The following is a 72,089-nucleotide window of genomic DNA, read 5'->3' as shown; positions in this document are numbered from 1 at the left end:
CATGCCATGCTCTCTGGACACCACATCTTCACAGGGCAGCTCCCTTGCCTAGAACAATCTTCTCTGTCCCCAATCCCCTTCAGCTGGTTAACTCATCCTCCAGGTGCCAGCTTTAACGTCACTTGCTCAGAGAAACTTCCCTGACCCACCCCCGGCCCCCCAGACCACACAGTCTCTGCTGTGGGCTCTGGGAGGAGCCTGTGATTCAGTCCTCCCACCTTTTTTTTTTTAGATTTTTTTTTTTTAGATTTTTTTTTTAAATTTATTTACTTAACAGAGATAGAGACAGCCAGCGAGAGAGAGGGAACACAAGCAGGGGGAGTGGGAGAGGAAGAAGCAGGCTCGTAGCAGAGGAGCCTGATGTGGGGCTCGATCCCACAACGCCGGGATCACGCCCTGAGCCGAAGGCAGACGCTTAACCGCTGTGCCACCCAGACGCCCCCGGTCCTCCCACCTCTTGACACACCTCTCCCTTCCCCACAGGGTGAGCGCAGGGCCCACTTGGCCTTGGGTCACCACGGGGGCCCTAGCACCTCCCAGAGCGTTGGCACAGAGTAAGGGTCCGTCACACAGCTGCTCAGCGGCTGCACCAAGTGGAGAACTTCTCTGTACACCCAGCTTCTTCCCATCCCTCCCAAGAATGCAAACTCGTTGAAGCCCAGAACTGTGCCACGTTCATCTCTAGATCCCTGGGGAGCCTGCACAGTCTCACCACAGAGCAGGTGTTCAGAACAGGTTATGGAGAAACTAGGAAAGAAGAAAGGAAGAAAACTCATAAAAGCAGAGGGAACCCAGAAAACCAGTGGCCTCATTCATAAGGCAAAGGCTTAAAAGTTTAAAGGAGGAGAGAGAATTGATGTGAAGCGTGCAGCCAACATGCGGGCCTGTAAATCAAGCTGTTGTCAAAGCCACGGGGAGAGCTGCCCGGTTTCCCTGCAGACGCGCCGAAGCAGCTGTAATTCAGGGGCGGGGCGGGCCTTACAGGAACTCGCGCTGCTCCCGGGTCTGGATTCCTGGCACTCCTAACTCAATTTGGCCATCTCTCTCAGCGTCCTTTCTTGGAAAATGGATGGGCTCTCCACTCTGTGAGGCCTGGGAAAGGCCCGGGCTCTGTGCTGACAGCCGGGGGAACCGGATGCAGTCCAGCCAGGAGGATCCCTCCTCCACCCCGGGGGCAAGGAGAAGCGCAGAGGAAGAACACAGACACTGCATACCCTGGCTCCCTTCCTGACCTCTCCAAGGCATCTGGGCCGGGGGCAGGAAGGTGTTCTTAGGGCGTACCAGGAGGACTCCGGGGCTCCACTGCCCATGTCCAGGGTGCAGGACCCACAGCCAAAGACTCAGTACACAGAGACGGGGTACCAGTCCTGTGCTGGAGGCTGGGAACGACAGCCTGACGGTGGGATCAGACTCTTGGTTGTAGGGTGGAGGGCCTGGAAAAAGTCACTGGGGCCACACCCCTGCCTCCAGGCCCCAGGCTTGGTCAGCAGCTGGGCTGACTGCTCCCCTTCTTAGCAATCATCAACATCACTGACTCCATGTTCCTTCCCAAACCTATGGCTCCACCCCTGCCAAGTGGCCACAGCTACAGGAGCTGGAGGCCAGAGGCCAGCTGCTGCCTCTCACAATTCCCCATGTGGGCCCACACGTGCGCCTCCTCCTGCTGCCCCCGCTCTGCCTCCACCCCAGGGACCTTCCTCCAGCAAGCCTCTCCTTCTAGACCGCTTCTCTGACCCCTCCATTTCCTTGCAGACGGCACTGGTCTCTCCCACCTTGAAAAGTAATGTTTCCTTGGCTCTACCAAAACTCTTCCCACTGGGTTGCTCTTCTTCCTCTTCCTGTGAAACTTCCCGAACTATAGCCCCATTCAGGTGGCTGGGCAGGGAAGGAGCTCAACCCCAAGTCCCCAAGAGGACAGGACAGAGAAATTATGAAATGCAGAAATTCAGAGATCTTATAAAATTGCTACATTTCTTGGCTGAGTGAATGCACATACCCCACTATAAAAATTATTTTCCAAGTTTGGCTTTTAGGTTCCTGGAGTGTTAGGAGTAAAACATCTAATTTTTGAAATCTTCATAAGTATATGCATTTTTTTTTTTAATAAAACTACTTAAATGAATTCACTTTTGCCTGACAAAGTAGAGAAATCCAAAGCTCTGGGATTTTAAAAGCTTCCATTAAAGCAGCTTTTCTTTTTTTCAAAAAATAATGAATTGAAAACGAAATCAGAAGGCGTCATTAAGCCCAGGGCCAACGAGAGGCCGCCAGGATGGAGCCCCTGACAAGCCCAGGACGCTGGGCCAGGCGTACATCTCCTGCTTCTCCTATTTCTGCAGCAGCGCCGGCCAAAGGCACGCTTTCTAATCGTACAGAATTAGAATTCCGCTGCGTTTGTTCAGGCAGTACAGTATGTCTTCATTGGTACTCCAGCAGGCTCATAAATTAAGATAAAAAGCTGGTGAAGTGGAGACAAGAATGTGTTCCTGGGGAGGGGAGAGAGCTCGAAGCAGCACCCCAGACTCTGTGGCTGCTGACACCGCCCTGGACGACAACATGAGCTCCCCGTTTCCTCAGACCTGCTGAGCTAAAAGCCCCAACTTTTCAAGCCAGGTCTAGGTTGGCTGCATCTCGAATCAAGAAAGGTCTGTGGCACAACCATACAGCACAAATGCCACCACTTCCCCCAGGGTTGGCCTGGGACCAGAACCTGAGAAGGGGCAGACAGTGCCCAGACAGCCAGGCCACTAGTCAGAGGCCACGATAAATGGCCACGGGCGGCCACTAGCTGGGGCGTTCTGTAGCTGTGTGTGACTTCTCTTCACCTTAACTCACACGGCATACCCATTCATCCGTGAGCTTATGTAATACCTGTGTATTCATCAGGCCTTCTCCTAACACCAGAGGTACACAATGAAAAGGTCAGAGTGGGCTCTGCCCTACTGCAACCTATATTCAACTGGGGGAGGCAGGCATCAAACCGAACCCCTCAGAAATAATCAGTTGTGATTATACTTGGAACCCCAAAGGCAGTATGAGACCATGTGAGCAGAGGCCCTCACCCTAGTGCAGCCTCTCTGCCCCCCTCAGAATGCTGACAAGCCCCACACTTTTCATGTGACCCCACATCCAACCTCACGTGCTCCTGAGCCCACGTTCTCCCCCACTAGGCAGGCCTCCATCCCTCTCTCTCAAACATCCAGCTCCACCTTCAGAGCCCAGCTCCTTTCATGTCCTTTGAGAGCCCCTTGCTCCTCTCCTCTCCCCTCCCCCTTCTCTCCTCCACAGTCTCTGCCCCTGAGTGCACAGCCTGGCACAGCACAGAGATGCTCGGCCATGAAGCAACCTGAACACATTCAGGAAGAGAAGAGTGCAAAATCCAGTACAAAGGAACAGTTTGTTGATGGAAGCTTCCAGAAAAAAAGCCCATCTGGGTCTAGGGTGGAAGAAGCTGAGGTTTGGGAGGGGGGCGGGGGGAAGCAGGGGTCAGGGCTGGGCCAAGAGTTCCTGGGGGTCAAGCAGAATGCCTCCCTTGCTCTGACAGGGCTCTTGCAGGGAGGGCATCCCAGTGCAGCTGGAGGAATGGGGAACCACAAAGGCAGGTCTCCCCGCAGGCCCCTCAGCGGAGTGCTGAGCAACCTGACAGACCTGGGTGACCATCGTGTGGAAGTCACAGGAGTACAGATGCGAAAGGGGGACTCAGAGCCACGTGAGCCAGCTAAGTCAACCTTCCCAGGCATCCAGGCCAGGGCTCCTGGGGCCAAGCAGTGGCAGCCAGAGCAAAGATGCAGGCACAGATCTGGAGCACAATGGGAGAAACTAGTCCCTCAACTCCCACCCTTTCCTCAGTGACCTTTGTCTTCTGGAGTGTTCACACAGGAGAGGAAGGTCCTCTCTGCGCTTGGTCCTTTTATAGAGGGCAACTGAGGCACAGACAGTGTGACTCACTCCAGAGCACAGCACATGGAAGGCAGCCTGGGGAGGCCAGGTCTGTAGGTGGGACAGGAGGTGCTGGGGAAGGCAACACAGCACAGCAGCTCTGAGCCCAGGCACTGGCATTCTCGGCATGTGGGCTGGGTTCAAATCCTGCCTCTATGATTTACCAAGGCTGCGCCTTCGGACAGGCCACATACCCTCCCTAAGCCCAAGCTTCCTTCCCTGCAAAGCGGGAACAGAAACACCACCCCAGCTGCCCAACTGGGGGCGGGGGGGTGCGGGTTGGGAGGATTCTGTGACACATTCATGACGATGGGCAGCAGGCCTGGTTCCAGAGCAGCTATGACAGCCTATCCCCTACAAACTGGGGTCAGATCTTCTGTTGAAAAGGAGGCAGAGATGCGGGATATGGGAATTGGGAAAATGTGTCAGCCTGGGGGACAAGTTACTGGTAGAACCGACCCAAAGAACCTTCCCCAGGTACACCACACACACACCCGCAGAGGGAGAGCCTCGGCCCAGCCACAGAGCCACCAAACGAACAGTATGAACTTCTCTCCTATGGCAGAAATACCAAGGTCATTCTGAAGAGTACTAAGAAATGTTAATTCCCTGGGGCTCTTTATGTGAAGATGACTAAAGTCAAGAGGATAGAGTGGCCCCCAGGAGACAGACCGGAAGAGAGACACACTTTAATATTTCATTAGCGTCCCATTAGCAAGACAACACACATTTTCACACTTGGTGACTTCTTGGGAATAACTTCTCATTCAGAAACAAACAGGGGACACTGCTGCTCCTTACCCCCCTGGCCTGCTAAGCGTCCCGAGGCAGCCAGTCAGAAAGGACTTGACCTTCAGGACTATGGCTCCCTGAGCCAATGAACTCAAGAGTGCAAGACTTCCTGGGTGCCTCCTACAAAACCTGCTAATCCGGGATCGAGAGTGAAGCTGCCAAGCCGAATGAGGCAAACCTTTCTTATGCTTCTTAAGCCAGGCTCACACTGCTCACCCGCCCAGGCCTGGCACAGTACAGCCCCCCACCAACCAGGGCATTCTAAAATCTGGGCCATCAACAGTGGAAGGCAGGGAAGCGGGGGGGGGGAGGAAGCAGGGATTTGGGAAGACAAGGGATGGGGTGTCCTTAGCTATCACTGTGCAAATCGTTGTCACATTCATTTGCTCAACAAATATGTACCAGGCTCCCAGTGTATGCCAGGAATGAGCCCGATGCTCGTCTCAGGGCAGGGAGCATGCAGACCTCAAGTAAGGAAGCAGAGAGAAATAATGAAGTCGTGGATTTACGTTTATGACAGACCCAGGAGGCAGGACCCCTGTTCCCACTTTTCATATGGAAACACTCAGGGAAGTTAACTGCCCTCAGCTGCCCAGGGCCACGGACTCAGCTGCCTCTTCCTGTGGCTGGAGGCAGGGGCATGGCACAGGGAGGGGCCTGGCCGCCCCTCTGTCGGCCGACCTTCCAGAGTATTTGGAGATGACAGCACATGGGCGCACACACCGTTGCAGGGGCTTTGTTTTCCGGCTTCTAGACTTGTCACTGATGTCTCATTCTCTGGATGGACAATAATTGCCAAAAGGCAGGAGGACTGGCACAGAAAGTCAAGGAAATGACAATAGGCAGTGTCCTCTCCAGCTCAAATTGGCCACCTTTATAGAAGTGGCCTCCCGGGCTCCTTCACTCCCTCCCAGGACCGCCTCCCAGAGCCAGTCTGCAGGTCCTGGTCCTGAGGAAGTCAGCCTCTCCATCCAAGGAGCAGAGGGCATGTGGCCTCTAGGGACACCCTCCCCAATTCCCTCTCATCTGGTCTATTAATTTAAAGCAAAGGAAGCTGGCCAGGAGTGGTAGGCACAGGGGATGTCTGAGAGGATGTAATTAATGCAGCTGCTCCAAACGGAAGGTAACGCCTTGTCTCCTCATTAGCAGATGTACAGCAATTTAGGACGACATCCTGGAGGACAGCAATGGGGACACACAGCTCCCTTCAGGTCCAGCCTCACCCGCCACTTCAATTTCCTCACTGTGGGGCAATTTCAAAGTGCCCCCAGCAGAACCTTCTGAGCTGCTGGAAGCCGGCAATGGGGCTCTGCTTCTGGAAAGGCTGGCAGCCCCGGGGGCCAGGCCCAGAGCACCCTCGGATTCAGCAACCACAGGTTCCCACACAGAGACCTATTAGGCGACAGGAGAACACACCTCCATCTTTTCAGTATCCCCTCATTCAATATTCAGCATGGGTTCCTGACCCTGTTGCTGCACTCTGTAAACACAGAAGGTACAATATGGGCCTGTGAGGAGTTGAAGACCTTCCCAAATCGTGACATGTCGGAGGGACATGGGCATGCAGAGAGCTGTTTTCAACAAGCACTCATCAAGGCGTATTAATTTTCCCTTCAAACAACAAGACCAGCGTTTAAAAAAAAAAAAGGCTGGCTTTTTCTTGCAAACTTCAGATGTTGCAGAAACATTTCTGTAGAGAGGGTTAACCCTGCAAAGAGATGCTCTGGCCTGGCTCAAAAGAGACACACAGAGGTTCTGGGCCACCCAGGTGACTAGCTGTGCAGAAGCAGGAAGCCAGAAGATAGCCGGGGGGAAAAGGAGGGAAAAAAGTTGTCATATTGGAGATTATGGCTCTTCTTTCCTACCCAGAGGTTACCTACGGAAAGTCCATGGCAGCTTTGGAATCATCTGGGCTGTGAACTTAATTATGATCCAGCAGAAGGACGACAAAGTGCCCCTTCAATCACTTCGCAGCCACCTGGGCCGTCCATCAGGTAACACTGCCTTCGCGTGTTCACACCCAGGACCTCATCGATGCACGGATAAAGCCAAAAGCCAATATGGGGCAGCGCAGAGTCCGTGATGGCACACTGTGAGAAAGACCACTGATCTGGGGACTGGTCAAGCCTGGCTGCGGCAGAGCTCAACACAAGCTGGGCAGCGCTCGAGGCCAGCAGCTGAGGAAGACGCAGGAAATCTTCCCTGGCCTTAGGTTAACAGCAGCCTCTCACAGAGCTGAGTCTGAAAAATGGGACCTGGGAAGTTCACTTAGGGGTGGTTTTGACAAGTCTTTTTGTGCACATGGATCAAGTTTACCTGGTCATACTCAGAGATGAGCCCAAGGCGGCCTCTGAGTGTACCCAGGCCTCAGCTGGTAGGGGGTGGCCTCCTATGGCCCACTCCACCCACTGCACTTAGTTCTACATTGCAAACTGTCAGGACCCCAGCTTTTTAGACGACTAGAGCCTTCTACACCCCACACGCTCTCTCGCTCTCCCACACATGTACAACTCGGCCAGGTAGAGCTCCACCCCTCAGACATGTCAGCTGGGGCAAGGGTCTGCTCTAGGATCCACCTCAGGGTGGAGACCTTCTTCTCCTGAGAACTCCGCCCCTGCCACAGAGGCCTCAAGACCAGCAGCCCTGGGGTGGACCTTTTCTGGCTATGAATTTCTAGATGACGCCTGTTCCCAACCTGCCCCGAGGGGCCAGAGCATTTCTTTGTGCATCATTTTAGGGAGTGCCCAAGAATGAAACAACTATGATTTTGCTTAGAAAGAACAGCTATAGGTTTTTTCCCAAATGCAGCTGGAACGGGGAGGCAAAACTGACCTTTCATGTGTATTTTGAATTAATTCATACATACACTATCCAAATATAGAATATTAGATGACTTGACTTCGTGTGCCCTTTCCTCTAAATTATTAAAATTCTCAAGGATTCTCCAGTCTGTGTCTAATATTTCAAATGACCAAAGCAGACAAATAAATAAATAGAGTTCTCTTTTAAGGCAAAGAAATCTTTGTTTTCCTGAAGAGTAAAAAAGAACGTGGCAAGTCGGCCTGCTTAATCCTACCTGCCTCCATTGAAAAGGTGGGATGAGGACTAGGATATAAAGTGACCAGGATGCTTGTGGTTATTATACTTTACCATGTTATTCTTTGATTCAATGCCTTTTAATTAAGTTCAAATTGAGTAGTCCCAGAAATGATTTCTCAATGCTCACATGTGATTCTGAGAATGTCAGAATCTGGCTGAATTACTATTGCACACTTACCTGTCAGTGACAACTCCCGTGAAATACTGCACAGTCAGGAGCCAGGCAAGGACTGTCCCCCTGAGCAAGGCAGGGAGGGCAAAGCACAGGGCATTTCAGCATATATTCCCAGCTAGCTGTGCAGTTTGGTCTCACAATACTGGACCCCCAGTGCCTCATGAACAGTATTTTGTGGCAAAGCTGAATCAAAGCATATTTTTAAAAATTTTATGTCCACCTTCCGATTCTCCACCCCAACAAAATAAAAAAAATGAGGACTATGGTTCACAACTATGAACTCTGACTCCCAAACGTGGAGAAGGGGACGGGGCCACTGTCCTGAAAGGCTTGGATTTATGGAGGAGAATCAGGAGGTGAGCGAGTTGCCAAATCGCTGACACAGAAACCTTTTCTTCAGAAAAGCACACTTAACTTTGACTTTCAATATGCTTCTTGAATACTCTAGCTTAGCATCTGCAGTGAGCAGTGAACAGTGTCTCCTGTGCCAGGATACAGATAAGCTGTGGGTAGAAGGCCTGGCTGGGGAGTGCGAGACAGAGGCCTAGCCATCAGCCTGTGCGCCACCCGGGGCGGCAGGGCGTCACTCAGTGCCAGGCTCAGGAGGCCAGGGGCCACGGTAACAGTTGACAGCAAAAGCCCCTTCTTCCTGTCACAAAGGAGACGGAAGATACACAGATAAGGAGATGCTACACGGCAGGGAGCTGAAGCACCTTGCAGGAAGCCAGCAGGCAGAGGGGTCAGGGAGTGCTCGTCAGATAAAGTGGCGACCGAAGTCACCGGAGGGGCTCGTCTGAGCACGGCTGAGAGAGAAACGTAGAGAGAACTGTCTGGGATTCCAGGGAGAAAGGCAGTAAGTACACAGGCACTGGGAATGGGGGAGCTGTGAGCCAGACCACCCGAAGCCTGGAGGTCATGGGTGGTCTCTGGGTTTTACCCAAAGTGTGATGGGATCCGAGCAGAAGGGCTGTCTGCTCAGCCCATCACCAGGAACTCTGTTTCTGAGAAGCCGGGACCACAACCTCGCACATGCGCCCGGGGGCAGTCCTGGGCTGACCTAGGGCACTCCCAGCTCCCTGTGCCCAGGCAGAAGGTGGCTGTGGCCCCTGGGACAGCCACCTGTACTCCCCTGCTGGGCTGGCCTGGTACCAGCTGCTGGACTCACAGAGCCTTCGGTGTCTCACCAGGAAGGGACTGTCAAACCAGGAAACAGTGCAAGCTCACTGTACAGCAGGGGACATGAGCCCCAGGAGGCGCCCAGGTTTACACAGGTCCCAGAGCAGCTGTTAGGAAGAAACCCAGGACCCCTCAGCTGCGTGCATTTGAAGCTCTCCCTGCAGCACGCCTGGCTCAGGCGGAGCTCCTGGCCTAAGCTGCCCAGACTTACTCTTGCCCGTTAAAATCTCCACACACCTCCCAGGACACGGGCTGTGGCAAGGTGTGAGGGGGCCGCCGGGGAGGACAGCAGCTGAGGCTGCAGGTCAGTCTGCCATGCCTCCTTACAGCGAGAGTTCCGAGAGGTCAGGGCCCGTGTCCCTTTTTCTGTCCCAGAGCCCAGATGTCTGGCGACTCAGCAAACAGTGACTGTTGATGAGGCTGTCCAGGCTCCAGGACATCCTCTAACTCTTACCATTTCACCAAATCAAGGACACAGTGGAAACCACACACCGGATTTTGAAAAAGCAAACAAACTGAAAAGCAATTAGAACAGACAAATCACAAATATTTAAATATTGAGGCCTGAAATTGATGTCTATCTTGAAGATGGATCTCCATTTCCTCTTCAGACCCAGGGGGCCCTGATGGAGCACAGCAAGGCTGTGTCACGGGCACAGACGGCCCCGCGGCCGCCTCTCGGGCAGGTCACAACCACTCCTCCTCAGGTGCCCGCGACGGCACAGGCAGCAGGGTTTCAAACCTCGCTAAAATGAGTATTTGGATTTGCCGAAGAAACTTGCACTGGCCCTGGGCAAATGATAACTGTATGAGAATATTTCATATAGCACCTTCCCTTCCACTCCCTCTAGGGAAAAGACTGCCGCGCTCAAAAATGAGGGGGAGGGAAAATTGAATAAAAAACATATTCAAATAACAGCCACAGAGCGGGAATGGGAGGCACAGATTTCTGAGCCAACTTCCAAACTCGTGCTGCTCTGACTTGCCTTTGAAACAATCTCACTTTGCCTTCTGTTGCTTAAACAGCAATTATTAAAGGCATCAATTAAAAATGCCCAACTCTGCCGTCCCCATGGCCGCCGTCCCTGGCACGCCTCCCGCCCCGCCTGCAGCACCTGCCTCCACCCTTGTTTTCTGTGTCAGTGGGGTAGCAGCAGTCCACAATAAAGCCTCTTCTCTGGGTTCACAGGCCACTTTATTTAAGGTCAGGAGCGGGATCACCGCCCACCCACAGCCCTGCCAGGAGTGGGAGGAAGGAGCAGGCCTGACGCGAGCCTTTTCTATCTGGAATTAGCATGAGCACCCCAGACACAACCACGTATTCGCACATATTCAGCACACCAGACACAGTCCTCTCTGCTAGGAAGCCAGCATCTTCATCTCCTGTAGAAAGCCGCTAGGCGGTGGGTTTCTCCCTGCCCTTCTTCCCACCCCTCCCCAGGAACCGGAGAACCCTGGGAGAATCAGACCACCAGAACCATTTGGACAGGACATGAAAGAGGAAATCCCTCTTCTTGGCACCAACACTGGACCGCTTCCAGATCACAGACTGGTCCCTCCCGGCTTGTCTGAAGAAATTGTGGGCAATTTCCGCTCACACTCCCAAGCAGGCAACAGATTCGTTTGGCCAGAGTGTCAACATTCAGCTCTGCCTCCCCTGGGGCATGTGGAGGAGCAGAGAGAGTGTGTGGGAGCACAGAGGCAGGGCAGGGATGCAAAGGCTGTCTGGTCCCGGAACACATATGAGAGATCTGTGAATGATCCCCAATATGTACAGAGACACACATCCACAAATTATTAAGAAGGAAATATGTGAAGTGCTACGCAAACCCAGAAAAGGGAACAAGTCATTCTGCCAGGCGACGATGACGATACAGAGAGGAGGGGAAATTTAACTGAAACTTACAGGTGTTCCCATCACCCAGGTGCAGAAGGGACAGGTGCTGCGCGGACAGAGGGTTTCACTGTCATCCTAAGGAGTTGAAGCTTTAACCTGCAGAGTAGGGTGACCGCCTTCAGATGAAGGCAGAAGTGGGTCGTAGGAAAAGGAAGAACAAGCAGGGAGACCCAGGAATAGTCTAGGGGTCGTGAGGGCCCACACTAGGGCAGTGGCTGGGAGAGACGGAGAAGACAAGCAGAACCTATGGATCGCCAATCAGACTCCAGAGCTGTGAGCCTGGGCTAGCGGTCTCAGGGGATACTCTGGAACAGACAAAAGATCAGCTGGAGGGAAAACGGTAAGTCTGGCTTGGGACACAGCGAGTTTTAAGAGTTCAGTATGCAACATGAAACAAAGATATCAGACTCGGGCGAGGGGTAGGGCCTAAAGATCCAGACGTGGTGCTGTGGGTGTAGAAGGGGAAATTTAAGCCATCGGATAATGGAACACAGGCCTTTTCTCACAGGAGAAAAGAGGGCCAGGGACACAAAGCAGTGCTCCAGCAGGGCCCCCAGGGACACAAATTTGAGGCACTACAATCTCAAAAGATGGCCAGGAGAAAGGCAGGGTCTGTGCAGCAAAGCAGGAGAGGGAACTGTGACCCCAAGCCAAGGGTGAGAAAGTTTTTTTTTCCCCAAGAGAAAACAGGAAAGTCAACATTAACAAATGGTACACAGAAGCTAGAAACGAGGAGGGCCGAAATCGGGCCACAGGATTTAGTAACAAGCATTCTCAGTGAATCCTAACAGGAGAAGTTTCTATTGCATGGGATGCGGATTATCAATGCCCGACCTTTGTGGTTGAGGAGAGGACAGGAAGGGAAACGCAGAGATGAAGCAGTTGCAAGAAAGGTTTCAGAGAAACTTTACACAAAATGAGAATAACAGCACATTTGTGAGCAGAGAGGACAGAGTAATACAGAGAGGATATCTAGAGAGTTTTGACTCGAAGAAGAGGACCAACTGCAGGTAATTCGGGAATCGTCAACAGACTGGTGATGGTAGAAACCATGCCCACGGACGACACTACCCACGGAAAGTGCAGCGAGAAAAGAAAGACCAAAGCAAGAGCCCTGATGTTTAAAGAGAGCTGGAGCAAGAGGCTCTTTTCCAATCCCTCGTCCCACCCATTCAGCTCCGTCCACAGGGCTCAATTCCAGCCACATCAGCTTCCAGAAGGGGTTGCCCCTATGAGTAAGGTACATGGGAGTCTTCAAGCTCTCTGCAGCACCGATCCTATACACGGTGAGCCGGTCAATAAAGGCAAATCCTATAGGACACAGAGCCAAAACACACGGGGTTACTTACCTGTCCCTTCGACATTGAGGCCGTGGGCCATGTCAAACCATGTGATCAGAAGTTGAGCCTTTCCTCCTGCCCCAGTGGGATACTGTACAATGTCAACAACATGTACCACACAGAAACCTGGGTTCATGCAAAATGCACGTAATGATGACCGAACAGAATAAATGGCTTAAAAAAAAAAGGATTCAAGAAAATGTCTATAAAAGTGAGTTAAGATAATTTTATTAAGGTGTAATTAACATACAACAGAATGTACGGATCTGAATCTGTTTGATGTTTTAACAATGACGTATGCCCACGCAATCACAACCTAAAATGGGATTTAGTGCACCTCCATCACCCTAAGTTTCTTCACTCTCTTTCCAGTCACTTCCCCCACCCTCTGTCCTCAAGAACCACTTTCCATCACCGTAGATGGGTTTCATAAAGTATGTACTTCTTTTGTTTTTGAGATCCATCCATATGGTTGTATCAATAGTTCATTCTTTTTATTGCTTGGTAGAATTCCATTGTGATAACAATTTGTTCATCCATTTTTCAGATGATGGATATGTGGGCTGTTTCCAGTTTGGGGCTTTATATAAATATTCTTGTGCAAGTCCTTTTGTGAACATATACAGGAGCACCCCCTTATCCACAGGAGATTCCTTCCAAGACCTCCAGTGGATGCCTGAAACCATGGATAGCACTGAACCCTATATATACTATGTTTTTTTCCTACACATACATACCTGTAATAAAGTTTAACTTATAAATCAGACGCAGTAAGAGATTAACAACAAGAGCTAATAAAATATAACAATTATGACAAAGGACTGTAACGAAAGTTAGGTGACTCTGGTCTTCCTCTCTCTTTCTCTCATTGTACTGTACTCACCCTTCCTCCTGGGTTGATGTGAGATGATGAAATGCCTGCGTGATGAGATGAAGGAGGTGACTAATGTGGGCAGGGGACACAGCGGAAGGCTACTACTGACCCTCTGACACTCCGTCAGAGGGAGGGTCACCTGCCCCTGTTAACCGAAAGCACAGAAAGCAAACCTCAAGGAATGGAGGACTGCATATTCTCATTTCTCCAAGGTAAACAGGAAGAGTAGAATTGCTGGATCATAACACAGATGCTCAATTTCACACAACTACCAAACAGGCATTCAAAGAAGCTGGGTCACATGACACACACCAGCAACAACATCACGGCACCTGAGGACTTTGATTTTACCTGCCTTAGGAGGGACGGTGTCGAGCACCTTTCCACATGCGAACTGGCCTGTCATATACTTTCTTTGGTGAAGTACCTGTTCAAGGTGCCCAGGTCTCCATATTCAGACAAACATGTATAGCTGTGCAACCAGAAGCATAATAAAGGTACAGAAAGTTCCCTAGTACCCATCTGTAGTCCACTCACCTCCACCTCCAACGCCAGACCACGGATCTGTTCCCTTTCCATGTAGTATTACCTCTTCCACAATGTTCTTAAGTGGCATCAGGCAGTATGCAGCCTTCTGAGCCTTTTCACTAAGCACAACGCACGTGAGATTCATCTGTGGTCTAGCAAGTTTGCCTCTTTTCCTTGCTGAGTAGTGTTCCACTGAGCTGAGTCACTCAACAGTGGAATGACACCGAGTTTTCTGCTCTGGGAAGTCATGAATAAAGTCATGGCTCACACACCAGTTTTTGTATGAACACAGCCTCTCATTCTCATGTAAATACCTACAAACGGAACTGCAGGGCCATATTTTAAGTACAGATTTAATATTTTTTTAAAGTGCAGGTTTATAGGGAACTCAAATTTCTTTCCAAAATGGCTGTACCATTCTGCATTCCCAACAGCAAGGTATGAGAGCTGGTAGTACCAAGGTTTTTGTTTTGAGGACATCCTGATAGGTGAGTGCGAGTCTCTCCCTGTAGTTTCTACTTCATTTCTCTGGTAACTAATGACCTGACTGTCTTTCACGTGCACAGCTGCCATCTGTAGATCTTAACATGCCTATTCAAATCTCTTCCCCATTTTTAAGTTGGCCATTTTAATAACTCACGTTACTGAGTTTTAAAGAGTTCGTATATTCAGGGTGCAAGTCCTTTAATAGACATATGCTGTGCCTACGTTTCCTACCAGTCTGTGGCCGATAGTTTCATTGTCTTCTCAGTATCTTTGAAAGAGCAGAATTTTTAAACTTTTGATGAGTACAAAATCCATTTTTCTCTCTTACGGATTCCGCTTTTGGTATCTAAGAAATCTCTGCTTATTCCAAGGTCACATAAACTTTCTCCTGTGTTTTCTTTCTAAAAGTTTTAGACTCTAAACTTAGATCTATAATCCATTTTGAGTTAATTTTTCTATATGGTACAGAGTATGGGTCGAGGTTCGTGTCATTTGCATAGGATGTCCAACTGTTCCATTATCATTTATTTAAAAGACCATCCTTTCTCCACTGAATTGCCTTGCACCCTTGTCAAAAATCAACTAGCCCATGGATGTGTGGGTCCATTTCTGGCCTCTTCATTCTGCCCCACCGATCTAGTGTCTATCCTTTGGCAGAACCACACTAGATTGACTACTGTAGCTTTATAAGAAGTTCTAAAAAACAGGCAATGAAATCTTCTAGTTTTTTTTTTTTTTTTCAAAATGGATTTGGTTTTCCTGGGTCCTTTACATTTCCATATAAACTACAATCAGCTTGTCTAAATTCTGACTAGGATGGCACTGAATTCCTAAATCAATTTAGGGGAAACAGACAGACATCTTAACAATATTGAGTCTTTCAATCTACAGCCTCACCCTCCGTTTGTGCGGGGCGTCACCTCTCTCAGCAACGCATTCGTCTTCAGGGCAGAAGTCGTACACACATTTTTAGTTTTTTGTATTGGATGTTTCTAAAGCTAATGCTATACTGGTAAGTAATCAGATGACACTGATTTTCTGATTTCACCTTTTGCTAATATACGGAAATACAACTGACTTTGTATCTTGTATCTCACTGAACTCACATATTCTTAGAGGTAGAATATATAGATAAATATTCCATAGGATCTTTCATAATCATGTTGTTTGCAAATAAAAGTTAAATTCTGGAGCTGGGTTTATTTGACTGTCTGAAACTCCAAAAGATAGCTTTTCAGGGGCGCCTGGGTGGCACAGTGGTTGGGCGTCTGCCTTCGGCTCAGGGCGTGATCCTGGTGTTACAGGATCGAGCCCCACATCAGGCTCCTCTGCTGGGAGCCTGCTTCTTCCTCTCCCACCTCCCCCTGCTTGTGTTCCCTCTCTCGCTGGCTGTCTCTGTCTTTGTCGAATAAATAAATAAAATCTTTAAAAAAAAAAAAAAAAAAGATAGCTTTTCAATGACTAGAAAAGTGTCCAAACTTTGAAAGGGGGTGGGAAGGAAATCCCTGGAAAAAATTCACTTTAATTGCACAAGTTGAGATAGCAACGTTTCCACCTCAGAGTTTTATTTCCTTTTCTTACAAGGGGTGGCGGCAGGCTGTATCACTGTGTGGCGATGGGATGCCATCATCAGGAAACCGTGGCGGCTGTGCTGGGCATGGTTTCCCTCCCCACGCCCCTCCTCCTGCACGGCGCCGGGGCTGGCGATGAGCCTGAAGGAGCCAGCGTGCCAGGGAGTGAAGCAGACGTTCTCGTGCATCTCCACCCTCTGCGATCCGGACAGTCACCATAAATGTCTGCCAGTATGATCTCCCTCGGCCTGGTAAACAAACCTGGATTCCACATGTGACTCCTCAAAGAGCTCTCAATTCCATCTTCTAAAGAGCTTCAGGAAGTGGGGCTGTCAACAGCATTTTTCCCACCGCACAAGAGGCACATGAAAAGGTCTCAATTACAGGAGACTGACAGTCCAACAATCCCAAACACACAGAAGCGCTTGAAATGTAAACACCAAAGCCCCTTGTTTAACAGGGAGGCCGCACCCAGTTCACCAGGTTTATGGCTCAATTACTGAAGTGCACAGAAACAAGGAACACATCACCTGATGAAAGTCTTGATGGGGGCTTGGGTTTAAGATGTATTTCTGCCACCTTCTGATTTTTCTCCATTCTGTAACCTTATACAGTTTGACTAAGGTCCTCAGTCACATCGGTGGTATCGACTGCTAGGATCTGTTTGAAGCTCATTACTGCCTCCATCACAAAATTCAAGTAATAATTTTCACACTAGTGTTTCTGGCCAGTGGTTTCAGACACGACTTCTTTATTATGAGGCACTGAAACTATATACAAGTATGCGTTTGTGTGTATTACATATATATAATTTTTTAACGGAGAAATAACTCCAGAGCACTCTGCTGCCATTCTATCAAATGCAAGGCAAGTGATTGCTGAGTTCCAATTATGTTCAACCTTAAATCACACTGTTTGGTCTGGTTGTATATCCAGCCCTACAGGGAGTTGTGTGAAGGCATATATTTGGCAAGCTTTCAAACCACGGCTACAAAACATGTGCTGAAGAAAATGATTCAAAATATTAAGAAAGCAGTCATTTATTTTAGAATGCCTGTTCACGTGAGACAATAAGCTGCTTCCCAGAATAGGCTCCATCCATCAGGAAAACACTACAACCCCGCACACACTGGCTGGAGCCCGCCTCTCAGCAATCACGCCGCGTGATTATTATTTATCATCCGTGGTGCATCTCTGATGGGTAAGCAGGCTGCGCACATTTCCACGGAGACAGCAGCGCTGTCGGGGGCAGCAAACCGTCCCCCACCCTGAAGAAGCACTCGAGGTACAGATGACCTCACGGACCCTACAGGAAGGACTGCCTGGTCTGTCCTACAGGTGCACACGAGACCACGCTGCGGGCATCCGGGCTCATGAAGGGGATGGAAGGAAGGCGTACCTTGGTGCTCGGTCTAGATCATCCGCTTCACCATTAAAAAGATAACAGTTCAAACAAAGCAAACCAGGGGATCCACGTCAACCAGGCACCTGTCTGGAGGTCTGCTATGCGCTGAGAGGGCGGGAAGTTGGTCTAGGAATCAGGCACGCTGAGCCAGCTAAGTTTGGCCAGCTGAAGCAAAAAGGAGATTCCCCTTGAGATGAGAGTCAGGAAAATCCCTTTCCAGCGTCTTTCCTGAACTCTTCCCTGGAAACTGTCCGTACCATCCTGAGGGGCCAACTCACAAGCCAACGCTAATGCCATGCGGGAGAACTGCTCCCCACTGCTGGCGCATTTTCTCCCCGTCGAAGGGCTTTCACTTGTCTGCCTGAAGGGCAGAATCTTTAAGCCTCATCATCACTACAAGCTGAGGAATGGGCAAAAGATGGGTCTTATAAAGTATACCCAGTAATTCATTTTCTCTAAGTCAGGACACCCTGAAATTTAACAAATATTTAAGTTTCTCAACTAACTTGAAATATTTAATGAGTCAAACACAGTCTCAAGACAAGGAATGTAAAACCCCACTGCAGCGGCTGAACCGCTGGAATCTCAGCTTTCCTAAGGCAACAACTTTGGATTTGGGGGAGCTCTTCAGATACCACTAACCACAGCATCCGCAGTGAAGAGGAAAGTTACGGACGGCTGGTTAGCCAGAAATTTCTGCAAATATCTTGGCCACGAAAGGAAAGACCAGAAAAAGAAAACCAAGCAATTTATGGGCAGGAAATCATTTTGGCTTTTTTAAGGCTGGAAAAGGAGATGAGAACAACAGTAAATGGGCGCTTGTCCCTTGCTTACACACAGTGCCAGTAAAATGCAACCAGGATGTCCTTTCAGAGGGGCAACCTCACTTCAAGCTGGACCAGTGCGCCCTGGTTCGTGCTTAAGCAATCACACAGTAACTACCATAGACACTGTGTGTGTCAACCACACATCAAGCATGCCTGCTAATCACTCGCGCAGGAAGTCACTGCTCTTCAAATACTTACCAGCCAGGCGTGTATGGGAGTCTGTTTCGAATATTCAGTTGACCAAGCCAGCACCTTAACTTCAAAAGCAACCGACCAAAAGGACCAAATCAGAAAAGGTACACAACTCAGGGGTATGCACTAGACAGCTTCTCACAGCATCTGTTAGAGAGGAAAATGGCTCCCAGGAAAGACGGAGTTTCCAATAACTAAGAAACCAATGACTGATACGTTCTCCAAGTTCTTCTCTCTGCCCTCAGCCAGCCCTACACACACCCCAGTTCACCAGCTCAGTTACCAGGGGAAATGACCTACAGTTGCCCACTTCTTACACACAAGAACCCCCATAAGCTGCTTGAAACCAATTTTCCAGCCCTATCTAGCCACCCCCACTGCACACGTGTCTGGCTCGGGCAGGCCAGGCCCTTTCTTGACTCTTGCCTGTCTTCATCTTGCTTGTTCCCTCCAGCTTGAGCGTGTTCTCTAGCCAGGCAAGTGGGGGGCCAGGCAATCAAGACACCATGCCATGGGTGGCACGAGGCTCCAGTCACACACGAGAAAAGGGCAGGGGGGTTCTCTTAAATCCAGTCTAATGAACTGGTGCTCGATCAAAAGCAATGCAAACGCCCCAGCTCAAGGACTCTGTCCCTAGGTCTCGGTTCTAAGAAGCTCCGTTTCACTATAAAATAACTGAGAAGCTGGTGTTTTTACTGAAACAAGCCAACACCGTAACAATGTCCTGATAAAGATAGCAGCAAGAATGGAAAGTTGTACAGTGGAACTTCTGCTGAGCAGACAGGTCTCCTGAGTTCTACAACCCAGTCCCTAAACCAGCATATTTGAGACCAAAGTAAATGTTCTGACGGACAGCTTGCAGTGGCATATCATATTTGAGATGGCATGAGTTGGAAATGTGATTCTCTTCTTTCCTAAGAAAGCTGAACACGAAGGGTTCAATCTACTTCCAAACATCCTCATCAACCTCCCAGCTATCTGTAGCTTCACCACATTTTTCTCCTAAAAATTTGGGATGTAGCCAAGAGGAGAACCAGAGAAGCTCAAAGCTACTCACCAAAGTTCAGACTTCTGCAAATACTGGTATCTTAGGAGATTAGTCCCCTAGCCCCAGAAAGAATGTGGAACATAGAAAGTGTAGCCATCATTGTCATAAGAAAGATGCCACAGGGGCAATCACAGAAAAGGAGGTCTAGCTCTCAAGCTGGGTGTGGGTGAGTTCGAATTCAGTCTCCAGCAAGGTAAGGCACCACCCCAGCAAGGAGGCAGAACCCCCACTGCTGAGCTCCCACTGAACCAAGAGCACTGGGAATACTCAGGGAGCCATGAGAGCAAGGTCCCCGACTCTCGTGGGACATGGGCTGAACCATGTCCACAGCCATTCATTGACCCCAAATGTCAACTTTCAATGCCAAAAGGCAAGGTTTAGAGTGGTGTTTCCCAAACAGCTCCAGAAAACACCTGGAGACGACAAGAACTTTAGGACCGTCCGTCTAGGTGCCCAGTCCCACCAGGTCAGCCCCCTCCTTGGACATGAGTGCTGTCCAGGGCTCCTCTTGTGCATCCATTTAATCAGTGGCATCCTGCACACTTACAGGAACCTGTAGCTGCTGAGAATACAGCTGAGGAGACAGACTAGGTCCCTGCCCTAAAAGAGCTCACATTCATTCTAAAGGGCTGGGGAGGAGAGCAGAGAAAGGCAAAGGAATACAAGAGACAATTTCAGACAGTATAAATATGCTACCAAAACATGCCAATGACAGAGTGATGGAGGACTATGCTAGCGTGGGCTGTCTGGGAAGGGCCTCCCTGAGATGACATTTGAGGTGAGACCTGAGTGGCAGGAAGAAGCTGGCACACAAACACGGGGTGTGGGGGACAGCACCCCATGGGGAGAAAACTGCAGAGGAGAAGCACATGACCGGGTGTGTTCCAGCTGTGGGAAGGGTTGATGCGCCCAGAGGAAGAGCACACGGTACGGCCTGAGCGCTGTCGCAGGGACCAGGCCACACAGGCCAAGTGCACTCCAAATGGGTAGAAAGTCACTGCAGGGTTTTGAAGCAAGCCAGTGACCTCACCCAGGTTATATCCTTCATAAATCACCCTGGTCCCTGTACAGGGAGCCAGACTGGCAACAGGAGTCCAGATAGGAAGTGGGGTCAGACGTCCAGGCAAAGAAAATGAGGACAGACCAGACTCTGGAGGCACCAGCAGAGATGCACACAGCGGGGCACATAGGAGAAGGAAAAAGGGACTTACAGCTGGGTCCCACTTGTGGCAGGGGACAAAAGGCAGAATCAAGGACATACCTGAGCTTCCGGCTGGAGGTACTGACTGCTCAATCTGGACGAGGAGACGCTAGTCTTTATTTTCACAAACACCCTCCCAGGCTGTTTGCACCAACACTGAACTTCAACCTCACCAGACACCATTCAACCACGGACAGAGAATGCCCTACCCGCTCCAAAACTGAAAAGCAGATTTAGGAACTAGCACCTACAACCCTGCTTCCAGATGAAAGGTTTGTGAGCTCAGCCTAAGGGACAGCTTGCAAGCATCTCCAAGCAGCTGCCTGAGCTACCTGCCTGCTCCCAGGATGTCACATCACCCTCCCTCTGGAAAGGTCTCCTTCCCCTGGCTTTGCAAAGGCCCTCTGCAGGAAGCAGCTGCTCACAGAGCTTTTCAGCTTCATTTTACCAGGCTTTTTTAAAACAGATACTTTTCCTACCCTGCGTTTGTCACCATGTAAAATGTTGTGCTAGTTAGCAGTAATTATGTAAATGCAAGCAGCCATTTCTAGTTTTAAAAGGGAACCCCATTTAGCATTCTCACGTCCTGAAATGTTTAAAATAGCTAGTCCAGTGATGTTTTCACTTTATTCTAACTGTTTGTGTGGATTTAAATACAGGTTCAGCAGAAACCAAAGCAAGTCAAACATTTACTTTCTATTAAACATCTAAATCAGGAGATTAAAAACCTATTTTACATTTAACAGAAAGAAGCCGTCACGTCAGCAGAGCAGCAATGGCCTCACCGTATTTACTGCCAAGCGTGGCTGATGTTTGAGAGGCAATCAATTTAGGAAGGGAGGCATGGATTCCTTTAAATTCTTCAAAAGGGGACAAATACATTTCAGCAAATCTTTTAATTATAGTATCTTCCAAAGAACCTACAAAAAGCCTTTATTCCTTCCAAACTTAATGCGTTGCAAAGGCAACTCTTGCCCCTTAATTCCACATGAAATATGCAGCATAGCATAATTAAATTTTATTCCATGCTATTTTTATTGGGTTCACAGAAATAGAGGGTGGCATCATCTCTGAAACAAACTTCCAGCAACTTTGCATTCACCGTGAATGGTTGGTTTTCAAAACTGAACTTAGAATGCAAAACCTATTCCAAATGCCTGTTTCAGTCCAGGACAGATGGGCGGGTATTAAAAAGATAGGCTCATTCATATGTCACACCCAACCTTCAAATAAACAATTGCCCCAGTTCTCCGCTTACTTCACTGTGCTTGCCACCAGGCGCCTCTGGGCACGGATCTTAATTTTCCACATGCAAATACTGGAGCCTGTCTTATTTTTCAGTGTGAATCTATCTGGTGGGGAAAGAAAACAGAAAGGAAAAAGACAAGGAAAAAAGTGCCCATAGCTGAAAGAAATTTATAATTTGAATGAATATTTGGATAACTGGATGTTTTGTGGGGAGCAGGCTTGAGGCTTTTGGTCATTATTGTAAATTACACAACTAAAGCGTTACTCTTCTTTCTAGTCAATGTCAGAAAACCCCAAGTGAACACAAAACACCCCCTTCTCAGACTGACGACTCAGGTTACAGACCCGCCACTCCGAGAGGGAACCGGTCACCATCTTGAGCAACCCACAGCCAAGTCTGCCAGTCAGAGGAAGCCCGGCAGCCCCTAGTCTAACCTCCTCAGGGTCCATCCCACAGTACTCCCCCTGATGGGACACGGCCTGTCATGACACGCAACTTCCCCACGACATGTCCATGAAGCTAAAACTTCATTCTGAATTCTGCCCACATCAGCAGGGCTGATCTCAGACGGCTGGACAGCACCATCTGTTTTACAACTTCCTAAAAGGCACAACCTGAAGAGGATAATCAAAGCCACAGCAAAGATTCCTTCCAGGTGACATCCGGAGCTGCTGCAAGGGAGCAGCACACCCACCCTCGCTAGAGGCCATGAGGGAAGCTACCAGGGATCCACCCTGGCTGTGGCTCCAGAATTCTGAGGGGCCAGGCAGGAACCAGGCAAGCACGTGGACATTTTGTCAGCTTAAGAAAAAAAAGAAAAAGAAAAGATGGTTCTTTAATGAGACTCTTAGAACTTGAAAAGATTAAAACATATCTTAATTCTTCCACTTGGCTTTGTAGCTTAGTCTATGTTACTGATTAAAAAAACAAAAGAACAATCACCCACCAAACTCACCCAAGTGGGCAGTGAGACTTAACCGTCTGGGCATGAGTGCCGCCACAGGCAGCAGCACAGGGCTTCCTCTGAACTCACCGTTTCAGACAGGTTAAGTGAGATGCTGTGAGAAATGGAGACCTAACCACAAAACAAACAAATGATGATAAAATTAAATTTTATACCACAAAAACAGATACGAGAAAATTTATATAAAAGCACCGTATTTAAAAAAAAAAAATTTTTTTTCCTTAGGAGACTCATTTCTGTTTTCTGATTTTTGTGTAAATAAGATGTTCTGCTGGCTTTTCAAGAACCTGGTCCATTTATCACTTTTTCAAACTACATCATTTTCTGACTCAAATATCTCTGTGGTTCGTAAAAATAAAAAATAAATAAAAAGTCCTACGTGTCTCCAGTGCCAAGGTTCTCTCCAGCACAATACACAGCCCAAAGATCACACACAGGACACCGCCTCAAAGTAGGCTGCAGGCACACCTGGGCACAGACCGCGACTTTCCCTGAAGACCCAGGATGGTGAGATTCTGTTAAATCAAGCCTGTAAGTGCTGATCTGATAATATTCAAGAAGGATCTGCGTTGAAACAAAATATATAAATTGTCAGGTATCAAAAAAATGTGCATATTAGAAGCACAAATATGATCACTGGGATGGCACTTAGCCAACATAAAAGAGGGAAAACAGCATTTTCAAAGCCACATTATTGCAGGAGTGCTGGAGGAGGCCTGGGCGAGAAGTGTTCAGTCATGTGTAGAGTGGCTCTAATGAACTCGGTCTCCATCAGTCACCCCCTGGCCTCCCTTACTTCATCCAGGTACACGAAAGGGGAGTGACAAAGCTCTCCCCACCTATCTCTCAGGGTTAAGAAACCAAATGAGATGTTGTCTGAAATCATTTTCTTAGACTATAAAGGTAGATACAATGTGAGCTGCTACTGTTTTTTCATACACTAATTACAGACTATCTATATATTAAAACTAGCTGGTGGGCTTTTGATTAGGAAGCTATGTCAGTTCTTTTTGTATTTCCAAATATGTTTTTGGGATTTGGGGGGGGGTTGGAATATGCACGTTTCTACCTTGACTTAAACTGTGGCGGTGTGAGATGCGGCCGGGGTGCCAACGTGCCTCGGTGACACACTGACGCCAACCGCCTGCCTTGTCTCCCCTATGGGTGCACAGCTCATTAACTTCATCAATGGGGAAACTGTTTAGGTGTTAAGATCCTGGAAAATCATAGACTACTCTATTGTCAAGTAGTCACAGACACGGACCAAGGTAAAAACAGAAGGATGATTTGGAAGCAAATGGCACATCTTCAGCAAAATTCAGGTATTCAGGCAAATATTTCAGCCTTAGCCAAGTGCTAAATTGGCACTTTAAGCCAAATGTGATCAAAGTTCACAGGGATTTTACATGAAAAGTTATAAGGAAACCTAGCCATATCAAAGTGAGGCTTGCAGGAGAAACTAGGTAATGGGACTGTGCAAACTCTGTACCACCTTTGCAACTTGGCTGCAAATATAAAATTATTCAAGATTAAAACTTCATTTTAAAGGAGGGGGGAGCTTGCTTTGGAGAAGAGAAGGAAAGAAACACTATGTAATAGCAGTCTGCACAAAGCTTACAACTTTCTCACATACGAGCTCATTTCCACCGCACAACTATCTCCTGACGTAGGTTCGAAGCAGCAACAGCCAGATCGCACAGCTAAAGAAACTCATAAAAGACAGAGCGACTTCCCAGGGTCCCACAGCTTTTCAGAGGTGGGGATGAGATGCTGTTTCTGGCCTGCCTGACCCCAAAGCCCCAAGAGTAAGCGAGTCTGGCCAAAGGACCCAGGCGGGAAAGGTGGGGCCTGCCCTCCAGGGAAGATCTAAATGAACCACAAATGCCCACCTACTTCCAATCCACTGGGTAGGTTTGTCTCAAGTGGCACCACTGAGTCACCCAAGGCCATCAATCCAAGAAGTAAGTTGTCCCCTCTTCAAAAGGCAAATTAAGAGATGCATCTAAAAATGGATATCCTGATCCCCCTTCGAAAATCTTAACGTTGGTATACCTTCCTCCAGTAAATTCGCCTGAAAATCCTCTCACCCGTAAATTCATCCTAGCCTGCACTGCTAAAGAAGTCTCCCTATAAGGCTGTTACTAGTCAACTCCAGGGCCATGGCTTAATGGGCTAGGGCACTGAGGAGCACCCAACACATGAAAAATAAATTACAGATGGGCATAAATCGACCACTGCAGACCTTTTCAAAATCCACCAAAAAGAAAAGCTCTCAGAAAAGAACCAATTACAAGATGGCTCCTCCTCAGAAGGGTTTTCTGAAGAAGGCTCAACGGGTCAGTCCCTCTCTGCCTGATGTCCTCTGTGTGCCACCAGAGGGCACTAACTCATGTAATCACTCTTGAAAAACTTCTGTCACATTTTAAACTGCAGGAATGTTGAATGAAAACTAGATTTCAAATCAATGAAGCGCTAGGTACGTAATTCTGACAGCGGCTTTAAGTATCTGCTGGTCATAAATCTCCACTGAATTCCAGAAAACTTAGAAGTACACAAACACAGCAACAGGGCATGCTAAAAAAAAAAAAAAAGTAAAAAAAAAAGTAAATCAATCGAATCTTCGGATTTTTTAAAATAATGTATTTCAAAATACAACTAAGAGTTACATACTTGCTCCTGCATCTCTTGGCTCTAGGCCTATCATCTGGGTAACCTGTCCAAGGATCTCATACATGGCACACATAAGAGCCCAAAGAAAAACGTTTCAGGATCTTCCTCACTCTGAAAGCCACTCCTGATTGAGTTAAAGTGGACATTCACCACATTAAATTACAGTTCAGTTTATGATGCATGATTAAAACATGATTTAGCCTTTTGTACTAAAATCCTTGTAAGAGATAAAGAGCACACATTTCCTAGTGCTCACTACGCCCTGGGTTGCTATTCTGAGCACATTACACTTATTTAATACTCACAACATCCCTCGGAGAGGCTGTAAAATTCTATTTTAGTAAAAAGTTCAACCTTGCATTTCTTGAGCGCAATCAAGAATTTTTCTTTACATTTGTATCCTCCACTGATGATTTATTTGCCCACAAAACCATAAATGCAGATGTGTGAGTTCTGCCTCATTAACCAGCTTCTGCAATTATTTCTTCACCCCAGAAAATTCACACTTTTTATACATTCATGGGAGGATAAGATTACATAATCAAAATAGTTCAGAGGTAAGTTTAATGAAAAATGCATTATGCTCTGAAAGGTTTTTTTGTTTTGCTTTGTGGTACATAAAAACCTCCTCTTTGCTTTTCACACTTTATTTAAAAGGAAGTGAAACATACTACTGATTTCATCAGAAATGTCGGGTACCTCACTACATGACATAAAATTCAAGCGCAACTGGGCCTTTGGTTTTCCTGGTTTTAGGTGATTCTTTCAGTGTGCAATGAATAACTGAAGTTCACAATGAAATGAACACAATCTGACAAATGCAGTACACTATTCCTGAGAAGCTGAAGTTCTGTCACCAGTTTGGCTCAACTCAGTGCCCCGCATAAACTCACCTTAAGAGAACAGCCTATATCAAAGGATACGGTTTTCCTGGGTTTTGACCTTTGTATTAAAAACAAACAAACCAATCCTCCTCGAAGGTTCTCAAGAACATGTGGGTACTGTGGCCTACACCAGCACACAAGGAATAAAGAGGGAGCAGCTGCAACGTGTAGGTATTCTAGAACAGAAGTACTTCTGTTAGTTCCATCAGAATAACTGCCTCTGAGTCTTTGTTAATGCCCCTTTGACCTAGGAAATATTCTGGTTTATCTTGTTTTCTTGACACCAAAATCTGTTTTTTAAATTATTAAATATTAAGAAAAGTAAAAAAAAATCTACTTTCTACCTATTTTTATTTTTCATTGCTTCTTTCTAGACTCTCACTAGATGTCTTGATATTAAAATAAAGGAGTTTGTTTTATTGCTTTGCTTTCCTGGGCTTCGCCGGTATTGAGTTTTTACAAGTGGAGGGTTTGTGGCAACCCTGTGCCAAACATGTCTATTGGTGCTATTTTTCCAACAACATTTGCTCACTTTGTGTCTCTGGGTCACATTTTGGTCATTCTCGCAGTATTTTAAGCTTTTTCATTATTATTATATTTTTAAGGTGATCTGTGATCAGATGTTGCTCCTGTCATTATTTTGGGACGCCACACACCACATCCGTGTAAGATGGCAAACTTTACTGACCAATGTCGGGTGTGTCCTACTGCTCCACTGACCAGCTGTTCCCCTCTCTCCTCCTCAGGCCTCCCTGGTCCCCGAGACACCACAATATTGAAATCGGGCCAGCTAATAACCCTACGATGGCCTCTAAGTGTTCAGGTGAAAGGCAGAGCCCGCGTCTCTCACTTTAAATCAAAAGCTAGAATTGATTCAGCTCAGGGAGGAAAGCATGTTGAAAACTGAGACAGGCTGAAAGCGAGGCCTCTCCTGCCAAACAGCCAAGTTGTGCCTGCAAAGGAAGAGTTCTTGAAGGAAATTAAAAGTGCTACTCCAGTGAACATAGGGGTAAGAAAGCAAAACAGCCTTCGTGCTGAAATGGGAAAAGTTCTAGGGGTCTAGATAGAAGAGCAAACCAGCCCCAGCATTCCCTTCAGCCAAAGCGTCATCCAGAGCAAGGCCCTCACTCTCCAGTTCCTGAAGGCTGAGAGAGGGGACGGAGCTGCACTAGAAAGGTCTGAGGCCAGCACAGGTGGGTTCATGAGGTTTAAGGAAAGCCGTGTTCATCACAGGAGCGCACAAGGGGAAGCAGCAAGTGCTGACGCAAGAGCGGCGGCAAGCTCTCCAGAAGATCTAGCTCAGAGGATTCCCGACGGCGCCGACACGAAACAACAGATTTTCCACGTAAACTAAACACCTGCTGCTGGAAGGCTTACCTCGCTTTTCCATAGCTGGAGAGGAGAAGTCAGCCCCTGGCTTCCAACTTCAAAGGACAGGCTGCCTCCCCTGTTGGGGCCAATGCTCATTTGCCATGGTGCGAATTTTAGAACAATGCTGAAGAACTGGCTACATTTACTCTGCCTGTGCTCTATACATGGAACAACAAAGCCTGGATGACAGCACATCTGTTTACAACATGGTTTGCTGAATATTTTAAGCCCGCTGTTGAGGCCTACTGCTCAGGAAAAAAGATCCCTTCCAAAATAGTACTGTTCACCGACAACGCATATGGTGACCCAAGAGCTCTGATGGAGATGTACGAGGAGACTCACACATGCTCACAACGTCCATCCTGCAGCCCATGGATCAAGGAGTAATTTCAACTTCCAAGTCTTACTAGTTAAGAAACACATTTCATAAGGCGATAGCTGCCTTAGATACGAATTCCTCTGATGGATCTGGACAAAGTAAAGTGAAAACCTCTGGGAAGGATTCACCATCTAGATGCCATTAAAAACATTGATTCATGGAAAGAGGTCAAAATATCAACACGAACAGGAGTTTGGAAGAAATGGACTCCACCCTCATGGATGACTTTGAGGTGTTCAAGACTTCAGTGCGGGAAGGAACTGCAGGTGTGGTGGAAATAGCAAGAGAACTAGAATTAGAAGTGAAGCCTGAAGATGGGACCAAATCACTGCAATCTCATGATAAAACTTGAACAGATGAGGACTTGTTTCTTATGGACGAAACTCTTAAGAGAGAATCTGTTCCTGGTGAAGACTATTGAAATGACAACAAAGAATTCAGAATATTCCATAAACTTAGTTGATAAAGCAGTGGAAGTGTTCGAGGGGACAGAGTCCGACTTTGGAAGAAGTTCTCCTATGGGGAAAATGCTATCAAACAGCATCACATGCTAGAGAAATTTGTGAAAGGAGGAGTTGATCTATGCAGCAAACTTCATTGTTGTCTTGTTATAAAAAATCACCACGGCCACCCCAACCTTCAGCACCCACCACCCTGAGCAGTCTGCAGCCACTGCATATAGGTAAGACCCTCCACCAGCAAAAAGGTCATGACTCGCTGAAAGCTCAGATGATGGTTAGCATTTTTCAGCAGTATTTTTTAAGGTATGTACATTTTTTTAGACATAATGCTATTAACACATTTAATAGAGAAAAAATAGTGTAAACTTAACTTTCATACGCACCGGAAACAAAAACATTCATTTGACTCACTTTATTATGATACTCGCTTTCTTGCAGTGGTCTGGAACCAAAACTGCAAGCTCTCCAAGGTACACCTGTATTCCAGAGACAGGACTCCTGTCTCTCCTACATCTTTTTCCTCTGCTTCTTCGTCAGGAGGCATGGCTACCAGAACAGAGCGTAAATTTGTAATTCAATATTCTAAAGCCCTGCTTTGCTCCGGCAAATCAAAAACACCCCGTGTCACTCATTTCAATCATAACAAAATTTTTATATTTACCCCCAAGTTTCACTGTTTTATCATTTTAAAAAGTTATCTATAAAAGGCAAATTAAAAGCAAATTAAATTATTCAGAAAGGACACCACGTCAGGTGACCCATTTATGCACTCACAGCATTTATTCAGACTCTCCACTGAGCCAGGCCCTGCCCCACACAGTGAAGACAGGAACAGCACGGAGGCCCTGCCCTCGTGGGGCTTCCATTCCTGTAGGACACAGACAGCCACCAATACATGATCCTACCACCACTCTGGAGATGAGTGCTCTTAGGAAAAGAGAAGCTTGCAAAGGGGACGGAGAGTGGCATCTGGGCACCAAGGACAACTGCCGAGACCTCTGTGACCAAGTGGCATGTGGGCAGAGACCTGCTCTCCCACACCAGGTCAGACTGTGGATCTCTCGCATAACAACTGTGGGTAAGGCAAGAGTGGGGCACTTTCATCTACTTCGTTTTCAGTAACATTCAGTTCAAATTAATTTTGGATTTTAAGTGCAAGCATTTCACTAACAGAATTATCTTGGAGCCAGACATGGGGCTGCAGGATGGCAAGGTCCCCCTACGAGTTCTGCCAGCTCTGAGTCCAATGTGCCAGCCCTCGCGGCTCCAGCTCTGTGGGTCCCTCTTCTTGCTGCGCCCATGAACAAGTGTGTGGTGAGAGCCTGAAATAAATAAGTGTAAAATGGGTCAAGACCATCGCTTCTATTTCTGTTTTTAACTGAAGAAAATGTGCCCCATTTCCAGAGGCAGAGAGAGAAGGAGACATCTGAATAAAGACAAACTACGGTTTGTATTAAACACACATATGTCTGCGCATGTGTATGTAGACGTATAAATGTACCACACACCTATTCACATATATATATCCACACAAATGACTCACTTCCCTACGGTAACTCAGCCTTTTTACGATCATTACAGTGTAACTTTTACTGGTTGTAGGATGTATCTTTAAGAGGCCACAAGAGTTTTTTAAGGGATCGAATTAAAAATTAAGGGTTCAAAGATGATCAAGGCTCAGATTCAATTAACACTAATTTTAGAAGAATTTTCTACTGACTATGCATATTCAGTAAACTACTTAAGTTTTTGTTTTCTTTTTTCTACCGCGGCATCCCCAAGGAGTCATTATGTACAATCAGCTCTCTAATTCAGATTAGCGTGTCTAAGTACATATTGATGCAACAGAACACAGTGCTTCGAGAGGCTCCCCTGCTAGACACCATTAGGTGAAGCACGGGCCTGAGGAGGTGGACTGCTCAAACTGAATCCCCAGCACCGCCACTCGTTCCTTCAAGCAGCTTCACAGGTTAGAGGAATGCAGTATTTCAGAGGAGCACTGAATGAGGAGTAGGACTAACATTTCCTTCATTAGGTAAGATCCTAAGAAGCTACAGGTGACTTCCACAGTGCCCCTTAAACCACCAAATGCACACTGACGCAGAAGGAAGCCGCAGAAGGTCTGCTCTTTCTGATCTGTCTCACCTCCCCTTGCTTAGATGCTAAGAGGGGAAGAGCCATTTTAAAGTGAATGATTTGGGGTAAAATACTGAACACCATGCTAATGAATCTTTGAGGGGAAGTTGGGAGCTGGGTGCAGAGGAGGACGCTAATTTGTTTTTCTACTATGGGAATGATTTCCAACCAAACCTCAAATTGATGCAATAGAAGCATGACTAGTGAACTTCCGTGGAACCAGATACTTATGAAAGAACCATCACATTCAAGCATGTGTCCAGATGCAGAGAGGCAGCTCAATTTCACAAGTCTCAAGGATGGTGCTTAAAAGGACACATCATAGAAAGAAAAGAGCTGTGGGCTTCTTACAAGGGAAGTCCTCACATGTATGATCTATTCCCCTAGCTGTTACTCAATTAAATAATTAGTTAATTAAGACACCAGAACAACAAACTGAAGATTTCAAGGCGATCAATGGTAAATTACGTTTTTTTAATATAAAATGTGACCGTCTCTGTGGAATCAGACAGCAGCTTCTGACTTGTTCTCTGCATATTTGCTTTCTGCCACCCAAATTTTAAGAACTACATAAACGAAAACAGTATTTATTCTCTTCCCCCAAAACAACTAAGTTTACCTTTTTGGCTTGAAGGTGCATTACCCCACCACCCCTTCCCCTTTTATCCAGCCACATTCATTCACTCACAGCCATGCACACATGCTGGGCTGGCCTCTAGGGAAAGGGAAATCAGTAAGGTCTAGCACCTGCCCTGAGGAGCTCATGGTTTAGGGGACTAAAAAACACCAATAAAGAGACAAATTACAATATGCTATGACAAGGGTCCTCAGAGGGACACAGAAAGCAGTGCCCATTAAAAGCGAGCCAGCAGGACATGCTGTGCAGAAAGGGCGCATGGAGAAGTGACATCCGGGCTGGCCTCCAGAAAGAGACCGTCTGCCAGGCACAAAACCAGGAAGGGGCGGGAGCAGAGGAGGAGGCGGGGGCTGGGAGAGCGGGTGGGGCAGGTTGTATCTGTCCGTGAACACCTCCACCTCCACTTGCTCGCAGAGATGGGCGTTTTGAGTTAATGAATGCTTTATTAATAAAGGCAAATCCAGATGCCAAACAGAGAAGCATTCAGAGAGCTGGCTTGCACACAGGTTCTAGGACAAGGGAGGGCAAGGAAGGGCTTGCCCACTACAGAACAAGCATCTGCTTTGGTTAGGGTTATGCCCGCCAGGGTGGATCAAGTTTCAGTGTCAGCAGTAAATTTCTGAAGGAATAAAGTACAAGTTTAAATGTTACGCTCTGGATTTTTTTGAGGCAAGAATTATACCAAGAGCATGGTAGTGACCCAGATGTAAATAAAAAACAATGAACAAATGTCAAAGCACTCACTTCCCTAGTCTCCTAGACACACTGACCTTCACTTTCAAAGAAACTAGAATTGTGTGTGGACCACATTAAGTAATCATGCTAACAATGCTTTTAAAGAGCTAATGCTTTGGTTCTCTTACATGACATGTGTCATCATTTACAAGTGGCGTGGTAAACTAGCTCTTCTTTTGCTGGAATAAATTCCAGTCCATTCGTCATAAAGATTTATGTGTGAAGGAGTGACTATAAGCAAACCACCATTTAGTGGAGACAAAAACCTCAAAACAAACTGCAATAAAGCCATCAACGTTCTTTAAATTTCTTGCTTAATTTCCAGTTCTTAGCATTCACCCACTTCCCTATTAGATAAATATTTTAATTAGAATAAAGAGAATTTAAGAAAACTTATGTAGTGAGCACGTTTCCTTATTACTAAATTGTGTCTACTGAGTCTTCTTTCACACGAGCACGCTGGTGCCAGAAGGACATTGTATTTACAGAGGGTGAACAGCTAGTGACCAGTAAATGCTGTGACACCCTCATGGAATTACTAAAGTCCGGACGTTAACAAGACAAACTACCTAGACCCCACATCCTCGTGACATTAGTTCATACGAAATGAACAAGCAATTATTCCTTCAGAACAGAGGTCATCCAAGAACACAAGGTTCACAAATCCATGGCTCAAAACAGACTCTTCCTAAATATTGGAGCTGGTAGGATTTTTGAGGGTTTTGTTTTTTTTTTTTTTTTGGTTAATCTTAATATAACAGGAAACTAAAGAGAAGCTAAAATAATTTAAACTTGATAAAGGTACAGAAGGGGAGTATCCATGCATCTTTTTTCCTGGGGCTCATTATCCATATGGAAAGTAGCAAGACCATGTGAGTGGCCTAAGGCGTTCCTGTTTATCCTCTCAAAACAGTTTAATTTTCCTGGCCTACAAGGCTAAAAACAGCCTCTGACCTCATCATCAATTTTTATTAATCTCTAAAGACACACTGTGGATCAAAGCCAAATATATAAATTTATCTATGTAAGTTGTTACACACACACACACGTAACAGAGCGAGCGTGCACATGCACCATGTGTGTATATATATATAAATCCTCTACATAGTAAAAGGCTGACCATGCCTGCCCTTTCAAAAGCATCAGATGAGGACAGGCAGGTTTCGTATGCTGCTGCTTCTACCACATGGGACAGCCTCGAAGCTACTAAACGCTGACTTCTGCAGGGATTCAAACACATTTAGGATGAAGTATAACTAACATGTGAGGTATGTGAGGATTATGCCAAAATAAAGATAGAAATCTAAAGATACACAAAATAAACATAAGAATCTACAGGGTATTTTTTTCCTGGGGTGGGGTGTGTGTGGCTGTAATGAGCCGCCCACATGGAGTTAACATTTTCATCAGTGAGTCAATGAAAAGCCTTGTGGATGAAAATAAAAACACGCCAAGTGAAAAGCTGCCATTTTTGGAAGATCTTGTCAAAATTATGGCCTTGTGTTCTGATACTTCACTGATTCAGAAATCTTGTCCCAAATCCATCATTCCAAGGAGGTACCACCACCTGGGTTTGAAATGAGGCAAGAGCAATCCCTCAGAACCTCACAGATGCTTTGAGAAGTAGGACAGGATCAGGGTCAGGAAATGCTCCTTGGCAGGTAGAAGGTTAGACCAGCAGCCACTGAGGCACAGGTCCTACCAACAGCCACAGCATGCCCCTTCTGCCTCTCCAACCCTGTTACTCTCATCAGGAGTCATAAGTGGTTTCAGATCCATGCAGACAATCCTTCCTAAACACTGGCCTGTTCCTTGACCCACTCCTCTCTAATACCCTTGAACCATACTTCCACGAGCATCCCCAACCTGTCCAAGATGGCAACCATGAGCCACATGTGGATACTGAGCACCTGAACTGGTGTCTGGTCTGAATTAAGACATGCTGAAAGTATAAAATCCATATTGGATTTCAAAGACTTAGTACAAAATAAATGTAAAATATCTCAATAATTTTTGTACTGATTGCATGTTCACATATTTTAGATATATTGAGCTAATAGATCATTAAAATTAATTTCATTTGTTTCTTTTTACTTCTTTAAAACATGGCTTCTAAAACATTCAAAATTACACATGTGGCTCACATTACATTTCTATTGGACAGCACTATCCTAGGCCTTGATGTTAACTCCAACTGCATTCCTTCAATATCAAATTCAAGCATCCCTCTCTTTGACTATCCCTACTCCAACCATTCCTTTTTTTTTTTTTAAGAGACAAGTTGGGTGGTCAGAGGGAGAAGGGAGAGAGAATCCCAAGCAGGCTCCACACCCAGAGCAGAGCCCAACTCAGGGCTCTATCCCAAGACACTGAGATCATGACCTGAGATGAAATCAAGAGTCAAGAGTTGGACGCTTAACTGACTGAGCCACCCAGGCACCATTCCTGATCCTATTCCTTCAATCCCCCTGTTGCCATGGCCTCTCACTGCCCTCATCTTCCTTGTGCTTCCCTTTTGCTGCCCATCTGTCTTAGAGTATATGATCCTTCATCACACCAGCGCTCAGCTCCCTTGCCCCTTCCCCCGCCAGCATTCCCAGGGCAAAATCCCAATCCCAGGTTAAACCCTACTCTGCCCCCTCACAGCCTACATTTGGGCAGCAAAAAGCAGAACATTTTTGCTTGAACCAGCTGGGATAGGGCTTTTGTCCTCACCACTTCACTCATCCAGCTCATATCAAAGTCACCATTGACCTCCATGCTGCCAGATCCACAGTCAATTCTCAGTCTGCATCTTACTTGACCTTTAGCAGCATTTGACACAGAGGATCACTCTCTCTGCTTTGAAACGCATTCTTCCAGGAGACCTCGCTCTCCTGGCTTTCCTTCTCCGGTTGTTCCTTCCCATTCACCTTTGCTTTCTTCTCCTCCTTCCTCTTAACACCACAGCACTCCATGTTTGAACACCTCTCCCTATCCAAATCCCCCTTAAGGATTCCATGCATCCCAGAGCAAGTAAGAACCTTCTAAATGCTGAAAACACTAAGAAGTCTGGCTTGAGCCTAGGCCTCTCCTCTAGATTACAACTCATATATGTGACTGCCTAGTCAACACCTCCACTTGGCATGTTAGAGTTAACACGTCCAAAACACAACTCTTGCTTTCTCCTCACCCTTTCATCCCAACCTGCGGCTCCCACGGGCTTCTCAATCTCAGCAAAGAGAAGCTGCATTCTCCCAGCTGCTCAGTGCAAAAACATTGGCATCCACCCCAACTCCTCGTATTTGCACACAACCTGTCAGCTCTTCCTCTGAAACACATCCAGCATCTGACCGTTTCTCACCACCCTGGTCCAGGCCACCATCAGCCCTCGTGACAGTCTCCTCACTAGTCTCCTTACTTCCATCCCTACAGCCCTAAACCTAAGGGATCAGCGAACTTCTCCTTAAAGGGCCAGATAGTAAATATTTTCAGCTCTGGGGGCCAGATGGTCTCTGTCGCAACCACTCAACTTGGCTGTTGCAGCTCAAAAGCAGACTCAGACAATATGCAAACGAATGACTGTGGCTCTATTCCAGTAAAACTAGAACTTAAATGGACACTGCAATTTGAATTACGTATAATTTTCATGTACCACAAATTATTATTCATCTTATTTTTTTCAACCATTTAGAAATATAAAAAACATCTTAGTTTGCTGGCTGCACATGAACAGGTGGCTGGCTGGATTGGGCCTTCGGGGGATGGTCTGCCAACCCCTGCCCTAAACTGTTCTCTGCACTGCATTCAGAGTGATCCCTTAAATCATGGTGTCTTTCTGCTCAACAATTCTCAGATGGCTTCCTTTCTCATTCACTAAAATCAGAAGACTTCACCATGCCCCGTCAGACCCCGTGGGACATGGCCCCGATACCTCATCCTACTGTTCTCACCAAACCCACTCACAGCAGCCAGACTGGCCTCCTTGCTATTCTCCTTGCTTCTCTTCTGCTACTGCCAAACCCACATCCACCCACCTGGGGGCCTTTGCTTCCGCTTTCCCTCTGCTTGGAATACTCTCACTCCAGATACTACCTGGATCACTGTGTCACTTCCTTCAAATCACCTTACCAGACACCTGCTCAAGTCACACTTTCTCAAACAGCAGACACCTGCACACCCCTGGGCCAACATCCAGGAACCCTCCCAATGATTCACTTAGCTTCACTGCTCTTCATCACACTTAGTAGCATCAACATTTCTGTGTTGGTGGAGAAATAAACAGATTAGACTGTTGTTTAAAAGAGAAAATCGCATGGTGTGAAGAGCATGCACCCGGAGGCAGGTCACCGGGGTTGGAAGACCAGCAGCACGTCCTGCTGTGTGACACTGAGCACTTAACTGCTACCTCTCTGTACCTTGGTGTCCTCACCTGCAAAACAAGGAAAACAAGAGCACCTACTTCCTCATTGCTCTGAGGACTAACTAGTGAATAAATGTTGTCACATATAATCACTCAATTACTGTTATTTGTTTTTTGTTTATTGGCTGTAACCCCTCCCCACCCAACCAGAAAATAAGCTTTTTGAGGGGAATGGCCTTCTTTTGTTTACTGCTTTATTCCTGGTAACTAGGACAGCACCTGCTACTAGGCATTCCATAAATACTGAACGAATGAGTAAGTGTTCAAATTTAAGTCATTTGAGGGTAGACAACACTCCACCGCCCACTCCATCAGCACCTAGGTATCAGGGAGAACTAAAGTTCTCTCCAAACCCACCACAGAATAAGAAATTAAAAACCTCCTATTCCAGGGGCGCCTGGGTGGCACAGCAGTTAAGCGTCTGCCTTCGGCTCAGGGCGTGATCCCGGCGTTATGGGATTGAGCCCCAACATCAGGCTCCTTCGCTATGAGCCTGCTTCTTCCTCTCCCACTCCCCCTGCCTGTGTTCCCTCTCTCGCTGGCTGTCTCTATCTCTGTCGAATAAATAAATAAAATCTTTAAAAAAAAAAAAAACTCCTATTCCAGGTGGGTTTGTTTGCTGATGGTTCCTTCTCCCTGTGGAGAAGCAACAATCTGCTACCCTGAAGGGAGGCGCTCCTGTTGCGCTCTGAGCAGCAATGCATCACCTCCTAGGAAACCTCCTACAACCGAATGCCGTGCTACATGCGTTGAGGGTTACATGCTCAGGTCTCTCACCAGATGAGAGAAGAAACAGACTTCAGGGCCAGTCAGGTTCAAATTATGCACAGAAAACGGCAACTCACTACCTAGGAGCACTTCTCTATGGGTCTGACAATATTTCCTGGACACAAACACCGAAGCCCACTTATTCAAAGTAGCTTACACTGAACTGGCTTCTTCCGAAAACAAACAGTATCTCCCCAAATAACTGACGTCTTCCCCAAGCAAAAAGATGATAAAAACATTTCTCTCTACCCATCGTACACATGCATCACTCATAGTGCATCACAGGTTCGTGAATTTGGCATTTCTGCTAGGAGGGATGGCGTTCTGATCTACAGATGGCATGACGATGAGTTAAAGTACTTCTGGGTTCTATCACTTTGTGCCATCGTCTTTAATGTGGAGATACCTACGTACGTCCCAGTGTGGCACGGGCTTTTTCTGATGAGAGCCCTACTTTCTTTAAAATAAACAGGGATAAGGTCACCTACCATTAAGCAAAGTAGAAAACCACTCTCCTAAACCTCTAAGATGTTTCACTGTGAAATAGAAAATGAACATCTTCAACGCTGGTTCTACCAAGCAGAAAACAAATGAGTGAGACGTTAAGTGATAAAAACATAGCTACATCAACTGGCATCTAGCTGAGCTACAGAACTGCCCACCGGCAGTGCAGTAATGCCAGAAAATCTTGAGCATGGATGAGTAAACGATTCCGAGTAAGGGTAAGAAACTGGGGACTAAGGAGTGGATGTATCCCAAGAGGTCCAGGTGAATTGGCACGGACCTCCCAAAGTCTCTTCTCTGCACTGCTCAGGCCTCCTGCTAAGAGTGCCGTGACCTGAACGAGTTCACGGGGCTCCCTGGGCGAAGGTTCTTCTAAGTGGTAAGACCTGAGCTAAGTTTTTTTCTGCTACCCCTGTGGTTGTTTTTTTAAATTCTACACTTGGTTGGTCATTAAGGTCACTGTGACATAAACAGCACAGAAGACCTGCATGAGCCAAGCAGGCACACATCCCGTATCTCAATACTGCACTGCATACGGTGGCAAAACCCGAAAAATCAGGATGATAGCACTCTAATACTGTATTTAGCTGATGATCCTAAATAACACTTTGTCAGCTTTTGTGATCCTAGCACAAAACCACATGCCTTGTGATATACCAGCTGGGCTGTGGTAATGCCCTTGACTGGAGACTTAAAAGCTTTGGTTGGGACATAACTTTGATGTATCATATTTCCATTTCAAACTGCAGTGATTATCCCTGGATTTGGCATCACAAAAAGTACTACCAAAATTAGATTATGGCTAGTTAATAAGAGTCCCCCCTCCCCTTTGGTGCCATCCACGAGTGAGGCTAGTCTCCTCTCTGCTTCTGTGCAAGATCGAAAAGCCATGGCTGTTTGGTTTACAGGATGCAGGCATAAGAACCATCTGCTTGGTCTGGTGTTTCTTTAATTAAAACTTTAATTACAGATATATCTCTGCACAGATACGTGCAGTCTATCAGCTCCTGTTCTTAATTACCTGTGCTAATGAGAACGGAAAGAGCGAGTGTTTGCTGAGCGTCTACTACGTGCAAAGCTCCTCTGCGCCAGATGCTGTAACAGGTCCGCGAACAGGCAAAACCACGTCAAACAGCCCGGCCCAAGCTCCAACCCTCCCTACCAGTCCTCCTTGCCACCGTAACGAGAGCAGTCGAACAATCACCCAGGTCTCTCCTTGGAAAAATGAAGGGCGAAAAGGGGTAAACCACTCGAAAGGACCAGCACAAGAGAGAGGGAAAGGACTGGATGATCAAACCCGAATAACCAAAGTTCTGAGGTAGACACGTGTGCTCTCTGTCATCGTGCGGGGTATCTGCGTACCCACGTGAAGATGTACTTGAAGTGGAAAGTCTGGTCTAAATCCCAGGACTCTGAAGCATGTCACACAGTCCACGGTAACCAGGGCCACAGTTTCCCAGGGAAACAAGCAGCACAAACGAGAAGGAACAGGAGGGGTTTCCCATGATCTCCTGACTGTGCAGCCACGCGGTTGCCGCGGCTCCCCCTCTAACTCCCTCTCTGGCTGGAGCCGACTGCCGCTGAAGACGGCAAAACCCTCTCCTCATTCCCAGAGCAGGTTTCCCGGTGTCCACAACACCCGAAGAAGGGCTAACGTCCGTCAGCACGGCTCCTGCAGAGGCCAGATGGGGGCCGTGAGGAGGCCCCTGGGTCACCCCCAAAGCACTCCGCTGCGGAAGCTGTTCACGGGAGGGGGGCACCAACGTAGAAGGGCTGGATGCTTTCCTACCGTCTCTCGAGGCAGACAGTGAGTGGCACACACACACAGGTGTTCCAGCATCTGCTCTGCTCCCCTCATCAGTGTGACGAAGGGGGAAGCACCCCGAGCAGCACGTCTGGACCCACGGAGCACCCTGAGGAAGGGCCTGCCCTCTCAGGAGCAAAGTGAGGTGTCCAACCAAGACGGCCTCACAGCCCAGCTCTAAAAACTGTGCAGCAAACACACTAAAAGCCTGATACCAGTGCCTCGAGAACGGTCAAGCCCATCCTACTGTCCCACATTCCACCCTATTCAACGAATCACCAATGAAAGCTGAAAGTGTTCAGGCTAATGAGGGGTAATGCCTACTCCTCCAAAAGATCGATACGAAGACAAATTAGGAAATGTCGATGTGAACACCTACTTCGTGCTAGGCCTCCTGGAGCATTTCAAGTGCTCTGGGGTCCAAGGACAGACACACCCAGAGGGATCTGGCCCACGGATGCAGACAAAGAAAAAGAGGAAGGATGGGAGAAAGATGAGTTGGGAGCTAGAGGAAAGAAGGCAGGGGGAGGGGGGAGCATACAAGATGGGGAAAAAAAAGAAGTGAGAGAGGAAGAAGGTGGAGCCCCCTAACTATATTCAGTTCCGTGACTAACTTCAAACCTGGTTTTGGGGATGGTCAGGTGCCCATTCCAGAGGACTATATTCTACGGAGTGGATGGCTGGGATTTTTCCCACAGAAGGGGTACTGATTATAGGTGGCTGAATTACTAAAATGGCCCACTAAGGCCCATTTAACTGGCAGTGTAGCTAACTACAGAATTAATAGTACTGGCCCATGTTCTGGAAGCACAGGTCTATATGTGCACCAATTATTTACATTTTCTTCTGTTTATAACATAAACTTCCTGTATTTCTGAACCTACTGATTCTACCAGAATGGCCAGATCAGAGCCATTCTGATGACGTGGCCAGAGCTCCATATTTTAAAGCTGTACAGTGATCCTGGGTGTGCAGTCAAGATGGAGGAAGCCACTGCTACGGAGCCCCTCTACATGCCACATGGAAGATGGAGCCTTCCCAGCAGTGGTGGCAGCAGGTCACTGGAGGCCTAAGTCAGGGCTGCTAATGGTTAAGGGACAATAATGCACACGGCTGAGTCCCCTGCAACCGAATGGCAAAACAATTTCCTATCAGGGGTCCAGCCACGTTTGCCAGTAAAATAAGGACGCAGATGCCAGGAGAAGGACAGCACCTGGACTTAAGTCCCAGTTCCATTATTTCCTAAGAGTATGATCCTATGAGGGCTGATTTAACCACCTGATCATCAGTGTTCTCAGGTGCAAAACAGGGTGAACACACTACTCACCTCGTAGATAAATTTAGATAATTAAAATGTATAGAAAGCACCTGGAAAACTGTGTGACCCCCAACAGCGACTTCCTTCCACTTCTTCAACTTAGGAGGAAGCACTGAAGCCTCATACAGTTTTCTGACTCCTTGGGAGCCAGCGGAGCAGTGAGAGATGGGGTGTCTCTCCCATGGGTCTCTTCTTGTATCTCCACAGCAAAAAACCACTAACATGAAAGCGTTAAGTGCTCTTACTCATCTAAGCTTTTCTTCCTAAAAGGTTAGGAGCCCCGATTTACCTTTACACACCTGAACTTGCATCTGCCTCAGAGGCGCCCAATAACCGTAAGCATCCCAGTCCCTCTCCCCTAAGCACTCCTGGCTCTCTCAGACGTCAGGGGACTAACGGGAAAGCTGTCTGAAGCTTCATTTCCTTCGAGGTGTGTGCCCTCTTCAGAATTCTGTGTCACTGAAACCCCACCCTGCCTGGGTCTCTCCTGGTGTGCAGGATCTGGCCGGGATGCCAAAGCCACTGCTGCCCCACTTGTCACCCCTGCTCTAACTACTTCACAGACATCCACCCCCAAAGACGCACCCATGACCCGCTTGAGCAGGGGGCTGTTCTTATCAGCTCCATTTTAAAGAGGAGGAAACTGTGGCACAGAGAGGTCAAACCACTTGCAAGGGGCCAAGGTGGGAGGTGGCCCTGGACCCCAGGCGACCTGGTTGCAGAGCCCATGCTCCTGGCCATTCACCACAGACTTCACTACACCTGCCTCTCAGTGTGACAGTCACAGCTGTAAACAGCACAGCCACAGGATGAAGTTTAATTTCAAAAGCACCTTCCTTCTGGGTTCCCACTGGGTCCAGCATTCAGTGTTTCATTTATCCTGCCAACAACCCTAAAAAGTAAGTAGGAGACATAACAATAGTCTACATTTTATATAGGATAAAACTGAAGCCGAATCCGTGAAATGTTTTATAAACTCTTATATTTTTAAACTGAACTGATTTCCGTGTTTTTAATCACATCAACATGTAAGTCTTTTGAAGTCTTTCTATTCCAGTTCTTTAGTTTTGTAGAACTACCTTAGGAGATCCAAATGGCACATCCAGATACCCTGCTAGTTAAAAGCAGGTTTTTCTGACGCCCAGACTAAGTTTTCTCTGAATCATACTTACAAAACCTACATCCATGTGGCTTACAACTTACCAGAATCCCTACATACGAACCAAGTAAACAGCGGTTCTTGAAAGTTAAGTAATAAATATGTCCATACACTAAGTCTCTTAGAAAAATTAAGTTCGCTTAAAATGCACTAAGCAGACACTTTAAAGAAAACCTAAGTGACCTAATTGCAAAATAAAATAGCACAATAAAAACATTTCTCTAGTGCACCTATTTATGTCTCTTCAGCGCCTGCTGGACTTAGGAGTAAAGTAGCTGACTATCTCTAGAAGCCATGGGAGCCTACGGGGAAGATGTCAAGAGGCCCTGATTCTGTCAACAGGGAGCCTGTGACTCTCTGGAGGCCATCAGCCTGCCCCCCTCAGGCACTGGGTGGCTACACGGTGTGCTTCGCAAGAGGAGGGGAGCACACTCTGTGCGCTATTCCTTCCGGGCGGGGAGGATAACAACATCGGAGGAACACATCATGGGTGGGATCTGGAAAATATTCCTACACAACTCTGAAGCATTCTCATTTAAACAAAACAACAAAAAAATCCCTTAAAATTCAAGGCAACAATAAGTTGCTCGTAACTATCGGGACATTCATTCCATGTACTTTCTGGCTTTGTAATCATAGGATCTGTATTTCTCAGCTCTTGGTATTTTGCAATTCTGTGAAAAGATAGCCAAGGTCAAAGGCAGTTTTCCAGGTATGTAAGTACAACAGACAAAAACAAGCTAATAAGCCTGAGGACGTGTTCACGAGAGTTCCAATCTCCACTGAACAGCTCACTACAACTAATTTTAATTTGTGGTTCTAATGAATGACATAAACTTTTATAGGTATCAACAAAGCTCAGAGAGGACTTAAATCCATTTCAGTGCTCATTTAGCAGCTTCAGCTGTGTGCAATTAAAGCATCAGCATTAAATGTTAGAGAATAAAATAATGAGACACTTAAAAAATAATCTGCGCTTCAGCAGGCCACGCTAAGAAATTCCACACAACTTTTTTTTAAGGAACATGATTTCTTAGGAATATCCTGCCAGTTCAAAGAACTAACTCAAGTTTGATTTTTGTTTTCAGACTCTGGTTTGTTTTGCTTTTGAATAAGAATTTTCTGAAAAGCAGAATACAATTAAAAATGTCTAAACAACAGTCACAAAATAGCACATGTCATAAAGCAATCAGGTATGCAGACCACTGCAGGTGACTACCCAGGCTTCAGCAGAGACAAAAGCACATTTCTGACCATGTTAAAAATGTTGCTTGTTATTAACTTATGCCTCAAATAAAGAAATAAATATTAAAGGAGGGGAAAGGTACTTTCTGGGGAAAAGACGACTTTCTTATCTTCTAGTCCATACATGGAATTAAGGGGCTCAACTCTCTGTTCCAATAATACTTGAGAATATAAAATGTAATCTGAGGTTGTAGAACGTGGCAGCTAAGACTGCTAAACTCAAGTTGCCACTATTTCTGAAAGAAAGAGGAGGTAATCTGCACAGGAAGGGGTGCGTGCTGACAGGGAGGGGGTATGTGTGGAAGGAGGTGGTGGTGGCTGGCTGCTGTGCGTGTGAGTTACGTGTGATCAGCAAGGTAATCTAGCTGTTGCAAAACATGAACAGAAAAGGAGATCTATTGTATGGGGAAATGCACTCGCTAAACTTAAATTTTAAAAGGATGAAAACACAGATTACACTTTATTTTAAAAACTGAAATGAATTTTAATACAGAAAATGAAGACAGCATTTTGCAAATTTATCGCTCAAAGGGGTATCTCTATTTGAGGAAATCAGCGTGTTACACTTTGAGAGATGAAATGTTACAGCTTGTACACCAAAATTAAAAAATGAAATTAAATTAAAAAATGAAATGGTTACCAAGGTAATGCAGGTCAGGGGATCAAAGGTGAAGGGTCACACATTATTAAAAAGAAATCCAAAAGGACGGCTGCATCATGATCTCTGCAAAACAAAGGAGCTCTAGTAAGTAAAACTAGTATCTCTGAGAGTTTAAAATCAAGTTCTTGAAAAGAAGACTCCCCTGTAATTGAACACAAGTCATTTCTGATTCCGTGTAGAGCCATTTTTATTTAGGTACAAAACCAAATTTCAATTACCTGTTACCAAAAAATTTTTGTAAAAATTTAACCACACAATCATATTAAAACCCAAAATATCTCCAATTATAAGTGGCTGAGAAGTACTGACATTTCCACTGGACCCCACACCCTGTTTTCTGGAAATGACAGTGTTTGATAAGTTGCCAATATATCAGAAATCTAATTTGGTCACAGTGTGGTGAGTTTCTTCCTCTCCTCAAGGAATGAGTTCCAAAATTGAGTTTTTGCAAATTTGTTTCATTTGAAGTAGCTGCATAAAATTTCCATTATTGGAACATTTAGTATAACAATGTTCTAGAAGACAGCAATAAAGTGATACATGATAAAATAAACTGTGTAACTCTATCTATTAAGATCTGTTCTCACATTCAACTCTAACTGCACAGAGGGGAGAAAAGACATTTTAAGCAAAATAATTTGCAGTTCTACTGGAATTACACAGAATTAATAGAAGCTTGACAAGAGGAATCTCTGACAATGAAAAGTATCTGAAAGGTTAGGCTTCAATTTCTAGTTATTATTTACTCAAGTTCCTCATTAACAAATTAGAATAGTTTGCTTTAAAAAAGACAAAAAGAGCTAAGGTTTTGTTTTGCAACACAAAGCTGCCATCTAAATCACGACAAACATACTTAACTTTGCAGCAACAGCAAGCCTAACAATTAACAGTTACAGCAAATTAATTTCCATATTCCTTTCACTATTAAAGGAAGTGTTCACAATCGTGATACAGTAATCTTTAGTCTGCTCTCTAAAACCAAACTGGAGCAGGCTACATTCCCTGATTTCAGGACCCACAGTCTCCAGCACTTACTGGACCGCAGGCTCTAAGGGGCAGTGCAAATGAGCGCTCAAGGGTGAGAGGGTAAATGGGAACATAACTGGCACCACGGGGAGCAAAATAGGACCTGATTTAAGTACCATCCTTCTTCCAGGCCCCTAGTTGTGTTCCTTCCCACAGTATCCAACATCAGAGTTTACCTTGTTAAAATCAAATTCCAAAAATACTTATATATTAAAATATAGATAACTGCCCAAAAGGAGTTTATTAAAAGGAACAGCATATTCTTTCTGATGGCTTAGAGCAATCAATAAACAAACTCTATAAACGTCAGATTTCTGTTCCCCCGATTAGGTTTTGTTAAAAATAACTTGCAGAGCTTCATGCACCAGATACAAGTGTGTTAGTGCCTTAAGGCCACGGTTCTAAAAACATGATTTCTTTTTTTAAGTTCCACAGCTACTGAAAAGTAAACTAGCATTTCATTTCTCTGGAATGCTCATCTCACGTAAAGTCTGTCACATACGTATTTGTTGCTGGGAGGCATGCAAGCAATTGGGAGCGCTACAGCAGGAATCGATAGCCCATCAAAAAAAGGCGCATGTGGTTTCAGCAGCACCGGTGCCCACACCGCCCCCGCTGGTCTGCAGGAGGAGGCAAGGAGCCAGCATACCGGTAGTCAAGTTGTGTTTTACTAAAAGATTTTCTATTAAAATAAGGAAAAGGGTATCAACTCAGATCTAAGTATCTACACATACCCCTTCATTACCAAAACACATGTACTTGGGGCACCTGGGTGGCACAGCGGTTAAGCGTCTGCCTTCGGCTCAGGGCGTGATCCCGGCGTTATGGGTTCGGAGCCCCACATCAGGCTCCTCCACTATGAGCCTGCTTCTTCCTCTCCCACTCCCCCTGCTTGTGTTCCCTCTCTCACTGACTGTCTCTATCTCTGTCGAATAAATAAATAAAATCTTAAAAAAAAAAACAAACACATGTACTTACTAGATAATCTCTTCCTAAAACAAGAGGATAGAGCACCTATAGAGGCTTTTTCTAAAGTCTTTTAAATCACTTCTAAAATTCACCAACTCACAAAAATATGTTAGCCCAAATGCTGTACCAGTTTAACCCCTGCCAAAAGTTGCAGAGACACCAACCCATTCCAACATGACAGCAGCCCACGTAGTAAGGAATCGCTCTCACTACAACCAAGCAAATTCCCACAGGATTCCATGGAAACGATAATAATCTAAGTAAAAAACACACACAAACAGAACTCTCCCCAAGTTCTGACAAACAAGTGGCTCGAGTAATTGTGCCAACAAATAACACTGTAGGTGATTCAAGAAAATCTACGAATAATTTTGCTATCTGGGGTGGAGGAAAGTAAAGGCCAGCAGGAATTAGTACGTCCCTAATATTCAAGGGTCCTGGAATATAATTTAATGCCTAAAAGGAGGGCTCGGGGACAGGGGAAACCTAGGGAGAACTTCAACCATGAGTTTTCGCCAGAGCCCTTTCACTGATAACAGGCATTTGGAACATACATATCTTTTCCCACAGAAACAATATGGCAACTGTCTACTTAACCTGAAATCTGTTGAAGCGATAGGTTGGCTCTGAATTCTAGAAGCTATGGGACCCGCTTAGCTTTTTATTTTTTTTTTCCCAAAGGACTGACCCAAGCTGAAACTTGATGTATACAAAAGATTTTCCTAGCTCCCTTCCTGGGCCCCAGATGGAGCGGCTCAGAAACCAAATTACCATATTCAGGTCTCCTCCAGGAGCCCCGTTTTCTTCCCTAAGTCCAGGCACTGGTTGACTATATATGGACTGAATTCATACATACCAGTGCATGCAAAGACTAAGGAGGCTTCTTCAACCCAAAACATATCCCTCGCTGTTAGAACTGGCATTTTTACATCAACGGGCACATAAGCTCATCTACTGCAAGACAGTCCCCTGTCAAAATGATGACCAGTCACTGAATTAAACAAGAAATGATCAAAAATCCTACTAACCCCCCAGAACTTTAGGGGCATAACTAACAAGCATGCTATCCTCAATCTAAACTGGAGAACTATGCTGCCGTAGTGCAGACTGATCAAATCACGGAAATACTCAACCAAGCTTCACTGTCACGAGACCATCATGTCATCAGAGTTCCAATGAAGAACACTTTTCCAGGGAAATCCTCACCCAAGTAAGCTCTCAATGTCATGTCTGGATCACTTTTTATGAGGACGTTTTCCAACACATTCAATTTGTATTCTAGGTTAGTTTGTTTTTGTTTTTGTTTTTTGCCAAGGGCCTGCCAGCATTTATAAGCACAGAGAATTGGTTCATTTCTCAACTAAACAGACACAGGACAAAGAAAATCATTTCTAATGAGGTTAAATCATGACACAAATGCTGCCATGTTTACCTCAAGCATATTACTTACAAAACAAAATACACGCGAGAACCAAAAAGAAATGAAAAATAAACAGCTGAGAAAACTCAGAGAGTCAGAAAGCTAGGAGACACCCAGAAATGAACATTACAATAGAACCCTATCTATCCCACCACTTCTTTACCAAATGTCTAATAACTCAACAATATGATGCTCAACAGAAACTAACCTCAGCAAGTGTATTCAGATGTGGAAAAGAGAAATGTCCAGACAGAAGTTTATTACAGTGAGAGGCCAAAAAAATTTTGTTTACCTATAAGTATAAATAAATAAAATCACCACTATGTCATTCAATAAAACAGACTAGAATAAAATGCACTTGAGCTAAGTATATCCTTCAGTTAAGTGGGGATTTATTCCTATTACCCTTTTATGATAGAATTTGTTAGAAATACCATCTACTGAAAAACTAAAATAAAAGCATTTGGTCCTCCGTGCCCCTCCAACAACCGTTACCACCTCTACCATTTCTTTAACCTTTCTAGAAATGCATCTCTGCCAAGCTTCTCAAAGATAGTCTGTTCTAAGATACATGTCTTTTTCTCAAAACTTTCTATCAATGACAGAGCAACCTACAGTTACAATCATCACATTACTTCCACTAGTCCTCAGAAAGAAAACAAAAGCTAAAAGCTACAGGTTAAATACCTTCCTACCTATGATTTTATCCTCAACAATATCATTTTTTTGGCCTAACAGCTTCAAAGATTCCACAAAAGGATGAAGAAAGAGAGTGGGAGGAAGGGACAGCAGAGAGCCCCCAGGAACTTTTCAGAGTGATGAACACGTTCCTTACGGCAGAGGGGGGCTGGCCGCGCGGCGTGTGCGTGTGCACACTTAGCACCATACACTCTAAGTGCCGTTTGTTATATGCCAATTATATCTCAAAAAAGCCACTTCAGAATGAGGGGGCACACAAGACAGAGACTCTGCCCTCCCCAGCACCCTCTGAGCCACGTGGCCAGGCTGCAGTCCCCATGCAGAGAAAACGGGGAGTCACGGGGGAGTGACGGAGAGCCGTTCTTGCTGAGCCACTGAACCCCAACTCCAGAACCACATTTTCTAAATCGAAAATCAGGGCACTCTGACAAAGTTTCTCTGAGACAACAAAATCAGCTTTAGACAACATACTCCTGGCTTTGCAAATGATATGTAAATTCACCAAATATTCTCATTTTTTTCGTCAGATTTTAAATTTATATTACGTCAACTTGTCGTAGCCAAGACCCATTCCTTTCCGGTACTATCCCACTAGGGGAAAAGAATAACACAACATATGCCAAATTGCCCCAAAATACAAATTTACAAAAAATAAAACAAAAGGAGAACAGATCCGTCCACTGTATATTTTGCTTGTATATTTATGCGCAGGCCCATGCTTTTTAACTGCTCTGTGGCTTCCTGCACGGTCAGGATCATCATCACCTTTCCCATCTCTTCTCAAACTTCAGCTGAATAAGAAAGAATCCCCTACGTAAACCGAGTCATTGTAAAAACCGTTTCCCAAGTCCTGCCACTAGGAGATGACGACTGAGCATATCAAAAGAGGAACTGAGGCCTGCAGTTTTGGTAAAACCACCAGGTGAGTATGACCGTAAGAGTCACAATCCTCACTGTAAGAAAAAGTGCCCAGGTAGGTCCAACCTCACCTTCCAGTCCACACACACACACCCTGCCTCCCACAAGCACGGAGTCACAGATGTCAGAGCTGCCAACAAATTCCAGCTGATAACAGCTTAAAGCAGTTCTCCCTCCCAAAACTATTAACATTTTTAAAATGCCAATTGATCCCGAAAAAATCTTTAAAACCCAAAAGAATGAAGCTGCACTGGAAGGTCGATGGCTTCACAAGACACAGGGAGTCCTTCCTGGGCTCTGAAATCAGGTCACGCGGTTCTGGCTTCCAGCAACAGTTCTACCACTTACGACTTCCATGACCTTGGACAAATTATTTAATTTTTTAACTGATTCTCACTCTCTTCATTTATAACATGAAGATAACGACAGCCCTACTTCATAGGGCTGCTGTGAGAATTTATGACAATAAGTAATATCAATTGCTTAGCATAGTGCTTAGAACCTAAAAGGCAATCAACATTAGCTGTGTGATTGCAATGATTACAATACCGATCATCTTATATTCTTTTGCTCACCTCATTCTTTCCAAGACTTACAAGAGGGATAATGCTATCCCTATGTTTGCAGATGGGTAAAGGTTAAGTTCAAGACATAAATCTTAAAAATGGCAGAGCTGGAATTCAAATTACATCTGTCCAAATCTGCCCCATTCCATGACTTAGTACCCAAGGGAATAGAGGCCCCAAAAGTATCACACGGGCCCTGTGCGGGACTCTGCACTGCAGCTCTCAACACACGTTTGGAGGATGAGGCAATGAATGAATAGGTAGGTCCTTGAGGTGAATACACACTTCTTGATCCACTGCTATACCCATCACAGGACCTTATACAATGCATTTACAAGAATACAGGTAGGGTTTAAAGCAGTGGAATGACAGAATTAAATTCAAAAACTTTACATATTTGCATGCTTAAAACAAGGAAGATAAACTGGTTCCCATTCTGCAGTTCTACCCACTATTTTAAATAAAAGACAAATTCATTTACTCAATAAATATTTATTGAGCATGAAACTCTGGGGCAAGCTCCATGTGAGAGATGCCCGGGGCACACAGCGAAAGGCAGTGAGTCCTGACCAGCGAGTAAGGATTCCCACACAGCACCCTGAGCACAGAGGGAAGGTGGAGTGCAAGATCCTGTGGAAACCCACGCAGAGGTACCCGCTCGGCTCACAAGGAGGCCTGCAAATTCTGCCTAAGGAAATACCACACAGCTGCGATCTGAAGGACAACAAGGTGGCCGGTGACCATCTCCCAGGCAGAGGAAGCGACATGCAAAAGGCAAAGTGGCAGGAAGCACCAGAGTGTGTGGGAGGGAGTCAGGGAGAAGAAGGGGAGAGGGGCTTGTCCAGGGGCTGGAGGGTGACAGACGTAAGATCCTACAGGCCTCGCAGACCATGCTGAGAAGTTGGGATGGTATCTTAAGTACAACAGGAAAACAACCAAAGGATTGAGGAAAGGGGTACTGTAATCCAAGTGCATTTTTAAAAGACCACTCTGGCACTTGGGTGGAGACTGGTGGGGAGGGTGCAAGCAGGGACAGGAGCCAGGAGGTCCCTCAAAGCAGTCTGGGCACAGGTAATGTGGCTCAGACAGCAGTGGTGGCTGTAGAGAGTGATTTGGACAGAAAGGAAGCTTATTTGCAAGCAGAACCAGTAGGTCTGGACTCAATGTGGAGTAAAAGAAGGAGGGGTCAAAATGGCCACTGATGGGGAAAAAAATAGTAACTTTATAGTGGAGAAACCTGATCAATACCACCTCAGCCTGGTGATCAAGGTTAAGATCATCAGCGAGCAGTCATGCTGACAGCAGGCACCCTTGATGTGATATGATGAGGATGGCAGCATACCTCTGGGGTCCTCCTTCCCAAAACCCACAACCCCGGCCTAGTGATGAGAAAAACAGCAGACAAACCCAACTGAAGGACATCATACAAAATACCTGATCTGTCAAGTGAACAAAAACAAGGAAAGTCAGAAACTGTCACAGTCCAGTGGAGCCTATGTAATGTGGCAACCTGGGTGGGGTCCTGGAACAGAAAAGGACTTTAGGGGAAAACCAAGATAATCTGAATAATGGGTGGAATTTAGTTTATAATAATGAATAAGTATTGGTTGTCTGGTTGGGAAAAGCGTACCAAAGTAATCTTAATAGGGGAAACGGGGGGGCAGGGAGGTACTGAAAAACTCTCTTAATCTTGTAACTTTTCTGTAAATCTAAACCTATTCTGATTGTAGAGGTTTATTGTAAACTGACCCCCAGGCCTGACTTGAGCACCTGGGAGATGCCCTTTACTGAGACAGGAGAGACAGAGAGGAAGACAATCAGTTCTATTTCAGACACTAAGCAGAAGCCTGTCAGACCCTCCAGGAGAGATATCAGGTAGCAGTTCTGGTGTGGAGCTCCACAGAGAGCACTGAGTTCAGAAAGCAAGCTGAGGAGCCTGGACGGGCTGAGACTGTGGAACTGGGCCGGGGGGGGGGGGGGGGTGTCGGTCACTGCGAGAAAGAGTGGAAATCAAGAAGTAAAGGCCCTCAGATTCCCAGAAATACCCACATTTAACAGTCACACAGGAAGGACTAGTTTCAAGCCCTGAAGAAATTCCACCTTTAGATGCTGGGTAGAGATTGAGAAGGAAGAACCGGCAGTGGGGAAAAAAAACCAGGGGCATACACCATCCCAGACACCAAGAGAAAAGGCATGGTCAACTTGCTTGACTGCATCTGAGAAACCAAATCAAGTCCTAAAAAATGTTCCTTATATTAAACAACTTTGAGGTCACTGGTGATCTAAGAAAGAAGTTTCAGCAGAATAATGGAAGCTAAATTCTGACTGCAGTATCTGAAGAAGAGGCAAAAATGGGGGGGAGAAGACAAGTATTCTAAGAAGTCTGGCTCTCAGGTTTGTACACCCATGTTCACAGCAACATGAGTCCCAACACCCAAAGGTGGAAGCAAGACAGGTGTCCATCAACGGACAGATGGACAAAGTGTGGTGTACACATAATGGAACATCATTCAGCCTGTAAAAAGGAAGGACATTCTGATACATGCTACAACATGGATGACCCTTGAGAACGTTACAATAAATGAAAAAAGCCAGTCACAAAAAGACAAATACTGCATGATTCCACTTATATGAGGAACTTGGAGAAGTCAAATTCAGAGACAAAGGTAGAACAGAGGCTGTCAGGGACTGATGGGGAGGAGAGAATTGGAGTTAGTGTTTAATGGGAACAGAGTTTCAGTTTTGCAAGAGGAAAGAGTTCAGGAGACGGGATGGTGGTGACAGTTACACAGCAATGTGAATGTACTTAATGCCAAAGAACTGTATACTTAAAAATGGCTAAGATGATAAAATTTATGTTATGCATATTTACCACAATTCTTTTTTTTTTTAAGAAGAAGTCTGACTCTCAGAATGCCAAATCTATATGAAGCTATAATGGCCTACAGTGAAAACTGCCTGAAGCTGGAGTACCTTAACCGAGGTCAGCACTTCCTGACGACACAAGGCACATCACGTGCGGGCTACAGATGCTGACCCCCTCGTGCTCTGCAAGGAGCCTGGGACACCCAGACCCCTGCCCAGTGGGCTCTGACCTCAAGAAAACTCACCCACTAACCCAGCACACCCCGGAAATACTTCTATTTTGATGTGTGCCAAGATGGGAGGAAAGGTGGGGCACAACAGCTAGAGAAATGAAGGATAGATATTATTTCAATTCTATTTTCAGTGGCAAGAAAAGTTGCTTTATTTTCTTCATCAACCCACAACATTTGCTGCCAAAAAAAAAAAAAAAAGATTGTGACCTCAGCTTACAGAAACTGGTATCAGATCATTCAGAGAAGCCAATGAAGTCACACTCCATTTTTTGAAATCTTTAAGACTAGAATAAGAGCGATAATTTTCATGATGAGTGTGTTAAGGAAAGAACACACTATGTGGGACTTATGAAGACATACTCAATAGATCAACGAAGAGAGGCCATCAAGATAAAGAACCATGTGTTAATGGAAATTTAGCACAAGGTAATCAGGCAACATTTCAAACCAGTATGAAAGGATCAATGATTCAATAATTAGCATGTATTGGGAGGGGGATGAAATTAGAGCTCGGTATACCTCACCCTGACCATTTATAATAAGCATTTACCTGTATTAAACATCTCAGGATAAAAATATGTAACATAAAATCTAGAGAGAATACTGAATAACTGGGGTGGGGAGACTGTCCCAGGCATGCTATCCAGGCCAGAAAGATTCAAAGTCTGAGTGCATGACCTACAGGACTGCTTATGATGTATATAACAAGTTAAGAAAATTAAGAATGAGGGCGCCTGGGTGGCACAGCGGTTAAGCATCTGCCTTCGGCTCGGGGCGTGATCCCGGCTTTCTGGGATCGAGCCCCACATCAGGCTCCTCCACTATGAGCCTGCTTCTTCCTCTCCCACTCCCCCTGCCTGTGTTCCCTCTCTCGCTAGTTGTCTCTATCTCTGTCGAATAAATAAATAAAATCTTAAAAAAAAAATAAAGAAAATTAAGAATGAAATACAGGTGACTAGCCAGGGAAAATTATACACACACTTGTTTACAGAAAAACACACAGAAATCAGAAGGAAAAGATGAAGAATCTATTAAAAAAAAAAAAAGGGTAGGGGCGCCTGGGTGGCTCAGTCATTAAGCGTCTGCCTTCAGCTCAGGGCATGATCCCTGCGGTCTGGGATCGAGCCCCACATCAGGCTCCTCCGCTGGGAGCCTGCTTCTTCCTCTCCCACTCCCCCTGCTTGTGTTCCCTCTCTCGCTGGCTGTCTCTCTCTCTGTTAAATAAATAAAATCTTTAAAAAAAGAAAAAAAAAAGGTAGAAGAAAGACCAGACAAGTAAGAAAAGTAACACAAGCGCCAAAACATGCCAAATCTTAGGAATATGCAAAGAAATGCAAATTAACAGAGACACCATTTTTCACTTGAGACATTTCAAAAAACCTAATGTTGGTTAGGGTTTGGGGAAATGGACACTCTCAGCTACTGAGAATACAAACTGGCACAACCTTTCTAGAGGGCACATGACAAATGTTTCCACTCTTGGATGAGCAACTGCACAGTAGGTCTCTCTCCTATGGAAATAACTGGAGAAGAGTGCAAAAATACAGGAACAAAAATGTTAAGTGCATCACTGATTTCATGAGCAAAATGCTGAGTGAGACAATCCATAAAGGACTGTTTTAAAATTTTTACAAAACATCCCCGCTCTGCAGTTATGCATGGCCACACCCATGCACTCGTGTGGGAAATGACCACAACAGACAGTGGCATGGGGAGAAGAATGGTCAGGCAAGAGGCATTCGTGATTCCTTTGGGAGGGTGGGTTTACTCACACAGAGACTTATAAACATGTAAACATGTATCTATACATACACATGCACACACACTACATGTAAACACATGATTTACATAGCCGTTTTTAAAGTCCAGAGAAGGATATAAATCAAATTGTTGAGAATGGTTATCTCCTAGAGCATACAATTTCAAGAAAAAGTTTCAATTTTTAATCTCTACATGCCTTTGTTGTTAGCATGCTTCCAACGACCATTCATTATTTTTATAATAAAATATATGTCGGCATACTTTTTAAAAAATATTTTATTTCGAGAGACCGAGAGAGAATGCAAGCAGGAGGAGGGGCAGAGGGGGAGAGAAAATCTTAAGCAGGCTCCATGTAGGGCTCAATCTCACAACCCCGAGATCATGACCCAAGTCAGACGCTGAACCAACTGAGCCACCCAGACACCCTGTCTGTATACTCTTATAATAGAAATATAATAAAGTGATTCCTACAGGAGGGGTAGACAACCTATGGCAAAAAGGATGTAGGCGACTCAGTGTGCTCCCCCATTACCTCACTCACAGATGAAGTCCTTCAAATATACAGCTTCCAATGGTCTTAAAACATCTGTATCAAAGTCTTTTCAACACAGGAATGCCCTATACTCATCAGTCAGAAGCTCTATCTTCTTGAGCTATGACGTTATATATGGCACTGGAATCCTCAAACAGAAAGCATAAGACTCGGCAAATAAAGGGCAATCTTCATGCGTACCTGAATTAGACGAAGGAGCTATGGTCCGTCAATCTGATTTCAAGCAAACAAAAAGATCATCATGAGGCGAAACTTAGCAAACGCTACATGAAAACTCACTGAAGGATCCATCCGATTAATGGATCAGAAGAATAACTGCAAGGAGTGTAACTTTAAACTCCAACACTGCTAAACTGTTGCACTACTCTAGCTAAAGTGGTTTAACCGGCATAAACCACACCCCACACATGCCCATACACACCCTGCCAGCACCACCACCTTAAGGCAGTATAATGCAGCAAGACAGGTGGTAAAAGAATTTCAATATATAAATCAATATATAATACCAATTTGATTTTAAAATTACTAAAACTAGTCCCCTTTTAATTGGGGAATACCCCAGAGGATAAGTAGATCTGTAAATTAATACTAATACAACTGAGAAACATACAGTGGACAAAACTAATGCCATGAAACAACATTAACTCAAAGAATTCAAAATATAATTGAACAATCAAATCCTTTAAAAGCAAATATAATTTAGGGTAGTCCCCCCTTATCTGTGAGGAATATGTCCCAAGACCCCCAGTGGATTCCTGAACCACAGCTAGTACCGAACCCTGTATACAGTATATATTCTTCCTATATATACATACCTGCAATAAGGCTAAATTTATAAATTAAGAGATTAACAATAATTTAATAACAGAACAATTATAACAATATACTGTAATAAGTTATGTGAATGTGGCCTTTCTCTCAAAATATCTCATTGTCCTGCACTCAGCCTTCTTCCTGTGATGACGTGAAAGGATGAAACGCCTCCATGAGGACGTCCTATACAGTGACGTGAATGGCACAGGCACTGTGACAGAGTGTTTGGCTACTGACCTTCTGACAATATGCCAGGAGGAGGGTCATCTGCATTTGATGGTGTTTAAGTGATACCATGAAAAGCAAATGGCAGTTAAGGGGTGACTACTATAATCTGAATTGGCGGTTATTAGTAATAATATCCCTACAATATGCACACCTTCTCTACAATATATCTTCATCCATGACTAATCTCATTTTGGTCTCTCAATGGGAGATAACAGGAAATATATATTAGTCTCTGGCCCCATGCATGCCACAGAGCTCCCAAAGCCCTCACAATTTTCCTAAGTGATAAGATTTTATTTTTTCCCCCATATTTGGTATTCAACCCTATCCAGGACACAGGGTTCCTAAACCCCTTGTACATCCCTAAGTGATAAGAGCAGTTGAGACATCTTCACGTGGGCTCCTGGATGGCTACTGAAAGGTGGCGGGTCACGAGAAAAACCAAGACACAATTAGAAGCTTGGATCTTTCAGCCACACCCCATCCTCCAGAGAAGGGAGAAGGACTGCAAATGGTGTTAACAACTGATCATAAAGAAGCCGCCATAAAACCACAACAGTACAAGGTTCAGAGAGCTTCCAGGTTGGCAAACATATCCACACAGGGAGGGTGATATACCCGACCCCCCCAGGGACAGAGGCTCCTGCACTCGAGACCTCTCAGACCTTGGCCTATGTATCTCTTATCTGGCTGTTCACCTGTATCCTTTATCATATCCTTTAATAAACTGGTAAACCTAAGTGTTTTCCTGAGTTCTGTGAGCACTCTAGCAAATTAAATGAACCTCAGCTTTACAGCCCATCAGAAGCACAGGGATCTAAAGCGGGGTGGGAGCAGTCTTGTGGGACTGAGCCCTTAACCTGTGGTATCCGAAGTAATTTCCAGGTACACGGTGTCAGAACTGAGCTAAATTGTAGGACACCCAACTGGTGCTGGAGAGAACAGCTTGGTGGGGGAACACCCCCCCAACGTCTGGTGTCAGAAGTGCTGCTGAGTATGGCAGCACTGTGAGCATTAGGGAGACGGGCGAACTGAGTTTTCCCACAACTCATTCCTTCCCATCCCTGGGATCCTGCATCACTCATCATTCATAAAACATTTATTAAGCACCTACTATGCGCCAGGCACCACTCCAGCCTCTGGGGATAGAGCAGCGCATCAACGACAATTTCTGCCCTGGTGTATCTTGCGTTCTAGGGGCCTCAAATCCACCCGCCACTTGACACTACCTCCCACGGCCCGCCCAGCCTCAAGCTCCTGCAGCTCCGTGAGTAGGTTCTATTTTTCTCTTTACAATACATTGAGCACCTTATTTTGTCTATTTTCAGTCTCGTCCTTTAGAATGTAAGCTCCCTGAAGACAGAGACCTTTTTTCTTTCATGTATTCCAAGAGTGCAGAATACTGCCTCGCGTGAGACACTCAAATATTTGCTGGACTAATGACTGCCTTCTCCTCTCTCTATGGTCTCTCCCTCCCAAGAGAAGTCACTCACATCCCCCGCCTATAAAACAGAACACGAAGCTGCTGCTCTACACCCCACCGCAGCCTCCACTTTACAGCCAAGCTTCCTTCAAGCTGCAGAATGGTGCAGCTGCCCTTCTCCTACCGTGCTGCACCTCACCCAGCCCCGGGCCGCTCCCTGCTTCTCCTCCCACGGCTTCGGATGTGCCAACGCTCTTCTTCCCTCTTGTCTAGGACCTCCTCTTTGATCCCTGAACTCATCAAGCTAACTCCTCCTCACCCTCACGTCTCACGTCATGAAAATATCACTTCGTAAAAAACATTTCCCTGCTTCCAGTCTAAGTTAGACCCAACAGACCCTCTTCTCTTGTAGCAGCCTATGTTTCTGCTTCCTTACCCTTTATTTGACTTTGTAAATACAATACCTATTCTTATGACTATCTGCTTAATGGCTGTTTCCCTTTGAAGGCAAAAGGTGTCCAGATCACCAGTATAGATACCGATACAGATATAGATATATAGCTATATATACAGATTAGATACAGATACAGATACAGATATAGATAGATATGTCCATCTCCAGGGATTAGAGCAGTGCCTGACGAAGGCACTCCATTGCCTGACAGAATGGCTGGCTATCCAACTAGACTATAAACTCTACAAAAGCAGGTTCAATGTCTATGTTGTCCACTCAAGTATCTGATAACAAACACATTTCTATATCTGGCATAGAGAGAATGTTTAACAACATGTATTAAACAAATGGTGATGAATACAAACAAGGGGAGACACCATAATCTTATATGCTAAAGAAAAAAAAAAAAAACACTGGCACCATCTTGGCATCTTAATCTCTACAGCCTTCTGAACACTTTCCCTTAAGTGTCGAGCTCCTTCAACACAGGTGGCTTCTCCAGCACGTACGTCCTGCAGCACATGCAGTTCCCCAGCACCCACCCAGCTCCTGCAGTGCGGGCAGCATCACCTGGCAGCCAGCAGCTTCCCCCAGTACCACCCCCTTGGGGGATTTTAGAGCAGGGTACCTCCTGTAAGACAGTTTTCCTATGATATACTAGACAGCAACTTCTGCCAAGTTCCAGAGAGCAGATTTCCATCAAGTTCCATCAAGCTCCACCAAGCTCCACCGGCACAACACCAACAGCCACGTTTCTGCCTTGCGGTAAGACACCGGGTCTCAGTTCTGGGGGCAGGGGACCTTTTCCTTGGGGGCTCTCTCTTAGCCTTAGAGGCAGCAGCTGCTCTGCATAACTGCTACTCTTATCTTCTTTTTTTTTTACTAGCCAATCTCTCATTACTTCAATTCCCTGTTACAGTTAAAAATTCTACATTTTAAATTTTTTCTTTCAATTTACTGCTTAGCTATATCTCTTTCCTGATTGGATCCAGCCTGATACAGATTTGGAATAAATTTCTATGTTTGTAAGGTACAGGATCACATTTCTTTATTTTTCTTTTCCACATGGGTATCTAATTAACCAAACACCATTCACTGAAAAGACTGTCCTTTCTCTACTATTCAGCAGTGCCTCCTGTGCAATCAATCGAGTGTCCACATCAGAACCGGTCTGCGTCTGGACTAGTTTGGTCAATTGGTCTACTTATCTAAACGGCACTATTCACTACTACAGCTTGATAATAAGTCTTGCTATCCAGTACAGTAAGCCTGCTCAGTTTGTTGTTCTTCGAAATTATTCTGGCTATTCCTTGCTTTTTACATTTCCATGTACACTTTAATATCAGTCTGTCAAGTTCCACAAAAAAGAAAAAAAATCTGCTGACATTTTCACTGCTATTATAGTAAATGCATAGATGAATTTGAGAAGAATCAACATCTTATAATATTGAGTCTTCTAATCCATGAACATGGTATATCTATTTAGATCTTTAACTTTTCTCAATATTTATTGTTTTCTGTATAGATGCCTTATATTTCTTTAGATTAATTCTGAAAAAAATGTTACTGCAATGAGATTTTTATTACATTTTCTGTTAGTTGCTGATATGTAAAACTGCGATGTGTCCAGCATTACTTTATTTTTTTTTTAAGATTTTTTATTTATTTATGCAACAGAGATAGAGACAGCCAGGAGAGAGAGAACACAAGCAGGGGAAGAAGCAGGCTCACAGCGGAGGAGCCTGATGAGGGGCTCGATCCCATAACGCCAGGATCACGCCCTGAGCCAAAGGCAGACACTTAACCGCCGTGCCACCCAGGCGCCCCCCAGCATTACTTTAAATCATGCAACCTTATTAATCATAATTAACTTCCAAGGAAATTTTTTGGATTTTCATCATATATAATCATGTCATCTACAAAATCAGTTTTATTCTTTACTTTCTGATTTTTGTACTCTTTATTTTTCTTGTCTTATTAAACCAAGTAGGACCTCTAGTAAAATAATGATGAGAAATGGTAACAGCAAAAACAACTTATTTCTTCTCCAGTCTCAGAAGGAAATTCTTCAGCATTTCATCATTAAACATGATGTTTGCCGTAGGACTTCTCTAAGTAGTATCTATCAAACTAAGGACTGTTAGTTACTATTTAGTCATAATGTGTCATGGGATTGCATTTTAAATGGATAATTTTTGTGTCTGTTGACATTATCACATTACTTTTCTGCTTTATCTTATTAACTTAGTGATTTACACTAATTTTTCAAATAGTAAGTCTATCTTTATAAGTCTGATTTCAACCTTTTGAAATTTGTCAAGAATTATTTTGGGGATCAATCTTATGACCCTGAGATCATGACCTGAGCCAAATCAAGAGTTAGATGCTTAACTGACTGAGCCACCCAGGCACCCCTATTGGTCTTTTGGAATGTAGTACATAATTTTTCTCTAGCTCCTTTTAAGATTTTCTTGTTATCTTTGGTTTTAAGCAATCTTATGTTTCAATGAGATTTTATCTGCATTTATCTATCTAGCTTAGGGTCTACAGTATTTCTTGAATCTGTGATCTGATGCTTTTGTCTGTTATAGACAATTCTCAGCCATTATCTCTCCAAATACTGCTTCTGCACCATTCTTCCTTCCTCTCTTACTGGGATGTCAATTACACACTCATTAAACAATTTCACTGAATCTCACTCACATCATATTTACACTCCTTTATGTATTCCCCATCCATTTTTCTCCACATTTCTCATTGCTCTGAATATTTATTTTCAAATTATTACTACTACCAATCTGTTAAACCCATTGATTAAGATCTTAATTTCAATTCAGTTATAATCCTTCAATCTAGAATTTATATTTGGTTCTTTTTTCTTTTTTTAAAAAGTTCCAGTTCACTGATTCTTAATTTTGTCTTTTATTTCTTTAAACATATTACATACAACACCATTTTCTAAAACTTAATTATCTGGATCCCTGTGGATCCACTTCCATAGTCTGTTGTTTCTTTTGGTTTCACAGTCAAATTGTCTTAAATTCTCATGTGCTGGATGAGTGCCAGTCATTATAAATAAATGCAGAAATAATCTGAGGCTCTGGGTAATGTTATCTTCTTCCAGAAAGGATTTACATTTATTTCTGTCAAGATCATCTTGATCCAATCAAAAATTGAGAGTATTTGAAGTTGTGCTTCAGCACTTCTGAGAGACTACTATTCCTAGGATACAGGCCTTTGGGAACTCTGCTCAAAGCCTAAGAAGTTTTCCAGGGTCCCTCCTCCCTGATCTACATGTATCAAATTATAATATCTGCCCCTCACCTCCAATCCCTTGAGTCCATCAAAATCTCTATTTGGCTTTCCAGTTTCTTGCTTGCCTGCCTCTTTTGGAATTAGCAGATTCCTCTATGACAGAAGTAGGTTCAAATCTGATCTCATATCTATGAGCTTCCCTCCTCCCACAGATCTTGGGCCTCACAAATCTTCACCATCTTCTAGCTCCCCATTACCTTCAACATAAATTTTGGTTTATCCAGCTTTTCTACTTGTAAGAAAGAGGGCCCAACCACTCAGTCTACCATTAAGAAAAATTTTCCCCACTCCCATATTTTCTGTCTTTGCGGATTTATACCTCTTGTGACTCTCTTCTATCATTTTATCAAAATTTTGGAAGGAAGTAGAGATAAATCCATTTCAATGAGTAACTGCTTAGCCAGAAATCTCTAGTTACTCATTTTATTAATAGATCTTCTATATATTAGGGATATTAAACCATTGTCAAATATGTGGCAAATATTTCTCCCAGTTTGCCATTTACATTTTAATTTTATAGTAGTTTTAGCACACAGAAATGATGAATTTATATGCAGTCCAATTTATAGCCTTTCCCTATCTAATTTTGTGTCATTAAGAAAACTGAACACTTTATAAATACGGATCCATATTTTCTTCTAATATTTTTATTATTTCCCCTTTTTTATATTTAACTTTTAAATTTATTTTGTATAAGATAAGAGATATAGACCTACCTTATATTTTTAACTGGTAAGCCAACCGTCCCAAATCCATTTAAATAAATAACCCTCCATTTCCTCCTCTAAATGACACCTTAATCACACAAAAATTGAAAAATATTTTCTTAATATTTATAGAATTTTTCTTTGCAACATGGTACTGCTGATTCCTCTTGTTCATTCTCCTTACTACTCTATCCTCACTTGGCTTCTGTGATCCTCCTAGTTCTCTTCCTCTCCAACTATTCCTTCTGAGTCTCCCTCATAAGCTCCATTTGCTTCCTATTCTCTCTTCCTATTCATCTAAGGATGCTCTCTTACTTTCCAGAGAGGATCGGGGAAATGAGTTCATTTCTCGAACCTCGCTCTTTTCTCATTCTCCCTAACTCTCCTTGCAAAATGTCACCTATAAGGTCAGTTTCCTCAAGATCCCTCGTGAGCACCCAAATCTATATCCAACTGCCTTCTAGGATCTCTGTCTAGGTGCTTCACAGGTGCTCTAAATTCAACTATACAAATATTAAGTTCAGTGTCTTGAAACTTGCTCTTCTTTCCATATTCCATTATCTACAATATCACTATCATTCAAGCCAGAGTCTCAGTAATTTCTCCTCTCCTTTGTCATCACATCTTAGAGGTCATGGTAAATCCTACTGATTCTAGATCTCAGGTCAGATCCTTCTCTACTGCCACTGCCTAGAAACAGGTCTTAATTATCTCTGGTATGGATTCCTCCCCAGATTTCCAGCCTCTAAATTGCCCACAGAGTGACTGTATAAAATGAAAGTATGATCATTTTACCTTTCTGATTAAAATCTTTCTGCTGATTCCTATTACTTATGAGATAAAAATATAAGCCCAGCATGGCATATAAAGCTTTCTGTGAGCTGGCTGCTGCCTGTCTCTCTAACCTTAATTCAACCGTCTCTTTCCTTAAACCCTATGCCAGCCATGCCTGATTACCCAAGGAAATCACTCCTTCTTCTACTCCTTTACACAATTAGTTCCTTCTCCCTGGAAAGCTTTCTTGCTGATTCTCTTTGCCTAACAAACTCTTAATCATCTTCAAAATACAGCTTGAGTGTCATTTTTTTATACAACAGCCACCATTTACAGGCCTCAAATTTATCCTGTACATACACACTTCATAATTTCATTATATCCTTTATTACCATATTGCAATTATTTTTTATGTATGTCTTCTGACATGACTGTGACCACCTTTTCCTCCCTTCCAAATAGCTAGGCTTATCTCAGGGCTCGGGGCACATAGTAGACACTCAAAATGACTACTGAACAAACATATTAACAGACAAAATGCTTAATTAACTGGCTTATAAAAATTATCAAAAATGTATTTCTTAACGGCACCTGGGTGGCTCAGTCAGTTAAGCATCTGACTTCAGTTCAGGTCATGATATCGGGGTCCTGGGATGGAGCCCCACATCTGGCTCCCCGCTCAGCCCCTCTGCCCCTCCCCCTGGTTGTGCACTCTCCCTCTCTCTCTCTCAAATAAATAAAATCTTTTTTTAATGTATTTCTTTTTTTAATATATTTTTTTATTTATTTTTTTTTTTAAAGATTTTATTTATTTATTTGACAGAGATAGAGACAGCCAGCGAGAGAGGGAACACAAGCAGGGGGAGTGGGAGAGGAAGAAGCAGGCTCACAGCAGAGGAGCCTGACGTGGGGCTCGATCCCACAACGCCGGGATCACGCCCTGAGCCGAAGGCAGACGCTTAACCGCTGTGCCACCCAGGCGCCCCTAATATATTTTTTTAAAGTAATCTCTACACCTAACATGGGGCTCAAACTCCTACTCGGAGATCAAGAGTCACATGCTCCCCTGCCTGAGCCAGCCAGGTGCCCCAAAAATATATTTCTTAATGGAAAACTATAAAGAATGACATCTGACTCAAAATAAAACCCTAAGAATCTCATTATGTAACAAATCTATCTCTGAAGTTTTGCAAATAGTCCAGGGGCAATCTAAGTAACAATAATGAGGCTTTATATTATAAATTTAACCCATGTACAGATAATGGTATGGGGGCGCCTGTTAGTTAAGGAGTTAAACTGTCTCAAATACCTTGCTACTTATGTTCTACACCAAAAGAACATAAAGCTAAAAGTCTCTGTAACTACAGCAAAAATGTTTCTAGCCTTTGCATACAAAAGGTACAAGATAAGATACTCTTTGTTTTCAACTTCTGTAAAAACCTTCGTACCCATTTCCTGACTATGGTACGACTACAGCCCCAGGCAGGAAAGCTGCAGAACTTCCTTCATTTGGGCAACTGCTTCCTCATTACAAAGAGGATAAAAAGAGCCACAGCAAGCACTCAAATAAAAAGTGGCTCCATGTAAATGAAGAGTGGATAAGGGCATTTTCCACTAAGTTTCAGATGATGAGAGTGTTTTGATTTCTCAGATTATCAAAACAGGTTTGTTACAAATGCTTTAATGAATCTGTATAATCTACTTTTAAGGGCAAAGAAATCTTGGTTGAAATTTTAAAATCAAATATATACAGTAAAATGTTAGGAATATCCTATTAACCTATTTTCAGAACTACTCACGGGCACGTCAGGAGCTCTTGGAGGCCTTGTTACCCACAGTTCCGCTCACCACCCCTGCTGCCCTAAGAAAAACACCTCATGGTAACACAGACACAGATGGAGAGGCAGCAACTACTACCCTGAAACTTCCAGATCCCAAGATGGAACACTGAAATCATCCACGTTAACATCTTCTAATCATTAAAAAGCTAGAAATCGCAGACTAGAGCACACTGTGCCCCCATAACTTGATAAACCACACTGACGCACCACCTCCAGCACGGGGCTGTGAATTCACGGCTACTGTGTGTGTAGGCTGCCATATGCCATCTGCAGAAGACTGTGCAGTCATAGAGCAAACGCAGTGGAGCCCTCGCCCATAGCAAGGAAAGAGTTCCTAATACTACCACTGAGAGCTAACCAATATCCTAATTTTTGAACTCATCATTTCCTTGCTTTTTTGGGGGGCTTTCAACCTATGGCAGTCTGTTTAAATGCCAACTTTACAGAGATATCATTCACATACAATAGAGAGTATTTTAGGATAGTCACAAGGTTGTGCAAACACCACTGTGGCCATTTTTACCTCAATCAGTCTGGTCAAGCTGGACTTTCCCAGGATTCCTTCCCTGAGTCTGCCCAAGATTTAAAAGGTGGAAGCGGAAGAGCCTCTGCTCTCAGAAGGTGGTGACAGCCAGAAACAGGAGCCAGAGGGTTCCAGCTTGTCCACATGTTTCCTCTTCCAACACTAGCTTTACTCCCCAACTGCCAGCCCTGATGACCAAGAGAAGACACCTTCCCCCTTAACCGCCAGCCCCCCTCCAGGCCCCACCTACCACTAGATGCTAGGCAGCAGACCTATGAAGGCAGCAGACCTATGAAAGCAGCAGCCTGGGGCAGCGGCATGGCTGTCGGTTAAGCATGCCGGTTAAGCGTCCAACTCGGGTTTCGGCTCAGGTCATCAACCCACGGTCTTGGGATCGAGCCCCACCTAGGGCTCACTCAGCACACAGTCTGATCGAGAGTCTCTCCCCCCCACCCCCCGCTCTACACCTCCCTCCACTCGTGCGTACTCTAAAATAAATAAATCATAAAAAAAAAATAAAAAGGGGGAGGGGAAGAGAAGGGAGGAAAAAGAAAGCAGCAGCCTGGCAGAGGTGACAGCTTTTCCTGCCTGGCTTCCCAGAACCTCACTGGCTGCCAGGCCACCCCCAATAGAGCTTTAGGATGTGATTTCTGATGCTTCTCTAACCCTCTAAGTCTTCCACTGGACTCTTGTTTCCAGCTTCTCTCACAGTTGCATACAGTCTATTCTTAAAATAAATAAATCCCTTATTTCATAACACTCATAGCTCTGCTGTCCTGACTGATACCCACTAGCTACTTGTTTTCCCTAATGAGAGCTGAGCATTGACTCCTTCCAAACTTTACAAAAATAGAATCAAACACTGCATTTCAAGATTCTTCCATGCCATTGCATGTTGCTGTATCTTGCTCATTTCTCACTGCTCTTTAATAATCTATTTTACGTTATATGCCATTTCAATGAACTTTTTATTGAATTATTATTTACAAACAGAAAAAAGCACAAATCACAAGTATATTTTTGTGTGTCCATGTACGCGTATCCCACGATCAAAAACTAGAACATGACCGGCACCCCAGAAGCCCTGCTAACAGACCCTCCCCTACCCTCCAAAGGTACCTACTCCTGACATCCAACCTGTGGTTAATTTTCCTGCTTCTAAGCTGTTTTGAACTTGTATCCAGAATCACACGATATATAAATTTGAGAGTCTGATTTCTTTCACACCACAGTATGTTTGTGAGTTATTCATTTCCTGAATATAGCATAAGTTCATTCATTTTCATTGCTGTACAATTTTACATTATATGAATATAACACAATAAATTTTTCCATTCTGTTGTTGGTGAGCATTTGGGCTATTTCTGGTTTTGGGGAATCTGGAATCACACTCCTGAGAATGTTCTTGTATGTATATCTTTGGTATACATAGGCACATGTTTCTGTTGGGAATATACGTGAGCAATGGAACCCCTGAGACGATCTGGCGGGCACATCTTCCACTCTGATAGGTAATTCTAGTTTTCCAGCACTGATATAGATGCCCTTCAGCAGTGTTTGAGAGCTCCCACTGCTCTGCTCCTTGCCAGCACTTGATGCTGTCTTTTTTAATTTAGTCATCTGGGTACATAATAGCATGGTGCCGTGGTTTTAGTTTACTATTCCCTGATGACTGATGAGGACCTATGTATACTGACCATCTGTGAAGTGCCTTTCAAGTTTCTGGCCCATTTTCTATTGGGTTTGCCTCTCTTTTCTTCGTGACTTTCGGGACTTCTCAAAATGTTCTAATTATAAGCCTCTCTTGGCCAATCCTACTCTATGGCCTGACTTTTCATTCACTTAATGGTGCCTTTTGATAAACAGAAGTTATTTCAATATAATTCAACATATCAACCTTTTATTTTACATAAAGTTAGTGTTTTTTGTGTTTTATTTAGTATTTATTTAAACTTTAAACATGGGCAAATGAACTAAAGTTTTATAACGTATTGTGTTACGTGTTGTAACTGTTAACTCACAGAATCCTCCAAACCATCTGAAAAAGTAAGTAGGATCAGGAAGCCTGGGTGGCGCACTCTTGATTTCACCTCAGGTCATGATCTCAGGGTCATGAGATTGAGCCCCACATTGGGCTCCAGGCTGGGTGTAGAGCCTGCTTAAGATTCTTTCTCCCCCTCTCCCTCTACCCCTCCCTGTTTGTGCACACGCATTCTCCCTCTCTCTAAAAAAGAAAAATAAATTAAATAAAAATAAAGTAAGTAAAATAAAATAATTAAATAAAATAAATTTTTTAAAAAGCAAGTAGGATTATCCTGGAGGCACACACTGCTAGAGGTGCACTGAGCAGAAGAGGAGACTGCCAGATCCAGCAAGCTCTTATAACCTCAGCACTGTGTAATAAACAACCCCTAAGAATGCTCTTCAAACCACACCTAATCCCCACCGACATAAACAAAGCATACACCCACATCACATTCGCTCACACAGAGAACACACACGTGTACATCACATGTGTAACATCTGCCCACGTACAGAGTAGATACATATAAATAACCACCACATACACAGAACATACACACACAAACCCAGGACATTTACCCACATTAATAGAACAGACATGCACATATAACATTTACCGACATGCACAGAACATGCACATGTACATATAACATCTACTCACATACAGAGAACACACCCATATATATAACATTACCCACATGCACAAAACATACATACACATATATAACAAACATATAACATTTACTCACATATACGTAACATTTCCAGCCCACATTTCAAAGATTAAAGAAGTCAAAAACCAATGAAGTCAGCCTGACTGAAGACTAAATTGTGTTTCCAATGCAATTTCATGAAAGGAAAAAAGATAGAGGGCTAAACCATTAACACTAGCATCAATTCACAGAGACTCACAAGCAGAGAATTTAGTGGTACAGATGAATAATTCAAAAAAATCAAACAGTAAGAAAACTGAAAATTAATGAGTGGGTTTGAAGGAAAACAACTATTTTGGTAAAAGAAAGCAAAGTGAGATTAATCTTCATTACATATTTGTGAAGTATTTTTAAAGCCATTCTAAGTTTGTTGTCATTGTGAGCTTATGTCAGTGTCAGAGAGGAGGAGTACGTGAAGGAAATGTGGAAGTGTACAACAAGGATGGCTGTAATTATTCTCAATAAGACTGCTCTCAATGGAACAATAATGAGAGACCCTCAGTAGCCAACACCTACTCTGAGAACTCCCTACGCAGGGTTTGAGCTAACCTCTTGAGCTTTTTTTTTCCCACATCCTTCCCTGCCTAAGCCAACAACATCAGTTTTCTAACAACTGAAGTTTCTCAGAAACTAATCATCTTGTAAAATATCTTGTCTTTCCAAACTGGATGGCCACTTTCATCAGGAATGCTCACTGTCACAGTGTTTGGGATTAGATAGGAAATGGAACGAACAATGAAGAGCCCTATGATATGGACAAAGAACAGTAGCTAACGGATGGAGATGGGCTGCGGGAAGAAAAGAAGACAGAAAAATTTGTTACAAACAGGTGCTTCATCGAATTAGGTTAAATATTCAGAACGGAAAAGGATAAAGAAGGTAACAGGGAAAACAGAAATAGATAACCTCTACCCAGACACCAGACTCTGAGTGTTATCCACCGCTTGAGTCTTAGTCCAAATTCGGAAGTGTCAGCTGGTTCCAATGATCTGTGCCCTAGTAATGTAACTGTACATTTCATAAAGCCCACTTGACTATTACAAATGTTCCCCTCCAGATTTCCTTTTGCTTACTTTTAACCACAGTCTGTTTAATTACAATGAAGGCTTCTTCTGAAAGCAGTCAACGGTAGAGTTGAGGTGGTGATTCTCAACCCTGGCTGCACTCAGAATCTCCCAGGGAGCTTTTAAAAAATCCTGAGCCTGGGGCTCACCCCAGAGACCTCAATTTAACTGGTCGGGGGTGGGACCTAGGCCTGATATATTTAAAAGCTGTCCAGACAATTTTAACATTCAGCCAAGGGTGAGAACCACCAACATGAAGAGCGCTGGGAGCAAGGGCAGGGACTGGCTTCTCTACGCTCCTCCACGAAGACATTTTACCATTCTGTACAACAGAATCAGAGAAGACCCACACATACTACTCACCATGACACTCAAAGAATACTCCCACTTGTTTCTAAATACCCTTAAAGGGTTAGTACCAACCCCATGTGAAAGCCACTGATCCAGACAATGAACAGATCTGGTCTGCACTAACTTGGTCTCCACCCCTCTGGGCATCAGCTTCCTGAGCCACCGTTCTGGTCTGTCATGCTCTAACCTTGCTTCTGACACCCCAAGAGCCCAGGCCTCACTGCGACAGCAGCCTCTGGAAGAAGCCAGAAGCCCAAGCAGGCAGAGTATAGCCCTGCTCCCCAGCTTCAGCCAGGGCATCTCTACTTTCATCTGTTTTACAGATTTAGGTTCTCCACAAGTTTATATTTGAAAAAAGACGGTTCAGCTGTTTAAAGAAATTTTTTTAAGTCTGAAAACTGGCAGACCTTCCAGTTCAAAAGTACTTGTATTCAACTGATAAACATAGGGCTCCAAACTGCCAGCTCCTATCCTACTCCTTCTGCATCTAAGCCCAACACAACCCCAACACTCAGCATGGAGTAGGGATTTTGTAAATGACTGGCCAGTGGGCAGGAGGAGTAAGAAGGAGCCTGAGAAAGTGACTTTCTCTCCTCCGTTTCCATCTACCACTTGGACAACTCCTCATGGCCATCTCTGACACTGCAGATTTGCTAAGTGGAAGACTCAGCTCCTGTATGTCATGTGTGGCTTGGCACATGCTGACCACAGGGCATTCTGTCTGTGAGGAGGGCCTCTGGAGGGCCATGTGGAAATTTTGTTTCTTCTTTTAAGGATACAAGTGTAGATGCCTGGGGTGGAGGGTGAGGTGGGAGGGAGCTGACCAGCTCTAAAACGCTGGCTCCCACCATCCAGGCCTCCACTGAAAACGCCCTCCCCTTGAGTGTGGGAAGGAGGACCCACCTGTGGACCTGAGAGTTGCTTCTAACCAACAGAACACAGCCACATGATGGGAAGTGGGTGATTACACATGTGATTACATCGCTTATGACTGCAGCATTAGGACTCTCTCTCCCTTCCTGGCTTTGAGCCAAGCAGCCACAGTTAGGAAGGCACAAGTAACCAGCAAAAAACTGAGGCCCACAGTCCAACAGCTCACCAGAAACTGAATGCCGCCAACCCCATTAGCTGGGAAGAGGATCCTTCCGTAATCAAGCCCTGGGATGAGAATCCTAGCTGACACCCTGGCCGACACCCTGAATGCAGCCTCAGGAGAAATTAGAGCAGAGGGCCCAGTTAGGCCTTGCCTGGACACTGGACCCACAAAAACTGCAAGACAGGAAACGTATGGTGTTTAAAGGCACTCAGTGTATGGTAATATGGTCATGCAGCAATAGATTACAGTGTGCAACAAAGGACACAAACAGCACATTCCATGGTCCTGTGGGTGGGAAGAGCAAGGCACAACTGAAGAGCTGGAAGAACATGGCTGAAGCTCAACCAATGTGGGGATGAGGGCCTGAGATGAGACAGGAGAAGGAGGGCGGCCAGGCTGAGCAGAGAGCGTCGACCATCTGTTTAAATTTATACCCACAAAACAGTGGAAAGCACTTAAGGAATGTAAAGCTGGGGAAAAACATGATTTGATTCACATTTCACTACTTTAAGAAGGTAACTCTGACTGCTATGGGGGAATGAACTAGAGCAGGTCCAGAGCAGAGGCAAGGGAGTGACATGGGAGGCTCCTGTGGGTGTCCAGGGGAGCAGCGGTGACGGTGGCCCTGGGACAGTAGAAGGGTCACAGTGAAGACAGAACCGGGTTCATGAACTTGGATGAGACAAGAACTATATCCTTATTTCACTAAACTCCAACAGAAACGCAGTATTTTGTTTAACTGTGAGTATAGGCAACGAACCTCAGCAACATGGGCAGTACCTGTGACTTGTAAAATCTCAGATGTTTTTCATCCCAATTACTGATGCCGTGACAAGAAGTCATCTGTGTTTTTCATTTCTTCAAATTTATGGTAGTTACAGACCCACCACTAGATCTTGTTATTTAAGAACATTTAAGGAGTATAGATGTTGTCATATCACAAATCAGATCCGTGTTTTAGGAAGATTTTGGTAACTATTTCAATACAATTGGTTTCCTTTGTAATCCCGTAAATGGTTTTCTTAAGACATAATTCCAAGAAGGTATCCACAGGCTTCTTCACTCCACTGCAAAAAAGCCCAAGAAAGCCCTGGCAAGGGACACAGAGAGATGTGGTACAGTCTGGTGCTGCATTTGATCTTGGGGGTGGGAGAAAGGGAGAGTAAGGATTACTGCAGGAGCACCAGTTAGGGAAAGCTCCAGAGTTCAATTGTGGACGAGCTGCCTGAGGTGCCCATTAGCATCTGAGGAAGTGTCTGAGGAAAAGTCAGGGCCTGTAACTGGGGATATACAGATGTATCGTGAGCTCTGTGGGTAGATGAGAATACCTCAAGACACTGTGTGGTGTGAACAGAGACCCCGAGGGCAGAGCCTGGGGGAACCTGACCCTTGAAAGGCTGGATGAGAAGAAAGATGGGCATGGGGTACCGAGAGGCAGCAGCCCAAGAGGAAGGAGTGCCCAGAAGACGCACGATCACAAAGCGTCTGGGGAAGGAAGGGCTGTGAAGAGGCTGCAGAGTATTTGCTGGGTTTGGCAACTTGTATGATGCTGGAAAAGATGGACAGTTTCACTGGAGGAGGGGTAGAGGAATTGCAAGAGGAACTGGAAAGTGAGAACACACAGGAAATTTCTAATGTTGAGGAATTAAAAATGGGGCTATTGATGGAAAGGGAAGCTGGATTTTGTGGACGTTAAACTGGACAAGCTGACAGAAATGCAGGCACCGGAATGCAGGAGAATGCAGGATGACTGCCGGACTGAAGTCCTTGAGAAGGGAGAGGGCTGGCGTCCAGAGCTCCTGTGACCAGACTGGCCTTTGACAGAGGTTAGGAAGACTCGGTTTGGTGGTGGGAAAAT

The 72,089-nt window shown here is 44.9% G+C and overlaps 1 long non-coding RNA gene across 1 annotated transcript; it reads right to left on the bottom strand.

Moving 5' to 3' along the window:
• Nucleotides 1-15,852: 15,852 nt before the first annotated feature.
• LOC117804348 lies at nucleotides 15,853-43,962 on the bottom strand. Its single transcript, XR_004628689.1, has 2 exons — nucleotides 43,877-43,962; nucleotides 15,853-23,327 (listed from the first exon to the last, which is right to left on the bottom strand). It is a non-coding gene; the product is annotated as an uncharacterized LOC117804348 (long non-coding RNA).
• Between the last annotated feature and the right edge of the window lie 28,127 nt (nucleotides 43,963-72,089).

Source organism: Ailuropoda melanoleuca, chromosome 11, assembly GCF_002007445.2.
Source record: "Ailuropoda melanoleuca isolate Jingjing chromosome 11, ASM200744v2, whole genome shotgun sequence".
Classification (NCBI taxonomy): domain Eukaryota; kingdom Metazoa; phylum Chordata; class Mammalia; order Carnivora; family Ursidae; genus Ailuropoda; species Ailuropoda melanoleuca.
Note: the sequence above shows the minus strand (reverse complement) of the source record. Positions and strands in the feature narration are given on the sequence as shown.